The sequence below is a fragment of the Bactrocera tryoni genome, chromosome 5 (assembly GCF_016617805.1).
Source record: "Bactrocera tryoni isolate S06 chromosome 5, CSIRO_BtryS06_freeze2, whole genome shotgun sequence".
In the NCBI taxonomy this organism is placed as follows: Eukaryota; Metazoa; Arthropoda; class Insecta; order Diptera; family Tephritidae; genus Bactrocera; species Bactrocera tryoni.
Window position 1 is genome coordinate 51,526,220 of NC_052503.1, and position 54,279 is coordinate 51,580,498.

The window sequence follows — 54,279 nt, forward strand, 5'->3', positions numbered from 1 at the left end:
CTACCTCTAGAGGTGTCTGTTTTGTTAATTCCACCAAAGTTCGGTGAGGGAGTTTGAGATCGAGCGTCAGTGTTTAATCTGCTAATAAATACATAATTTACGGATAATTTATTAGCTATTTATGGGTATGAGAATAAAAATATATAATTATCGAATCTAAGGTTTAAAATTGAATGTTGAACAAAATAATATTTCATATTTCTACCGAAATCACACAACCACTACATCAACACACCACTCTACAACGCACAACACTGACACATTCCAATGCACCACACCAAGAACACCACACACGATGACATCACAGCGATTCTCACCTCTTTACACTGGCCAAACAACAAAAGGTATTGACAACTCGATTGGAGCTTCTTTCTCGATACAACGATCCTGCGAAAACAACGTTTTGATTACTCTCTTTTGATCGGTCTCTCAGAATTTAAAAAATTGTGCAACGTTGTTCTTAGTTAAAGTGGTAAGTCCGCCTCCAAATTGGGTAGGATATTCAGTGGGTATCATTATCAAATACAATAAAAAAAAATGTGGCAATAGTGTTTAAAAGACTGTGAATAATATCATAAATTGGTAACTGCTACCTACTGAAGCCACTAGAGCCAATATTTTATAAAATATTTCAAATCAGTTATTTTGTACAAACTTTTTACATAGTTTTGTAATATTTTTTACTTAAATTTGTAATATTCTCTGATCAATTTTTTCAAATCTGATCTGATTTTTATGAATCCGACAAATACTTTTCGAGTTATTCGATAATTAGCAAAGAATTTTCAGGTGCTGTGGAACGTTCGTATAAGACTTCAAATACATTTTTCCCAAGATAACTTGTGACCACTGTACCTCGAAAACCACTCGGTAAATCTCAATGATATTTATACAGCTTTTTTAAATATGAACAATTAGAGCCTGATAGAATAATTTTTTTTTTCGATTTTTTATAAACAATTAACCTTTGGATTTTTTTCGAAAATCTGGAACAAAATTTCTTCAGGACACCGTTTTATTCATTTAAAAAACAAGCTACTAGATTATAACTTAATCAAACATTTTTATTCGATTGATTTAAGATGGATCTCCAAGGATTAGTGATAGTCAAATTTCTGTTAAGTCAAGTCGCTTTTATAAAATAAAATTCTTATATAAAATTGTAAACCCTTAACAATTATAGGTAGGTAAGTTATGACAGTCCATGTCAGCCATCACAACGATGGCGGGAACGAACTGGCAACTGTTCGCCCCTGTTGCAGTTGGAAGGTATCGCTGTCTGACTTCTTACGTAGGTTGCCTTTTATATTTGGCTCGTGTTGATTGGTCGAGAGAAATGCTAACAAAATACGATAGCGGTGTTTTGAAATACCTCTATGACATCGTCACAGGTGATGAATTGTGGATTTACGCGTATGAATCCAAGAGTCAACATCAGTCGACTGTATGAGCCGAATCCAACAAAGTTGGTCGCGCACAAAGCACTTCCAAGCAAATTGCTGCCTTTTTTTTGGAAAAACTTGACATGTCGCAACCATACCACTGGAACAACGCAGAGCACCACAACACAACCATTTTTTGCCAGTTTTCTTTCATAGAATCAGGAAAACCAACCACTGAACACGGTTCAGTCTTCACCAGGACGATGTGAGCTCTCACACATCGACTGAAACAAGTGCATTTTAGAGCACTGATAACATCGATTTGATGAGTCATCCTATGACTTGGCTCCGAATTACTTTTTTATTCTCTGCCGTGAAAAATAAACTAAGACGTCAACGTTTTTCGACACCTGAATAGGCGGTTGATGCGTTAAACAGGTATGTTTAGGAGAGTGGCAAAAGATTAAAATTTGTTTTTGTTCTCCATTCCCGAAATATATAAAACAACCTGCATAGTTGGGTGTTCGGGGCTTCTGAATAGTAAAGCATTTAAATGAAGAGTCTTACCGCCGTTGGGGATCCAAAACAGACTGGAAGTATGGCTTGAAAGAAAAGAAGGGAAACCGATGCCAAAAGTAGAGCTGCCAACTCTAAGCTTGAACCGCCAGTCAAGGGACAACTGAAAAGGCTAAGCAGAGAGCAGAAGACAAAGCTAAATGATGTGGCCTGGAACCGCATTAACATTGGTGAGACAACGGAGATCCCAAAATAAAAATTTCCAGTGCTCAATGGAAATGGATGCAAGCGCGCTGATAAATGGGCCACACGAGGTGCTACAGAGTTACAGTACGACAGAGTCAACAATTTCAGGAATCATAAGAAAACGAACTGACAGGTGTAAACGCTAAAAAAAAGTATTCCTATGACTCCTCAACTACAACTAAAGAACAATAAAAAAACCGCCTTGTTAAACGGTTCACGGAATCTTGCCGACAAACATTAGAGGTGGCTTGACCAATAGCACCGACCTTCATGATGGTCATCCGAAATTGAAAAATTACAGGAAGCAATTTAATTTAGCTAAACCAACCCAAGATGAAGAGGATTGAAATAATTATTACATCGTTCTGAGATCAAACAAAAAAGAGTAAGGAAAAGCGGAAGAGAAACTCTTGGAAATCTTTTTGTAATGATATCGAAACTACGGCAGAAGATTCTCGGCGAAAATTATTGCACAGTCGATGCATAACATTGAGTACCTTCAAAAGCAAGACCATAATAGTGAAGACTACCTACTAATGGATACTCCCTTCCCAGGTCTCTCTGAAAATCATACGGTTGAGTACGGACAATGGAATAAAGAGAGATTCTTGTAGATACAGTGTCAAAAAACAATGTACATTGTACGACAAGCAGTTTCAAGCCTATTTAAATTAATAGGACTGTATTATTTTAAATACAAGTTCATATGTATACATTAAAAATAGGCGGCAGAAATCCTATTAGCGGTGTCCTCCTTGTCGATGTCCTTGGGCGACGCTGACGTCATCATCACGGCATCTGGACTAGTTTCTAGAGCAGGTCTTGGCGGTGCGAGCAGGCGGCGTCAAACGAAGAAAGATTTTGATATAACACTAAAAGGTTTGCAAAATAATAATGAAAATTGGAATGGGCTTCGTACATCCTAGTTTTTTGATCATAGTCATGTGAGATTTCAAATAGAATTCTCAAACTGAGATCTGTATTTAATTAAACTTGAGGTGACTCGAAGCTGCCTTGTTGGATCAATTAGGCGTAATGCTAAGGACCACTACAAATTGGGCAAGCTAACCGATGATGAGTTCTGATAGGAGGAATATAAAGATATACATAAGGAGTATACAAAGAATATTCGTAAAGACAGTGTAGTCACCCCGGTGATTTGATTTACGTAGTCTGTCTGTACCTGGATTGGTTTTCAATGTTAAAAATAACAAAACTATTATACACTCTGCAAAATATTACGTGTATAAAAATACGACGAAATACATTTGCAATGCAACCAAAAAGATATTTGAAATTAGTGTCCTGTAACAAATAAGGAAGATATAAACTCGGTTGTAGCCGAACGTTTCAAATTATTGCAATTTTGTAACGGGTAAATGTGGAGAAATATTTTCAGAGGTTGGCTAGACTTCATATATATAATCTTAAATTATGTTGCATGTGAATTCCACATTCGATATTTGACGAAATTGAGAATAAAATGCAAGATATTTAATTATTCATAAATATTTATTTTGTCGCCTACAAAGTAATCCCCACCAGATATAATATACTTATGCCAGCGATTTTTCCAGTCCTCGAAACACTTTTCATAACCACTTTTTGGGATGGTCTTCAGCGAATTTTGGTTTATCTCTTCGATCGACTGAAAACGGGTTCACGGGTTACACGGAGTGGCAATTTTAATTTGAGGAACAAGAAAATATCACACGGAGCCAAATATGATGAAAACGTTGGTGATCAATGATATTTCATTGCGTGTTTGGGTTTAAATTCGTTCACAATCTTTCGACGGATGTTCTCAAATAGATCTAATTATTGACCGTTTGTCCCTCCGGAACAAATTCATGATGCACCAAACCACGAATATCGGAAAAAAACAATTAGCAACACCTTGATTTTTGAGCGGCTTTGGAGTGGTGTTCATGTGTTCGGCTCGATTTTCCCCTCCATTTCCACGTTTGTTGACTTGTTTGTATGTCAAACTCATAAACCCATGTCACATTGGCAGTTATAATGGTCTCCATGAATGTGGGATCGAAATTCGCACGATCAAACACGACCAAAGAGACCTATGTACGGTACTCTTTTTGAAAAAGATATAGCGTTTCATAGCCAAAATAATCACCAAAATAACTTCAACGGACTCCAGAGAGATGTCGAACTCTCTTACCATCTTTTTAACACTTGCCTAACGATTTCAAACACTATTTGCTTCACTTTTTTTGTTTCGTCAGTTGAAGAGGTCGAAGGTCGTCCAGAACTCGAGACCGTCTTTGAAGGCCTTGCACCACTCGTAGGCTTGTGGTTTTCATAAAACTGAATCACCGTAAGCTTCGCGAGTGTTGGAACGCAACGATTCCGCACACAACATTTGGTTAGAAATACAAAATTTGAGATAAATTCTTTGTCCGATATTTTTTTCCAATGTAAAAATCGCAACGCACTACTGAGATGTACCCACTTAAGCAGCTGCTGTAAACAAACTGGTTGACAGATCGCGCTCATATTTGGCATAGTAATTAAAGACAATCCTACCAAATTAGCAAAATAAATTTTTTTGAAATATCATTTCGTCTTCTTCTTTACTGGTGTAGTTAACAATAGCGCGCCAGTATTCAGATTTCGAAGGGAAGGTAGATCCTTCTCCATCTGATCTTTCCAACGAGGTGGAGGTAATATCATTTACTCGTTGAATTAAATTACAATTTCCGAGTGCTTTTTTTGTCATAATATAGTAACACTACAAAACGAACGGACTTTAAAGAAAAAGTAAACTTTATTGGCGTAAATTATTAGAATGGGGGTATTTTAGATTACGACCTAGACCAATTTTTTACATATTTAACACAAAACCAGATTATGCTTGAGAGATAATGCCGATTAATTTTTTTTTTAAATTTCACAGATATAAAGCAATGCAGAATATAGCTTATAATCATTGTAAGACGGTTTGATCGAACTTCATCTATTTTCTTACCATATAGCTGCTATACAAAGTGACCAATCACAATTCATGTAAGGCAACTTTTGTATTTGGGTATTATAGCTTTGGTGCAACCGAAATTTTATTTTTGTAGCTTAATTTTAATATATTTCTCCACCTTTGATTTTGCAAATTGGGAGAATATAAAATGTTCAGTTACGTCCGAATTTAATCCTTACTTAGTAATTAACAAACATTTTTTTTCACAGTGTAAACATTTTAGTAATTTAAGAATTCATCGGCAAATAAGATTTTTGTAATACCAACACAATATTTTAAGGTACATACCTTTGTTTTATCATGGCACAATCCGACTCATGAGGGAAACCTACAGGTGATTGACAGACAAAACAGCAAGTTAAAGACGAAAAGGCATCATAACTCGCGGCGCAGAATTGATGTTGTATATTTATCATAGCCTGTGCATTCTCCATAATTATTAGCTCATTGTGATCTCTCAAGCGCTTTTGTTCTATTTCGCAAATCGAGGATGGGTCAAGAGTTGACAATACAACAAACTCTTGTAAAAGTGCCATGATATGCGATTTGACAGTACTTGTAGCCACTGCGGTTGCTCTATAAGAAATGTAGAAGGCTTAATATATTTTAACTGTGAGTGAAAGCAAAAATGAAAACGATTTAGTTCAGAGTCATGTTTGTATGTTTTAGGATTAATGTCTAATTGAGCATATTTAAATTAGTTGACGCGTGTACTGCTAAACCTAAATTCTGTTTCTTTATTTCAAATGTTATCTTATAACAGGGATTTTCTAAAAGCAATTGCAATAACTTCTTCAAGAACTTAAGATAGAAAGATAATATTAATTACACTTTCGCAATATACTGTCATAATATAGTAGATTTGTTCATTAATGCAGGAGCATCTTGATGAAATTTGGTATACGGATTCTCCTGGTTGGTGTAATACCAAGTGCAGAGTTCAGATAACTCAAGTTTACAGACATTTTGCGACTGTGCTGTTAGATGCTGTTTCTTGCCAATTTTGTGCTGCTAAAACCAAAAATGATAAGTATATTAACACTAGGGTTAAGCTGATGGAAAATGTACGTGATGTAAAATTTTTTAACTCAACATCGTAATCAGGACACCTACACCTCAAATAGACCACAGACCAAGATTCTAGCCAAGGCAAAAAATCAAGCTAAAAAACTTCTTGAAGGGATCATTGTAGAGGGGGAGATCTGTGGGTTAAAAAAGGGTTTAAAAGCGTTCATGGCAAACCACCAAAGTTATAACAAGTAAAGTTAGGGGTAGCATATTTTTCTAACATTTCTACGTTTTTAAAATGGGTAATATCGGATAATAACCACATTCATGCTACTAAAAGGACGACATCAGTCTAAACAAAAAAAAAACTATTTTACTCTGAAGCGACATGCTGCGGGAGTGTATAAATGTTACTAAAGAATTTCATATTCCATAGATTTGTAGTTGTTACCTTATTACCTTATACTATATGTCACATACTAGGTGCACCTAGGCTTAGTCGTCAGACCACCACCCTGCCTATTTACCAATGCCATTTCTATATATATCCTGTCAATAAAAATGAGATCCTAATGCCCTCTAGAAATATTAGAGAACACAGCGGGAGTCTTCGATCAAGATTCGAATGACTCACAACAGTCCGAAAACTGCATAATTTTTTCAATAAATTCTCTAAAAACTACATGTAAATTGCAGATATCCCTCCACGAGTACACTTAAGGGACTTCAGTGAAATGCTTCCACAAGCAGTCTCCTGAACTGAGGAGATAGCTTTGTTATCATTGTGCCATCATATCCGAGTACGATGTTGGTAGTTTCCAGCAAGGACATGGACTAAACTGGGAAACATTGCATTTCTTCAGGAAAATAATTCATAATTTTGCCCAGGAACTGAATCGAGCGACTACTTATATCTACAGCCTGTCCAGTAAAGATAACTTAGTCGCGAATCGAAGAAATATCCACGGCAGTACCAGCGAATGAACTTACTTCAGCACAAATCGCAGACGAGGAACTTCAGCAATATATATAGAGAGAGAACAAGTAGTTTCGGCAGAATCCTGCCGAGTTGACAGTCCTTGGCCGTTCCGGTTACGTAGACCCGATTGTCGTGGGAACAGTGAAATTTTAAGCATTTTATATTGGTTAGTAAACGATCACAAATTATATATGTAATTATTATTAAAAGATGCGAAATGGAAAAAGGAAAATGCCGTTGTCTCTTTTATAGAATATATGAACTGCATTAATCCGGATTAATTCAGGAGTTAGTGAAGTTAACTCCATTGCCAACTCAGATTTAATCCTCAAAATTTTAGAGAGTTAGTTGCATTTTCGTTGGCAGCATTGTTAAAAATCGCTAGTTTTAATCTATTGTAAATGAAAAACAAGCAACACCGACAGCTGTTTTTCAAATTTTCAATAATAAAACAAGAAGTTTTATGTTATAATGCAGTTTTAAAAATAACGTGTTGATATGTTTTTGTAATAAAAATGGTTTTGTAAAAATTGGTCGGCTAACAATCGCAATGTTTATCTTCTATCCATTTTCATTGAAAATATTATAAAAATGGCAATCACTGTTTACGAGAGTTTCTAACTCGCATAGCTGCCGTCTGTCATCTACAAATTTGGATCTGATTAAGTAACTGTGCACTTAATCAGATCCAACAGATTAAAGCTGCCGTCTGTCAAGGCTATTATGCTGCTTTCTTCCTCCACTTAAATCAAATCTGCTATTTGTATTAATCGAATTATTCCTTCTGGAATAATATTTAAAATTTATAAAATCCTGAAATTGGGCAGCAATACTGATATCTTAACAAAAATATAGATTCCATAACAACGTTATATATTTTAAGTTATGCTTTTTTGAACTTCTTCCTGCGAAAGGTTTACTGGAATTTATTTGCTGTACACAATTTTTCTTACCATTTACCAAACAAAAAAACTGTAATACCCTTTATCGGATTACGTGCTTGTGTGTTCAAAATTGATATAAAAATGACATTAAGTGTCCATTGCTGAAGGCAATAAGGCTTTTATTTTCTGACTCACCTGGCTAAATCATTCCAGTAGTGCGTTAAATAAGAGGATAGGTGATTGTGAAAAAAGTTTTTCTCGGCATAACCCTTTGGAGCTTTTTCTCCAAATAAACCGCACTGTTCCAGTACCTAAAAAATTATAATGGGAAAAATTAACTAATAATACATATGTATATCAATAAATGTATTATTTTCTTATCTAACAATCAATTGTTAAAAAATGTGAGGGGGTCGTATAGCATACAAAATTTGTATTAAGAATACTTTGGTTGAACATTTTAGCAATTTAATATTTTGAAGTTAATGAGTTAATTAATATTTTAAAGTTAATTTTAATCGATTTTGATCGTTCAGTTTGTGTGGCAGTCACATATGTATATCATATAGTAATCTGATCTAGGTGACAATAATCCATGCTAGATTTCGTGAATATACTTTGTTACATGAAAACATTTTTCGTACAAAAACTTAATATTGAGTTTATATGTTAGCTAGATATATACACTGGCGAGTATTAATGGATGAATGTTTGAAACTTTTACACTCATCTGTTCATAACATCCGTCTTATGTATTATTTATTCTACTAAGAGACAGTACAAAAAATAATTTTTGGGATGTAAATAACTCTTGGGTGCACAAATCTGTTATACTCTGTCTTGATAAATCTCGTTGTTGCATCAAGCTGGGTAATTTTTTTAAAAGGCGACAAAAGAACCCCACCACAGGAAGTAGTTCGACGAAAAAAAAAATGAAACCCCCCCGTTGCATATTGCCTTACAGGATATCACCCGACCACAGGTACGCTACTTCGAGGTGAAAACCGATTGGGGTACTAGGCGACTTTAACTGCCTGTCAGAGGATCGTAGGATGTTGGATGTTGGGGGAACAGATAGACGATTCAACATCCTGCACAATGAAGAAGCCCCACCAGAATCTCGCCCTAATTTTTCAGTCGAAGCAGCAATTTTAGCTAATGAGCGCAAAATCTTACGCTATGCCGATCCCTGCTACCTCCGAATAAGGGATTTCAATTAGGAGATTCGGCAAATGGTAAATCACCACAAGCCTGAGCGGTCGCCAATCATCCTATTTCGAGGAAAAAATTGAAAACTGAGAAGAATTACACAAGGGGTTAGTCCTATCCCCGCTTTTGTTTAACTTCTATATCTCGAAACTCCCACCATAGGGAGTTTCCATAACCTATAACCCTGATAATTGCACGATACCGACGTCGAGCAATGGAATCGATGGTATGTATTCAAACGTATCTCTTCGACCTTTCCCGCTTCTTCTCTGCACGAAACTTAAGACAATCCCCCCCTAAATCCACAGCGACCATATTTACAAACTGGACGAAGGAGTGCAGACTTAACTTTAATATTGCGATAACGTCAAGATGTCATTCTCTATGCTCTTTCACTCCTCATACTACCGCGATTATCGCCAAAATACAGAGCCGGAACAAAGAAACTCTGCATGTCTCCTAAGTTAAAAAGCATAATAAACTCCTCTTCAGGCAATTCCCGCTGGAATGTTTTCACAGAAATCAAATCTGCAGTCACCTGCTTAGAGCGGAACCGCTTCCTAGGAACATCAAGAGGTCATTCCTCAATTACGTCCACGATATTAGACAATACGCCGACCAGACTTCGGACGCAACTAACTTTCGACAAGCACTGACCGCCATTCACAGTGTAGCCATCAACCCGGTGTGAAACCACCACCCATTGCAAACGAAGAGCTCGAGTTTCCGTGAGAAACGAGAATGACCCTTGCGCAGTTTCGTTCTGGATACCGTAGCGGTTTAAACTCCTACCTATCCAGAATAGATCCCGACATATTCAATATATGCCCAGCGTGTAATGAGTCTCCGCGTGACACTAGTCACCTCTTTGCATGCCCTGTTGAAATAGCTGGGTAACATTTAGATTAGCATCCCCGGATTTCGGGGATAAAATGGGTGTCACTGGAAAGGTGGCGTTCTCCAGATTACGAAAATATATACATTTAGTTGCCGCTGACTTATAGTTTTAAAGATATTTGCATTTAAAGTTGAAAAATTGACAACTTTTACATTGCGCCGCGCTTCAAAAAAAATAACCATGGCAACCCTTTTCTTATTGTGCAAATGCAGAGAATTGTAACTAAAATAAAATAATTAAAATAAAGCTTTATTTACAACAAATATTAAAAAAATGAATATACCGAAAGATATAGTGAAGTGTTAGTAAGTGAAAAGTGCACAATATAAGTGAAAAAGTTATTCACAATACACAAATTATCAATGTAAAAGTTGTCAATTTTTCAACCTTAAATGCAAATATCTTTAAAACTATAAGTCAGCGGCAACTAAATGTATATATATATTTTCGTGATCTGGAGAACGCCACCTTTCCAGATCGGAAGAGCTCACGTCTTTATCCCCGAAATCCGGGGATCGATAACTTATGTACATATACGGTTCAACACTTTGGCTGTCCCGTCGCAAAAAAGTTGTCATGTTTTTTGTGTGTCGCGACATGAATTTGTTAATATTTTCTTGGTACACTGATATCTACTAAAATGTGGTCCAATTTTCAAGGCACTATAACAATCTATGATAAAACTATGAGGGTAATATGGATTTTATAGAAATTAGCTTGGGGTAGTATTAATCCCATTCCACCTTTCCAGTGACACCCATTTTATCCCCGAAATCCGGGGATGCTAATCTAAATCCCAGCCAAATAGCTTGTTACCGTTGGATGACATCAACTTATCTGATCCTTACCATCCTAACGGGGATTAGGTATCCGTTACAGAAGATAGTTCGACGCGAAAGAACTATGAACATGGCAGTATTGGATCGACCATCGATTAATAGTGTTATGGAGGGTATAAAAATCACCTTTCTTTAGATATTTTTTGTATTTGCAGTTTCAACTTTTTCATTTTATTTATTTTGGTCCGTAACACATATTATTTGTTTGCAATTCAATGCAAAAGTCAAGAAAGCTTTAGTCACAATTTAACGCAATGTTAAAACTATTGAATAATATGTTAGTTGATATAATGGGGAATAATATATATAAACCCTTAAAAATTACACGAAATATTTTTTTAATTTTAGGACTTTGAACTCGTGTATCTCCAAAATGAAAAGTCTTACGGCTATATCCTTTATCCGCTAATCGAGGGATGCTATACTAAAGTTTTCCCCTTTTTTAACCCGAATTCAGCGAAGCAATTCCAAAATGTATCAATTATATAAATGTATAATTTTGCTTTACCGTCAGTGTACTTCCTAGTTTACTCCCAGCAGTACATAAACTATTCAAAGCACTAAGATAACTTATCCAGGCCAAGGAGCACTCGTTAAGTGCGGTTTTCGTTGATATTGAAGCACTACTAATAGACAGCGAAGATCCAGTACTACTTATAGAATCTCTCGGTGCTGTCGAACCCACTGGGCAACTAGCAACACAATCAATTTCACTTTCCATTTTGCGAATATAATATTTTAATATTCTAAAAATCAAAGTTTTTTACACAAACAGATAATAGTAAACAACACCGATAACTGTGGAAGTCGATAAAATAATACCAATGTAATTGAAATCAATATTGCCCAAACAGAGAGAATATTGCTTATTCGACAATAGTTGTCTTAATAATTATCTTGACAACTTATACAGAAATAAACTGTAGGCGGATAAAAGTTAAGGCGCCCATACACGAGCACACAAGTGCGTTCGATCGGTATGTGTGCGCTTGCGGTTTATCGTGTATGGGCATGTTCGCGTACCGATCCATGTTCGCGAAAATGTTTGATTTTTTACGATCGGTGCACGAACATGTTTATCGTGTATGGCGTTGTCGGCGCACAAAATCTTATTTCTCTGGTGTCGACGAACAGTGAAGATCGCGGACAATGGCTAGTGTTAAGGGGAGAGCCTGCTTTCGAGGCTTCAAAAAATAAATTTTTTTGGGAGGGAAAGAAATTATTGATTCAAGCGAAATTTCTAGGCTTTATAGTTATATATTTGAACATCTTTCACAAAGTTTTTGGATACGAGATCTTTGATATTCAGCCTTTGGGAAGCAATTACCCGATGCATCTCGCATGTACATTTTTCGGACGGCGGGCAGGATGCAGGTCGCAATTTCTATCGGAAACAAAAAATTCAAAGAGATTCATATTTTTTATTAATTTATCTTCTAGTTAAGCTAAGAAAATTCCAAAAAAAGTGTAAAATTTAAAATTTTATTAAAAATTTAATAAGTAGTGGCTTTTGATCAAAAGAATTTTACTTTATGCTGTTTAAAAATATGTTAAAACTTGACTTTTCTTAATATTTTTTTCTAGTTTAAATATAAGATAATTTTATGTCAATGATAATTTACTTTGCCCTAATTCCATACGACGTTTAGTTTTTTTCTGTCCTGCCCGCCAATTAAGAATAATGTAAAATTGAAAAACCGAGAAATCACGCTTCAAAGTTTTCGCTTTTTGCCTAAGCGCTCATACATATACATAGTGTAAGAAAAATAAAAGTTGGAATAACTTATTAACGAAATACAATGAAATAGATAAAAATGCTACATTAGAAATAAATTCCAAGAAATGTTCCGCTTGCCTGTCGCACATGTTACTTCTGTGAAGAACGATCGCAAAATGGATTTGTGTGTCGTGTATGGGCAAACGAATTCATACCTATCGAACGCACTTGTGTGCTCGTGTATGGGCACTATTAGTCAACATTAAACGAAAATAGAAGTAATATATTTATTTTTTATCCAAATTCGGGAAAAATATAAGTATTCGCAGCTTTTACTACTCGTCGGTGTGATTATATTACTCTTTCTGTCTCTTTTCTTCAGCGCAAATGCTATCTATATATTGTTGCGCTATATTACCAAATATTTTGATTACTCCGCATACGCATTTGGAATTTCCGGTACCATGACGCATAACCGACAGTTTGCATAAAAGGATATGCCAATGATGGACAAGTGTCTCTTGAGCCTTCAATGCCCAGTACTAAGCGCGACAGGGAAACCAGATCTAGGGAACACGGTTGCAAACTTATAGGTTTTTCATCTCAATAAGCGAATATAATAAAAAACACAATCCCTACATCGTTAACTGAACGCAGTCCGACTCTGACTTTTTATCTTTTCGCTTGCTCCCTTGTCCCCTATTTATCTCGCTCTCTCTCTAATTCTACAATTTCAAAACTTTTCTACAAACACGAAATATGCAGATGTTGCTGAGTTGATCCCATCAAGAGGAAACTCACAACAAATTCAAAGCAATACAAATACTGTTTCAGAATGTCGCAAGCCCTATAAGTTTCTTGGAAAAGTTGCTGCAAAAACACCTGGCGACGGTTCACAAGAATTTCCATTAATTTCGAAATTAGCTGATAAAATTGGGCTACAACCACATTTTCGGCTAATTGCCGGATATTTTTCTCCCAAAACACCCTAAATAAAAGAAACGCAAACATGTTTCAACGGATCCAAATTCAACAATTCTTCAAAGTAAAGTTCTTTAAAAAAAATCAACTTATGAAGATCTGCAAAGAAATTAACAAATCTAAAAATAATTGTAAACCTGGTCCTTCGTAGGAATAATTTCATACCACATTATTTTTAAACCATGTAATAAAATTGAATTTGACTAAATGTTGTTTTAAATTTATTTGATAATTCCATTGTTAAAATAATATATTGTATTACCACTTTTTACCGTCTCCGCGAGGTACATCCTGACCTTTAGCCTTCACTGTCTTATTGAATAAACTGTGCAGAAATTGCTGGAGGGATGCCAAAGCTGCTTTTGACCCGTTGAAACCCTGGCAGGCCTCAGAGTACATTCTCCCGTCATCATTAAGTGTGGTAGTGTGGTAGATGTTGAGACAATTCCCGCTTTTAGCTGTCCGGATCTGAACGTACTGCCTCAGAAGATATGATAAACACAAATAAATACGTAGGTGAAAATGGGTCGGACAATTCCGAAAAAATACAATGAATCGTTCAGGCGATCATTACTTTGGAAGGTAGAGCAAAAGTGAATACTCGGGTAACCCTCGAAAGGAGTAGTGAGGCAGTTGTAGTTGGCAGACACCTGCCAATAGGTAGTGAAATTAGGGCTACAAAGCACAAATTGAGGAATCTCTGCAATTGCTAAGGAAATCGTCGCTTAGCAACTAAGAATATAGAGCGCTACGGCTCGACAAGAAGTTACGGATAGGAATGACACCACGGTTTAGCGAAATTGCTAAACTTCTAGGCTCCATTGAATTTAGAGTGTTTGTTATCTCAATCCTCCCTCGTGCTAACGGATGGCACCACGTCTTGCATAAGCTGTGCCAATTTACGGTCGATTTCCTCCCAGAACTCGAAAGAGCGGATTATCCACAGACTTCCACTTCAAAAGAACATGGAAATGACCTCTTTCCTTCTGAGGTAGTAAGTGCTGAAGGCAGCTCCCTTACAAATGGATCTGTCTTCAGCCTAGAGCAGCTCTTCGAACAGGACTGTGGAAGTATTGATGGTGGTGCGAAGCTCGCACTGTTTTAGGGGATGAAAGCTCTTCAAATTAATCCCTGTCTCGCAAAGGCGAAGAAAATCTATTGCTTCCTCTGGGAATAGGCGGAGCTTAAGTTGTCTCTATTATAGAAATAAAAACTGTGATACATGGGAATCAGAAATGGTTGTAGCCTAAATTCGGCCATTTTCACATTGGAACATAGGAATATAAGTTTTCATTGAAATTAGCCGAGTTGTTGTTATGGCGTGTTAAACAAATTGTTCATTTCTTATGCTGATTCCTTTGTAACCTTTAAACACTGTCTTGCCTGTGAAATTTATTACTTAAGTTAGTTATTTATGTGTTAGTAGTTTTCAATCTAATCGCTATAAGGGCATCGTGATTACGATCTGGTTTCATCCATTTTGACACAATCTGAGACGCCCGTTTTGCGAGAGTATAATAACAAAAATTCGGTTTCCTGGACAGCCTTCATCAATTTTCCGACTACTCTATACCAACGGAAATATATTAACTTATTTTTATGTTAAGATTATTAACCGGTTTTATCCATTTTAACACAGGGCAAAATACCCACAGATGTTTGTTAAAATAACGAATTACGCCGGTCACCATATAGCACATATAATAGGGTATATGGTTGCCGGCGTAATTCGTTAACTAATTTTACCCATTTCTGCAATATGTTCGCTTAATTTTGATATCTTCTCTTACATATTATTGATCGATATACTTATGTACATATACGGTTCAACACTTTGGCTGTCCCGTCGCAAAAAGTTGTCATGTTTTTGTGTGTCGCGACATGAATTTGTTAATATTTTCTTGGTACACTGATATCTACTAAAATGTGGTCCAATTTTCAAGGCACTATAACAATCTATGATAAAACTATGAGGGTAATATGGATTTTATAGAAATTAGCTTGGGGTAGTATTAATCCCATTTAATCCCTTTGGGTATTACGATATATTACTACCTCGCAGATTGAAGAAGGAGAGGTCATTCCCGATTCTGACAGAGCTTTTGGTATTGCTCAAAGTCAGTTTACACAGCCGTATTATTTTTGCGGGATACCAAATTCAGAAATAGCGGCATAAAGGCAGCTCCTTTTCATACTGTCAAAAACAACTTTAAAATTGACGAGGAAGAGGTGTGTGTCGATTATCTTTTGACGGGTCTTTTCCAAGATTTGGCGTATGGTGAATATCTGGTCAGTTGTTGATTTTCCAGGTCTAAAGTCATACTGATAAGGTCCAATTAGTTTATTGATGGTGGGCCTCAATCTTTCACACAGTACGTTCGATAAAACCTTGTATGCGATGTTGAGAAGGCTTATTTCATGGTAGTTGGCACGGACTGTGAGGTCTCCCTTTTGGTGAATTGGGACCATATTCTACAAAGAGGCTGATGCATGGTACATGGTACTTATCAGTGCAAGTCGAGTAGAAAATCGTTAGGCCGTCTGTTGTGATTGCAGCTTCTGTATGTCGAACCTTCCTTGTGTGGTGGAAGCGTGCTTTTTGCTGCACAGAGGCGGGTGCATATCTTGGCTGCAACAAGATAGTGGTCCGAGTCGATGTTAGGACCTCGGAGCGTACTCACGCCTAAAACACTGGAGACGTGTCTTCTGTCTATCACAACATGATCGATCTGGTTGGTGGATTTTCGATCCGGAGACAGAAAGGAAGCTTAGTGAAATTTCCAACGTTGGAATCTAGTACTACAGATAACCATATTTCGAGCTCCAGCGAAGTCGATCAGTTTCGATCCATTTGGGGATGTTTCATCATGGAGGCTGAACTTTCCGACCATTGTGCCAAAGATACCTTCTTTGTCCACCCTGCCCTTAAAGTTGCCAAGCACAATTTTGGCATCGTGGCCGGGGCAGCTCTCATAGGTGCCTCCAAGCGCATATAGAAGGTATCATTAGTCACATCGTCCTTCTCTTTCGTCTGGGCGTGGGCAGAAATATATTGAAGAACTTCGTTAGAGGTGGCTAGAAGTTCATCCACCGGAGTGAATGCCAATGCCGAATTAGCGCTCTTTTATATGGCAACTGTAGTAAATGCCACAACGACCTACTCGCCTCAGTATTTGTTTATCCATCGCATTTCTTAGACGGCGGTGATGTTAGCCTTTATATTTAGGACATCAACCAGCTGGGCAGCGGCAACTTACCTGTTAAGGGACCAGACATTCCAGGTGCATGTCCTTAAATCGTATTCCTTAATACGTTTGCGATAGTCGTCATCAAAAGGTGGGTCTCTTATCCGAGGCTTTGATTTTTTTTGTCATTGGGGCGTTTTTTACGTGGCGGGTCCCAAACCCAGTGCACATCCCTAGGGATACTTTGTCTAAGTCCAGAAGTCGTCAGCTGCTTGAGCCACTCCCAAGTGTATGGCGCTCAGAGAACTTTCATCACTTGCGTGAACTTTTACACACGACTCCATCCTAATTTTAAAGCAATAATTAATATAATATTTTTTATCGCACATTACTAATCATAAATAAATAAACTATAAAAGTCGTTTCGATTTTGATATGGTGTTTTTATTTGAAAATATTTTTATTAATATTAGCAGCTGAATTTTCCATTTTCTACGTATGTATGTACTTTACTATTTTAAAGTATATGCATTTCTAAATGTATTAATTCTTATTTTAAATTACTAATATTCAAGTTGAAGAGAAGGTGAGCTCTTTATGTGCTTTTTAATATTACTACTTCTTAATAATGACAATTAAATCCTTAACTTAAGTTATATATTGATCATATTTCTAATACTTTTGCAGCTCAAATAGTTTTATGCACTAATTACAACATTCAGTATATGTTATTTTAATATACATCTACATAATTAAAATAACAATCCAAATTATTTTCGTTTTGGGTTCGTTTAAATTTGCTTATAACTATTGCACAGATACTATACATACATACTATTAATAAATATGTGGTAATATGACATGCTTGTGATTCCTTAAAATAGCTGCACTTCACAATATACATAGTTTACTTATAAATTTTTATTAACATTTTTTCTCAATTCATGCATACTTTGTATGTATTTTAGGTATAGGCAACGCCAAATTAATACTAATTACAAAAGTATTAATTCTTAAAAATATATTTCGCACAATCCTATGACTATCAATTTATAATTAAGTTCTTGTCGCTGCCGTGGAATTTTTATTAATTGGAATACTATAATTTTATTTATTTACAAATTTCAGTTTAATGCTTTTGTACAATAAATAATTGTTTAATATTACATAAATCCTACTAAAATAGTTAAATTAACCATTATCACTCGTTCCCATGTGAGTATCATATGTGCTAAAAATATGTACATACATGCCTATGGTAATGGTTGTTAAATAGTACTAATGAATACTGTTAATGTATATATAGTACTAGGCTATGTCACTTTTATGCATTTTTTTCATCTTGAAAACAGGCTAAAAACTTTCAAGAAGAAAAAAAATTATCCTCTTAAATTTTGAGTTGTTATTATTAATGTTAAGAGGTGCGCCTATACTTAACATTTCATTTTCCACATAAATAGCATGGGAAAATATTTTTTTCTTTATTTTTTAGCTTAATACTTGATTGTTCTAAAAATTAAATGAAACATTATTCTGATAGGAAATTGAACACTTATCTTGAAGAAACAAGTACTATGGTGTAAATTATTTAAATATACATATGTCAACCAATAATTTCTAATATAGAGAAATGGACTAAACGGATAATATTTACATATAAACAAATATACATTTTTTTACAATTTTAGTCGCCGCAAGCTGTAAGCCGTCTTCGGATTGATATTAAAAAGTAATGATATAAAAGGAAATTACACAAATTTTACTAGGCGAACAAAAAATTCAAACTCCGAACATTTTTTTAGAATTTCATAACCTTCTACGACAAAGAAAAAACTCAAAGATATTAACGTTTTATTGACAAAATTTGAAGTGGCGCACATATTAAATTTGACATGATTTAAATTTTATGTATGTTAAAGATTCGTACAGTGGTTATTTGGAAATTTTCGTTACAATTTTTTCTCTAATGAGAAATTATAGAAAATGTTTTCAATCCTCTTTTTAGGTGCCTACACCATGATTTTACATATTACTGATTTTTATAGCATTAAACTACATAGATTTACTAGAACATAAATCGGGTTCGTTAGAAGGACCTTAGCAATTTTTTGATTTGGGCAATTTGAGAGTTCTAAATGATTTTTATCATGATTATGCTCTTTTCCATGTATTAGTTTGGTTTATAATAGCCAATCAATCTCTCACATACAATTTATGGCATATCTTCGAATGTGACCTAATTATAAATAAAAAAATCTAATTGGATTTTAAGTAGTAAGTTTGGTGTATCTCTTATATAAGAAAATTCTACAATTTTAAGGGGAATCGAAGTCATGGAAATGTTTTTGGCTAGTTCAAAATTAAGTAAAAGTGGACAGAAATGTTATTCATATCTTTGGAAGGAAGGCACAAAAAGTACGGAAGGGTTCGAACGCAGTTAAGGTGATTGATTATGACAAAGCTTTGCACTTGGTTTTATTGTTATATACCTGTGACCGAAATGGACGGTATAAAGTCAATCGGAAGGACGGAGATCCTTATGAACGTATGAGAGGTCTGTGACTAAATTTGGAATCTTTCTAATAGCTTCATTAATGCTTGTAATAGCTTTTGTTAAAAGAAAACGGCTCGTCCTTAGTTTTAAAGTAATTCATGTGTTCTTAAAATTGTTTTCGCGCGTTCGCAAAATAACACCGTAAATCTCATTGAATCCATTTTACAACTATTATCATTTACATAAGTCTCGCTGAAATAGCTATTGATTCCAAATTTTGAGAAATCATTTCGTTTCATCATTGCGAGTCCCTACATACTGAGTGCAACATTAATCATTATTTTTTAGGTGTCATGAACTTTCCGTTATGGGAACAAAACTTAGATGCTCTTGTAAAACACGCCATCTGTTCTTTAGGATTTAGATAACAAGTATTCAATACGTCCCTTGTTCTAAAGGATTGACTATTTTAATTTGAAATTATTTAAAGGTTACAAATGTATGTCATAAAAAAATATATTTTTTGAATTAAAAATCTCTAATTCTGTCTCTCCTAGAAAGAAAACATATTATTACATAGGGGTACGCGTATAATAATGATATGTTTCTGATGTATGTACATACATATGTGCATACAGATCAAACTAATAACAATAACAAAAGAAATGTGTGTCAATTAAGATTTTGATTTTAATAATATTTTTAGATTTTCGATTTTCTCTTTGTAAGTCAGCGAAAAGTCATATTATTTTGAAAAGCAACACCCACTGTAATAATGTAATAAAACAATTTGAGTCTGTTTTATACTGAAGAAAAGCTATAAAAAACGGAATTATCGCTGAGCTTTAATTGAAGGCATAGTTGGAAATTATGCTATTAGGTTTTTATTGTATTTTTCCCAATCATTAACGCCGAGACAAATCAGACAACCTAATTAAATATTTTTTTGCAAAAGTTTCTTATATTATTAACTATACTAAAAAAATTTTGATGATTTTTATATTGAAAATACAACGTATTTAAAAATACCTTTATGGTGTCAAAAATTGTAGCTCGGAAGTTTTCAATATTTATGGCAAGATAATAATAAAAAATAATGGTGACTTACCTAAAGTTAATAAATGAGGGTGGACTAAGCGTGTTAAATCAAAGATTTTAACATTTTAAGGGAACAAATTTAATGAAATTATATTCGGTTTTTAGAAATGCAGATGCATAAGAACATATGGAATCAGTCATGTTACTATTTTTAGTTTTAAAATCCTTAAATAAAATAATTTATGAAGTGTATTTCCAAGTGTGTCATTCTATGTGTGCTATGTAATGGTAGCAGTCTTATTAGATTAAACTTTTTTGATGTAATATTTGTAAATATTTTTTATGTTGATAATTTTTAATTACTTTATTCTCTATGTATTCCACACTCAAAAATATTTGTGTTTGTTTTGTTAAATATACATATGTAATATATATATTGTTTTCAACACAACATTTTAAGGATTTGTTTTTAATTTTATATTATGTTCTTTCCGTCTTCTGCTATACATATGTATATATATTTTCTAAGTATGTACTAATTGTAAAATACTGAGTATTAATTGTTGTCCTACACAAATGATAACATCTCTGAATTATGGGATCAACGCATAGCTGGTTTATCTCCTGAACACTTCGAAAATGTCTTGATTTGACAGTTCAGTTAGTATTTATCCATGGTTATTAAGTAGATATTAGAACAGTAATTAAAATAAATTAGTGATTTTTATATAATTACATATAAAAATATTATATAATGATCGCATATTTTATATAAAAATTTAAGTTACGTTGTAATATAAAAAGTTTTGAGTTAAAATTCTAAAAAAAAATTTGACACAATAAGAGTACCGAAATTCTAAGCTACCAGTACTTAGCACACTTGCTTAAAAATACTCTATTAACATGAGAGAATAAATCATAACGCCCGTTTCTCAATATATGGTTTAGCGCTTAACCAGACTTTTGCCGGCAATGTTTTGAAAAATGATTTTCTCAATATCTGCTTAGCAACTATCTGGTGAACTTTACGAGAGAAGGAGTCTTGGTTAATTTCTAACCAGAAAATGTAATTACAGTTGTTAGCTAAAAGAAAAATCAGCTGGATAGACAGCGTTCAGACGGGGCCTCTTTTGTCGCTCACTATCATTATATATGTACATATTAGATATATGTATTTGCATTCACATATGCATATTCCATACAAAAAAGGGGTGATAAAATTTAAATTTCCGAATATAATGTAAATATTCCTCTGAAACCGAGCCATGAAAAGAATTTCAAAATGAAAAAGTTTGCTGAATTGCGTATCAGCGGGCAATTACGGAAAAAGGCATGCCACCCGAGTACGAGCGGCACGGTTACTTCTTCGTCTTTCCTCGTCGTCCCTTCGCCAACGAAAACATACACGTACACGGTGACGCTTACACAGTTTTACGTCTCCATAATGTAAGTTTTGTGAACTGTTTTCCTTACGCTTTCACAATACCCACAACTTGGTGAAAACGGTTCTGTCAGTTAAAACTATCTATTAGCGGCTAAGGATCATATTATCCGGGTATTGAGAAAACGGCCCTAAGCTTTTTTCGAACTTGTATTATAACCACATATATTTGACTTACATACAATGGTTTTTTGAAAACATTTGTAGCAATGATGATCAATTATGAAAAATTTACTCTTCACGCTCGAAGACACTCAACAAGTTTTGCAAAGAATAAAAAGATTTAAGTTTAATAAATGCAATAGGGCTACGAACGCTTTCAAAACTTAAATCCAGTAGTAATTTTGATTTTGTATTATTTCATCTACTGCACAAAAGTTGCAGGTAATTGTAACCGGTTAATAAAGTTTGTTTACAAATAAATTTGTGGCTATTAATGATTAGGAAAAAATTTTGCAAAGATATTTAGAGCGGATCATTTTTTACCCATGAAAAGGTTTATGGTGGCTAGTATACTAAACTTTTATATTATAAAAAATATATTGTGAAATATAAAATATAAAAGATATGGATAATTTGCAACATAGAACGGTTTCCAGTAAGTAGTGTTCTAAACTCTTTTATAAAAAATGTATTGTAAAAAACAAAAACAATGCTTGAAATATTAATTTAAATATTGAACTGAAGTATAAGGCACATTTTTTAATGAATAATAAAGTAATAAGTCCTTAAATACAAACTTTCAAACTGTGGAAAATTATATAGGCAAATACTGTCTTTATAATATTGGAATTATGTGAGTGCCCTTTTCCATTCGAAATTCCCATTTTGTACTCCATATCTATGTCAAGCAAAAGGTCGTGATTTCTGGTGTAGAATTGATGAATGTCACTAATCTGTAAGCAAAAGTAATTTATATATAATATATATAATACACATATTTAATATATACATATGACTTATAAATACATTATTTATGAACATTCAACAATCACTTTTATAAATTTAGAAAATCGGAATTATATTACATACATAGATACATATGATCGATATACATAGTATATAGACCTTTGAGTCCCTTTTCAGCACAAAGTTAATTTGTGAAGAGTTTTCTGATGTACCCACTATAGACTCACTGATAATGATCAATATTATTTAACATAGCTATAAATAATTAAATATGCACCCAACTAAATAATACTGAGACTCGTCCGCAAGGGCTAAGTTCAGGCGTAACAGAACATTTTATATTTTCGCAATTGCAGATATGAATGCCGACGGAGTACTTTTAGGCATTGCCAAACTTTATATTAAAAAAATGTTGCAATGAAATTCATCTTTCAACTTACTACGGAAGCATCAAAGGACTAAAATATTATTTGGTATCTTATTAACTTATAATAGGTGCTAGACTCACTAAGTTGTATTACTTTGTGTCTACGATATTCATAATAAACCAACCTGCGTTCGATCGGCATGAATTGTTTGCCCATACACGACACACAAATCCATTTTGCGTCTGTTCTTCATCACAGAGTTAACATGTGCGACAGGCAAGCGGAACATTTCTTGGAATTTATTTCTAATGTATCATTTTTATCTATTTCTTTGTATTTCGTTAATAAGTTATTCCAACTTTTATTTTTCTCAATTTTATTTTTATATGTATCATTTTTCGTTTGCCAATTCATATTTTATAAGATCAATACATTCTAATCAATCAATTTTTTTTTGCTTAAATCTCTTAAAAAAATATGTACATACTTACATATATAAGAATATGTCCCAAAAGTTATAGATGGGAATTCGAAATATTATCGAAGTTAGAAGGGAAATAGTAACCGGGCGTTTAGCAGATATATGCGCTTGGGCAAAAAGTGAAAACTTTGAAGATATTATTCTCGGTTCTCGGTGAAGATAGATTTCTCGGTTCTCCATTTTTACGATCATTTTTAATTGGCGGGCAGGATAGAGAAAAAACCAAACGTCTTATGGAATTGGGGCAAAGTTTAGTAAAAAAAAAAACTAAGAAAATCAAGTTTGAACATATTTTTAAACAAGATAAAGTAAATTTTTTTGGTGAAAACCACTTTTTTTTCAATTTTTAAAAAATTTGTAAAATTTTGGAATTTTCTTAGTTTAACTAGAAGATAAATTATTAAAAAATATGAATCTCTTTGAATATTTTGTTTTGATAGAAATTGCGACCTGCATCCTGCCCGCCGTCCGAAAAATGCACATGTGAGATGCATCGGGCAATTGCTCCGCAAAGGCAGAGTATCATAGATTTCGTATCCAAAAAATTTGTGAAAGATGTTCAAATATATAACTATAAAGCCTAGAAATTTTGCATGAATCAATTATTTCTTTCCCTCCCAAAAAAATTCTAAAAAAATCAATTTTTTGAAGCCTCTAAAGCAGGCCTTAACACTTGCCATTGTTCGTCCGCGATCTTCACTGATCGGCGACACGAGAGAAATGAGATTTTGTTCGCGCACAACGCCATACACGACACACATGTGCGCGTACCGATCGTAAAAAATCAAACATTTTCGCGAACATGGATCGGTGCGCGCACAAGCCCATACACGAGTAAACCGCATGCGAACACATACCGATTGAACGCACTTGTGTGTCGTGTATGGGCACTTTAAGGTGGATGTCTGACGACAAACTTAGCCTTTAGGAGACCCATTCTTATACCACAGGGACCAAAAGGTCCTTATTTTTTTATGTCTCCTCTGAACCACCCTTTGTCCCTGATGAAGTTGATGATGAAAATGTTGTATACTAATACTCGCGATCGATAATTACCTACTATCATATTCATATTCTATTCATGTCACGTTTTTCTTTACGACCTTCGACCTCTAAGAGAGCTCGACATCTCTCGCGAGTCCGTTCGAATGATTTGATGGATATTTTGGGTATGAAACGTGTTCTTGCCCAACTCATCTCGATAAAATTTTTGAATTTTTTTCAAAAAGAGTACCATAAACAAGTCTCTTTGGACATGCTTATTCGTGCGAATTCCGATCCAACATTAATGGAGACATTATAACTGCCGACTAAACGTGAATTTATGAGTTTGACAACAAGTCAAACATCATTGGAATGAAACCCGTTTTCAGTCGATCAAAGAGAGGAAACAATATTCGCTGAAGAAGCTGAAGTCCGTCCCAAAAAGTGCTTGTGAAAAATGTTGCGAGGACTGGAAACATCGTTTGCATAATTGTATTACATCTGGTGAGGATTACTTTGAAGGCGACTAAATAAATATTGATGAATATTTAAATATTTTGGGTTTTATTTACAATTCCGGGTACTTTGTATAATCCTTCTTTATCGAAGTCTAACTATAGAGTGGTGCCTGCTCTGGCTAGTTCAACTGCTTCACAGCAAGTAGGAATATGATATTATAAGCTGGAAGCACTTTCAGGTTTATCGTGAAATACGATGTTAGATACAAAGATATCAAAACATTCTTTCACTATCTTCGATGAAACCCTATGAGACAGTGATTTCAAATTCGCTCTTTGTGAGAACAAGCAACCAGCTGGAGGACACTACAGTGGTCTGGTAGTCGAAAAACGATTTTGAGATTTAATTTTGCTGAAATGACACCATCTCAGTTTTCTCTGGAAGGGAAAGCAATATTTCGAAAATCCGTGGTATTGGATATATGTATGAGTTACTCGATTCCCCGGTTGGGCCCCACCATCCTCAATAGTAAAGAAGTATTAAACGCATTTTATCCATTTCTGACACGAGAGTACAGTATTAGCAGAAAAAGATTTTCCAGGAATTTTAATAACATGTCTCCTAGATTGGCTGATACTTGTAGTAAAAAGTCTGCCATAAGCCTGTATCTGGGGGTTTGAAAAGTTATGATTCAATTCTGACAATTTGGTGGAATTTGTTATTATTTTATATGGGAAGTTGTAATCCGATTTCGCCCATTTTCGCACTGTGGTATAGGAATTTCAGGACAATGTCTTAACGGTGTTAGTAGAAATTGGTCAAGTCGTTGCCCCATTGTTCTCCCCCACTTCTTTGGCAACCATTCCGATCCATCTTGGCTGTAAAATTTAATTATTCGGAGTTCTACAATATGAGGGGTGGGTGTGATTGAAACAATTTCTTAAAGATTCTGAAACTTTGGCGAGATTTTATCGGGTGAGTAAATACTAATTTTATTCTATGATATCATACTGAATTCTTATTATAAGTTAAGATGTATAAAGACTGAGTTGACCGGAGTCTTTATGAAAATTCAAGAAATAAGTATCATCATTAAGCTCTTCTCGATACCATAATAAAATACAGAAATCGAACACGTGTTCAGCGCAGTGAATATTTTTAAGGCAAAATTCGAAATCGTTTATACCTGTCCATATAAAATATAGACTGAAAAATGGAAACTGATGTGACAGTAAAAATATTATTATAATATCGGCGTAATGTTTGCCATCGATACACATTTAACAAAATTTGAAATGGGACTTGGATTCAATTGGCCTAATATTAAAATTAATTTGAGATATAATTTTTAAATTTATAGAGATTAGTATGTATACCGATTCGTAGAAAATCAGTGGGAAGTATTTAACAAGAAGTTTAGAAAATAAAGAAAAGTATAGGTATTCATATGTAGTATAATACTATTCTCGCCAATTTTGAGCGTGTTCGAAATATGAACAAAAAATTTGATTGTTTTTAGAAGAAAAACATATTTTTACCTCATTCCATCCATATTTATTCTTGGCTTGAACAATGGCCTCGTACACTGCATTGTGCTCCAAATTTTTTATCACATGTGACATAATAAAGTGAGTGTTATCAAATCGAATTAACGTTGGATTTATATGATTTTCATGCCATTTTCCTGGATGTTGATACGTTTCATTCATCTAAGTGATTATATTAATACATTTTAGTGGAAAAAATAATAAGTCAAAATTTAAATTGAATATGCAAGTACCTTTTTTTTATATTGCACATAATAATTATTGTATTATTATTGTTACTTACTACTAAAACTGGCATAAACCATAACATGATACTAAAAAAAACCTTACCAATAGTCGTCTGTACAAAAGTTTAATTTCATCGAGCGCGGGTATTGATTCAATAGTCCACGTTAAATTATAATGATCGAGATAACCACTCAAAGCTGGTGATATGAAGTTTGCAGGACCCGGACGTCCGGAGACTTCAATATATTTTTTCGTTCTACCAAGTGCGTTATCGGCAACGCAGCTATAATTTCCAAAGTCAGATGGTTGAAATTTCCTAATTATTAACGTATATTTGTCATCATTGGACTGCATTGATCTTCTATCGGTAGGATCTAATAGAAAGGAGTTTTGATACCACAGCATCTGCAAGAATTAAATTTTAATATATATAATCGTTGGTCTCACGCAAATAAAAAATATTTATTTCAACAATTCAATCGATATATTTATACTTTGTAATGATACTTCTTAATTATGGTTTATATTATTAACATTCACAACAAGTAAGGTAGAGCTCAGTTCGGGAGATATATTCAACAAAGTTGGCGGTAGTTGGTCTCTTATTAAAATATACTATATGTCATCGACTCATTTAGTTTCCTTACTGCACTTGGTTTCGTGATGTGACATAAACTCAACCAAAGACGCTAAATTTAATATGTTGTGAGGAAAACAGAAACCAGAGGATCGGCGCTTTACCACATACCTTTTAAGAGTATTAGTCCACCGAATTTCATTAAAATATCACACATATGGACCAACATAAACGGTTTAAAGTCGAAAATAACAATATATCGGCTATATAGAAGCTAGGAGAAGTTTTCGTCTTTTCTTATCCATTATAACACAAATACAGACTTTTGTTGTAAAGTCTATTGGAAGTTCGAAAAATTTTTTATTAGGTATATGGGGGCTAAAGAAATTATTGATCCAATTTAACCATTTTCTATTATTAGAAAAATATTCTCTCCGAATTTCTATAATTTATCTCGAAGATTGACCGATATTTAGGATAAAAATGTCTCAATTGAAACCTTCATTCACACATTCGGCATCTGGGCTGTTAATAGTTTTGGTCCGATTTGGACAATTTTTGGTCATAAGATGGCCAATTTTGAGCGCACTATTCGGCAAAAGATTTATCTTGATACATTTATTGGTGCTTGGGTTGCATTCTGGAAAGTGAAAGAATCAGATGGAATTTAAAATTGGGTTATACGGAAAGTAGACGTGATTGTAGTCCGATTTCTTTTGATTTTATCAATTTGTAGAGTGTCGGTTAGGGTGCTTAAGTAATTTGTCCTGAACAAATTTAGTTATTGTACCTTATGTGATTTAGAAGATATGTACATTAAACCTCTTTTTTAATTTTTAGACCACAAGTGCCCTTTCCTGTTCCAAAATACAGTTTTATATTTAATTTTAGTGCTTAGTTGTAACACTTGATAGGTTTTCCTTTAATGGCGTTTTGTGGGCAAGGCAGGGGTTCGATTATGCCCACCTTCGGACTCGTCCTTTTTACAAGGAACACGTGCACCAAGTTTCATTAAGTTTCATTCTTAATTTTTACTCAAGCTATCATTTGCACAGACCGCAGACAGACAGTCGCTTGGAGTTCAACTCGTTTCAGCATCGTAATTATTTATACATTATATGTACTATATACTACTGTGATCAAATTAAGTTTTGTCCATTTCATCTCCTTCAAAGTTCCCCTCAAGTTCAATACACTTATGCCAAAGAATTTACAGTCATCATAGCACTTGGGAAAATCCTCCGTCGTGATGGCCATCAGAGCCTTCTTCGATCCAGCTTTTATATCCTCAATTGAGTCATAACGGTGTCATTGGAGTGGTCATGTGAATTTGCTGAATAGCCAGAAGTTACACGAAGGTAAATCAGGCGAATGCGGTGTTGCGGCACGATATTTGTTGAAAATGTGGCGAAATGATCACGAATAACCAATGCAGTATGAGATTGTGCATTATCGCACTTTTCTTTCAATAAATTCAGACATAGTAAAAATCGAAGAATTCGCTTTTTGAGCCTCACAAAACGACGCGTATCTCAAATGCGTATGTATGTATATTTTGACGTGAAATTTAGCATAGATGTCGCTAACAGTACTACTAACTTAAAGAAAGATACCGAATCGAAAAACACGCGAAGTATAAATTAAAAATTCACCTTTCAATTTCATCACAGTAGTATATAATATCTAACTCTTTAGATGGACAAAACTATTATGCTCCAGTATCTCAGGAGTATTAAAACGGTCTCTCATACAGATAACTCAGATATTAAGCGATAAATTCGGTGTAAAATCAAATGGATGTTTGACCTTATTTTGATAGACAGGTATAAAATTATAAAGAAAAGATTTTCTCTTAAGCTCAATAATAAACCCTTCAGATTGGTCATATTTCAGTCACCCCTTCTTAATTCGCATTTAACTGATGCAATAGAGAGTAACATAGTCTTCCCTGATCAGGGTTCGTTATAAATATTCGAAATAACCCAGACACCGTGTGAAACATAAAAAAATAATCTCTCATGGAGACAGTGCTTGAAGCAATGCAAAATTATCATCTGATGTGAATACACAATGTCAAGCAAACTTTTGTTTTATAAATCAACGATAATATTCCAAATTAATCCAATCCAATTAACACAAAATTCTTGAATAATAAGAGGTGCCAACCTTAATAATTTAAGTAGCGAAAACTGATCGACTTTCACCATGTAAATTTTAACATATGTACATATAACAGTCGTTATACCAGAATTGCCTTTTTTCTAAAAATTCTATACTTGTAAAGAATCTAGAAAATTTATTTTTAGTGTATGTTTTTAAAGAAAAACGTTTATTGTTATTTCGCACTTTCCTACTTCAAGATATTTTGTGCTCTTATTTCAGACAAAAATGAGTGGTGCCACATCTTAAAAACCACAAGGAAGGATTTTGAGTAACTTGTCACACAATTGCGTTCTTTTATTGGACATTCTTACTTATTTCGCGGTGGCTTTCGTGCACCCTAGTCAATTCAATACCGGGGTTTACCAAGAGAAGTAACGATCATAATTTGCCTCTCACAAGATTATGATAATTGCAATTGGGGTTTATTTTTTAACAAAATATGTAGACCAAAAACTGGGATTATTAATTTTTGGTAAATCTTTGGACTATAAAAAAGATGTAATTTATAATCTCTTTACCTCAGAATTTACATCTCCATGAACTATGCAAGCAAGTTCCACATCATGACCTTCGGCTGCATGAACCCATGACTTCTCGACAGTTATTTCAGGTGGGGCTTTAAAATACAAAAGAAAAAAATATATATATTTGAATAATACGTACATATTGTAATTCACAAACACTCGCGCATTGTATGTAACAAGCTTTGGCAAAAAATCTTTGCTTTAAAAATAACTATTAAATTCTTTACTTTTATATAAAAATTTAATGGTTGTAAATGTTGTTTTTTTAATATACTTAAATTGACTATAATTAACCATTTGGTCAACCTACAAAGAATAGTTAGTTGTATGTCCATCGATACGCGTTCTTTCACTCCATTATCCGCAGAACACTGATAGATTCCAGCATGATGTCTATCGACGTTCTCCAATATTAATGTTGAACTATCAGATAAATGAGTTGGGCCTGCGAACACATCTTTTTTAAACCAATAAATAGTTGGTACTGGATTACCCGAGGCCTTGCATTCTAAGGTAACGGTACTTCCTTTACGAGCAGTAACTTGACCATTGTGCGGTAACGCACGAAGTGTTGGCGGTACTGAAAAGGAGAAATTAATTACCAATATATATGTAAATATAAATATGCGATTACATACATATAATACTTATGTATTATCTTTTATTAATAACTATCAAAATTGTTTTGTTAAACATTTCAAATAAGACTAGAGAAACTTTAGAGTTTCGATTAAGCCCCTTCATTGATCCCTTCCTGTATGCCAAATTAATTTGTTTGTGTAAAAAATAAAGATTTCTGATAGTAGACTTTATGTTACTATAAACTTTATGCCAAAATCTTCATTTATGCTTGATTTATAGTTAAGTGGAAGATTTTAATGACATTTAAATTTATGTCATTTGGGATCAGGTGTGTTTTTGGTATTTTTGTCCAATATTTGGATCATTGTCCAATTATGCAATCATTGGCAACTTAGAAAGAATTACGACTAACTAACGACTTAAATTTAAAAATAGTCATAAATACCTAAAATTTCCACAGTATGAACTTGATCCCGATTTTCTTGATCTCCAAGTTGACAAATATAATCACCAGCATCCTGAGTTTTCACACTTGCTATTTGAAGATTGTAGTCCCCCACAATTTTGAATCTTTGATCCCTTGTTATTTTTAAGTGACCCGCTGTTAAAACGGAAGAACCTTTTCTCCATAACAAAACAAAAGATCCAAGATTTTGAACCTTGCAAGGAAGTTCTATAGTTTCACCAACTATGACTTTATACAAATGTCCGCGCGATAGAAATTTAGGTGACACTGCTGGGGAATCATGATCAGTTAATGTGAAAAGTCCATCCGAGTGAGAGGCTGGAAGTTAAAATAAAAAATTACAAATATTTTCCGTTATAATAACAATAATTATTCGAAATTCCATTAAATGCAATTATACTTATATTTTTTAGCTCGAAACGACTTCACAAAATATTTTATTGCATTAGTAATATAGTAAGAAATTGCGTACATTTTATTTATTCGGACCAACTTCTCTAAAAGTCGACTAAAGGTTAAATAATACGTTAATTACCCGAGAGCGCTAACAGAGATTTCCGTTAGAGTGTCTATAACTTTTATAGCCGAATTGACGAAATTACTTGAAACATGTTTCCATGCTAATTTTTTCAATATATTGGAGTTACGGGTAGTCGTGTCTACCTGGTTTCTTTTATTAATACCCAGCGGGATAATGGTTCACCGCTTACATTTTTCTTTGAAGAATACTTCGAAGAAAATTCGATGTAGAATTCTTCGATACCTGGTAATGCATAAAAGTAAGCTATGCGGAACTTCGCTTACATTTTTCTTGAAGAATACTTCGAAGAAAATTCGATGTAGAATTCTTCGATACCTGGTAATGCATAAAAGTAAGCTATGCGGAACTTCGCTTACATTTTTCTTGAAGAATACTTCGAAGAAAATTCTATGTAGAATTCTTCGATACCAAGTAATGCATAAAAGTAAGCTATACGGCCAAATTCTACTGTGTTCATATTTACAAGTCAAGTAAGTACATGAAAAACGACAAATACAAATTGATGGAATAAAATTTATAAGTAAATTTTTTCATTATTTCGTCAAATCATCAAGCAAAAAGTTGGTCGTGATCAGGTGAGCTGCTATTTTAATTAAAAATTTGGTTTATTTTTGTGTTTAAACTTAGAATAAAAAGCGACGACACCATCCAGCATACCAATTAGAACAAAAAGGAACGAGAAAGGATCTCGCGCACCTTTTTTCGTTACGACGTCGTTCGACCAACATCTCCGCTTTCGCAGCATCCCGGTTCTTTCCGCTAGTTACCCGCCTGTATAAATATTTAACGTTTTTTAAAACCTGCTGTTTTCAACCTTTGATCATTTTATATATACATATATAACATGTATTTAACGTTTTTAAACTATTTCAATTTGTAATAATTCAGTTCAGTTAAACACATTTTGTTATAACAATTTTTAAGTGCATTTCGCATAAAATAAAACCTTTATAACGATTGTATTGAATCTAGTGCATTTTTCTTCTAAACAAAAAGTTTAAATGGCCTATAAGGTGAGTTTTTGTACGTTAACTGTGGCATGGAAGAATTCTTCGTTAACTATGGCATCAAAGAATTCTTCGTTAACTGTGGCATCGAAGAATTCTCCGTTAACTTTGGCATCGAAGAATTCTTCGTTTATTTTGGCATCGAAGAATTCTTCGTCCCTATGGTAAGCGAAAGGGGTGATCTGTTACTTTTCGTAGCGTAAGCGATACAATCATGCTACATCGTTTACCTTGCTCGCTGACCAATGTCTACCATATCCCGCTGGGTACTTACGGAGAGCGAGAGAGGAGTGACACTCCGCGAAGAAAAAGACTTTGAGTCGCAAGTACAAAATTATATAGTCCCCCCCAATATTCTACTCTGGATCCGGCCCTGAATCTATACCAAATTAATTATGTTAAAATATTCTTTAAACGCAAATTAAAATGTACAGATATAGTAAGTATATCCATATATATTTATACCTATAACTATATACTTGCCTGTTGTTTTTATGTGAAATATTATTGCCAGCAAAAAAAACATTGGCCATGTAAATCGATGACACGCACTGAAAATGCACTCCATCTGTAAATAAATTAATGGATAAATATTGTATTCTGTGAAATATTGAAATACATAGATTTCTCTCTAATAAATTAAACAAATTCATTTAAAATCATTTATCTCCTACATCCCTATTTGCATGTACTATATAGGCTACTGAAACGCCAGTTTTGTGTTATTAGCTATTGCTGGCATTCCTTATTATAGGTTAGTATACAGAAATGTCAAACTCTCAAGATCAATCAATATATAAATAATTCCTACAAAACTATTTATTGTTTCTAGTTGTTCTAGTTATTCTATAACTAGTAACTATATTGTGTGCAACTAGATTATCATTCCATTATTCGGTTCTAAAGCTACTGTCTTTGTGCATACTACACTACTTTTGCACTCAAATATGTGTCTGAAAAAGTAGTTTTGAGCGCAGTTCTTCTTCATTACTTTAATGTGAAGAAAACCTCAGCCGAAAGCCTTCATATTTGGGTGCACGTGGTGGCACGATTTAATAGTGGTTTTTGGCTTGGAAGCCGAAGAACGTCCTGGGTAGGAATAGTGTAAAAAAAATGGAAAACTTCAAACATTATTTGACGAAGATTGTTGGCAAATATAAGAAAGCATCACGATACATACAAAAGCAATCTAATTGAGTACCATATTAATTGAAGCCAAGAAACGTTAAAAGTCGACTTGGAATTTCTGAAATGCTGCTTGAACGCTACAAAAATAAATCGTTTGACTGGTGATGAAAAAGGGATTCATTATGACAATCCTTAACGCAAAGAACCATATGTGAATCCTGGCTTAGCAGCTGAATAAACGGTAAGGCCCGTCGCTACCGACAATAACTCCAATGTTTCCAAGTACTTCGCAAAAACGTAGGGGGCTTAATCTAGTTTTATAAGTACAGAGTTTGCCCGGAAAGTAATAGGACTGTACTTAGGAGTGTGCGCGACTGACTAAATTCGGTAGAGGGCTAGCTAACGAACGGCCGGCTGGTCAGTTGTCTCCGAGCACATGGAGAGTCAGGACAAACATTTTCGCGCGACGTTAGAGCATAGGGATGGCATAATTCTGTGTGAAACTCTGCAAATCTGCGACTGAGACGTTTGATATGATCAAGCAGGCTTACCCAGATGTTGCTCTACCAAAAAGTGGTGTATTTTGGTGGCACCAGGCCTTTTTAGAGAGTCGGGAAGAGTTGAGAGGAAGAAAATACTGCCCATTGTCTTTTTTGACTTCAAAGGCGTCGTCCACCATGAATTTGTTCCTCCTGGACAAACCGTCAACTCCAAGTTCTACATGGAAGTCCTCAAGAGACTCAAACGAAGGGTCAATAAGGTTCGACAAGACATCGCAGCCGAATGGAAGTTGCACCACGAAAACGCCCCGGCCACACCGCCTTTCTTGTGAACAGCTACCTAAGCAAGGCCGGCATCCCAACGCTTCCGCTTCCGCTTCCGCAACCGCCCTTCAGCTCTGATGTGGCCCCTGGACTTTTTTGTTTCCTTGCCTGAAAAGGCCGATGAAAGGGCGGCATATTATTTCTAATCACTCAAAAGGGTCTTATTCACCTTAACAAAAAACTATTTCGATTTATTCATTACTTTTAAAAATACATTCGACCAATGCACTTCAGCAATAAAAACGATATTTTCCGAAACATTGAAGTATAACGGAGAGTTTAGAACAGTTTTTTTCTACTTCGATTCTTCTATAAGAAGTCTATAGCTCCTTGCTGCCTTTAATGTTAAAGAATACCGTTGTATGTGATAAGATGAAAATGACAAATAGTCAAAAAAGTTGATAATATACTAGTATAGTTGCACATTTTCTTAGCTTTCTACATTTTTATTTCTTAGTTTTCAATGTTTCTATCTCTATTTGATGATTTTAATGCAGTAGTAGCACTTTATTGAGCTCATATTATAGTTAAACTTGTATTTATTGTAGGTATGCAAACTGACCACACACACAAATAATATACATTTTGTATGTTCACTGTACATAAGAGGACATGTACATACATATACATATATATGTATATTAAAAGATACACTACGTTATCGTATAACATTTCCACACCTACATACATACATATGTAATGCGTGGACTCTGACATCGGGTAATTTTTCAGTGGATAGTGTGATATGTATTCTCATTGAATAATTAATGATACTTAAATCATAATTGTTGAAGAGTTGAGTTTTCTGTATGTCTTATGCAACTAGTTTTTTTCTTCAAAAAAAAAGAATCATAGGGCATAAATCAATACCCCTCTGCCACTAGGATTTATCGGGCCAGTATCACAAAAACTTCAATTCTCGCTTTCAATGTAATATTGTAAATGAAACCCATACTTACTTCAAAAGATGTAATTCACCAATTGAAAATTTATATATTTTATTTCACTTAGTTATTATTTTTATATAACACTACAGAAAAAACACATCAGTTTTAATAATAGCTTACACAAATTTCTATAGGAATCGTCCTGGCGTATTGTAAATCAGTACGCAGACTCGAGAATTCCTGAGCTTTTCTAAGCTTTTTCATAGAAAACCATAAGAAATAGCTTAACGTAGTAATATTGTCACCTATATTAACCCTTAAATTTAAATGAAACTGTATTACTTTTTGACATTTTTGCAAACCCGCGCGCAACGACAACGCAAGGGTGTCCCAATTTTATTCAAGGCTATTTTTCCCCTACTTATTTCAATAAAAATACGAATTCAGTAACTCACATCTACATATGTATATAATGGTATCTATTAATTTTACTTAATTTCGATTCGGTTTCCATGAGAAAAAAGTAAATAAAAATTAAATGTCATTTGTCAAATTTATTTTACATAAGTAAGGTAAGGTACAATATTTGGACGCATCCGAACCGTTGATGCTCTTGTGCGTTTGTAAGAATTAAATACGTATGATTTTAAGATGTCTGTAAAATATATTTTCAATATAAATATTTTGGGAGAGGAATCTGTATTCGCTTTGGACGATATAAAGTTCTCCATACGATGATCAACTTTTGAGTAAAATTCCACTTTTTTTAAATAGTTAACGATTGTCAATTTTCGATTTGTTTGTAGGGCAATGACTGCTGGAAAAGCGTTTTTGCTTTAACGCCGCCGGAGATCGCTTATATGTAGCTCAAAAAATGTTAAATTTTTTTCTTAAAAAAATGTACTGTGTATTCTTAAAATATGTATAAATAAAAGGATATATTTATAAAATTTATCTAATTGATACAGTAGTTTTTTTTTAATTCCCAAAAATGTACATTAATATACATATGAAGGTTTCCTTTTATATTTCGGGATTTGAGAACAAAAACAAGTTTAATCATCGCAAATTGCATTATTGTTTTTCAGAATATTCTCCAATAATATTCTAATATACCGCCTCTTTAAGTGTTGAAAAACGTTTTGTGAGAGCTAGCATTGTCGTGGTGAAGAGCAATCCGTTTTCGTCGGTTGAGTTTCGTGCTTTCCTGAAAGAAAACTGGCAGTGTGGTTGTATACCACTCAGAATTTACTATTCTAGGAATGGTGTGACATGTCCAGTGTTTCCAAAAAGACAGGCAACCATTTGCTTGGAAGCGCTGCGTGAGCGAACAACGAAAATGTTCGAGATTTAATTCCATTGTGTGGTCGAAAAGCATATTTCATGTTCCTGTAAACTACACAAATAGTGCTCGCATATCAAAACGTTCTGAGTTTGCATACCATCAAAAATGTCAAACTTAACGATAAAACTGTGATTCAAGATAACAACACTAGTGTTGGCAAATCATGAAATAAAAAGGCAACCTACCGTGTTAAATATAAGAGAAGAATCTCACATGGTTACAAAATCTAATCCTGTTGGAATCTCTAAGTAACGAGTTAATTTTAAATCCTCGGAGCAACACCTGGTAATAAAGTTGCCGCCATATCCTCTTGATTCATGCTGGCACTGAGTACAATCAGTCCCGAAGGCATTTTTCAATTTTGTCTGCGCCAAAACTTGGGATGACTCCACTTTGGTTAAGTGTAATACATGCATTGGATGGTGCCATATTAAAACCTGTTCAGGCTATATGACAGGGAATGGACCACACGTTATGTGGCAGTCATGCTGTCAACGCACTACTGCGAAAAGAGCCTTTAAAGAAATGCAATTAGTTACTCCTCGACATTTTTTCTAAACCCACGACCAATACACGCCAAAGTTTCAAAACAAAAAGTAATAAATTATTCCGCTAAGGTCAGTGTATCACTTTTCAATTGGGTTAATACGATTTCAATACAGACGGTTTTCTAATACAAGAGATCCCAGCTTTCCAGAATATACAGCAATGCCACTGATTTAAATATTTTGATTTATTTCATGTTATTAACTGTCTACGAGTAAAAGCAAATCACTAATTGCTTAATTTTGGAAAGCACTAGATCTAGTTCTTAGCTGTGAAGACAATCGAGGATCTACAATTCCGTACCGTTACATACCCCTTACCAGTACACCAATATCACTTTCGAAGAGGGCACTATTATTTAACTTCTTTAGTATTTCGTACTTTCTCAACCACCAGAGATAATTTATACCTATTAGACCCATGATTGCTGAATATTTAATACCAGGTGTGCCGGTTTATTGTGAAAATGATTGGGAAAGTAAAAAAAATTTATTCCAAGTATTGACCATTGCTTTTAACACATTTTGGTCACCTTTCTGGCAATTTGTGGATGCCATGCCAATAGAAATATTCGCTTTGTGAAGCAAACCAATTAGACACCCAATTTTCGACTTCTGCGTAGGAAACAAAGTGCAGCGCAACCAATGCGTGTCCTATTGATGAAAACAAATGGTAATCGAAAGGGGCCAAGTCGTGTGTATGAGGCGCGTGGGGTAGCAGCTCCCAATCAAGTACTTTGATTGTATCCTAACCGATTTTGCTTTGTGTGCAGGTGCATTGCCGTGTAACAAAATTACTTTGCCGTGTATTTCGGTCGTTTTTCGATCAGTTCCTGGTTCAAATTGGTCATTTGTTGTCTGTAAAAATTGCATTAACAATTTCACGAAGTTTTAGAAGCTCATGATATACCACACCCTTCTGATTCCACCAAACACAGATCATTGCTTTTTTACCAAATCGAACTGTTATTGCAGTTGATGTTGATGATCGTCCCGGAATAACCCATGATTTTAATAAATTCATTTTTCATCGCCAATGACAATTCGATGCAAAACTGATTTTCGTTCGTGTCTTTGAAACACAATTTCACAAGTGTCTTTTCAGTTTTCCAGTTCTCTTTCAAACAATTCGTGTAGCACCCATTTTCCCCATTATTGTAGCTTTCCCATAGCTTTCAAACGGTCCACAATTATTTGTTGTGCAACATTTAACATGCCTGTAATTTTCTTTCGACTTAAAGTATCAACCTCATCCAATATTGCTTGTAGTTCGGCGTCTTCAAACTTTTGGTCCACGTTCTTTATTTCTCACATCAAAATATTATCTCTGAACCTTTGAAACCATCTTTTGCATGTTCCTTCTGATAGAACATGATCACCATAAGCCTCGACAAACTTAATAAGCATTTTCCTCAAATGGAAACAAAAAATTAATGCTTTCCGCAAATCATCACTTTTCGGTGCAAAATTTGACATTTTCAACACAATGAAAAAATATGATATTGTTTATTCAATGACTGCAAGGTTATTGAATATTTTTAACATACTAACCAACAAAAAAAGTAAGGCTCGTAAATTGGATGAAGAAGTGAAACCCTTACTTTCAACCGAAAATTACCTTTCGTGCAACTGTTCTTCCGATTCTTCTGACTCCGAATAAGTTTTTTTAATGACGTAAACGGGAATTATGATTAAAATATAAAAACTTTAAAAATAAAAATTGTTGTTGAAAAATGTAAATTTGTGCCAGATTGGCTGTTCTGTCAACGGTAGTACAGTACATTGATGACATACATCACCTTACCAACCAATCTTCGGACGCGTTCAACTTCAGAACTACAGCGAAATTATTAAAACCTTTACTGACTCCCTTTTAGTGAATGACATGCTTGAGGACAAAAATCTAGGAATCCTTGCGCAATTTCAGTCTGAACACGTCATTTACATACATTATATTAGATTATCCATTTTTAGTACCAAGGCATTTATAATAATAATACCCAACGATTACCCTCCTCTCGCCCATCCGACGCGAGGGGCGCAATCCGCTAACGAGCGGAATTAGCCGAGTCATAAAAGGCAAGAGAGTTTTAAGCGTTGCGATCTTAGCTGCTCAGCTACAGAAACAAAAATTTCAATAGCCAAAATTAAGAATTAGATTAAAGTAAGTTCATTATTTTTAAATGTTACTTGTTAAGAGTAGATAAAATATTTTTTTTAATGGTAAATTTCATTGAGATTGTTTCGTATCTCGGTCCAGATTAAGTTGTTAGAAACAGCACAAAAAAATTTATAGTTAATATACATAAGTAAGGTTAGGTTTCAGAGACCCCAGATCCATTACTGCTTCTGGAAAAAACAAAACTTCTGACCCACTAGACAATATGCTTGTTTTGCCTCCAGTGAATTCCAAAGCAGCTGATCCATTAATGTTGTCAGTACTACCTACAGATTGACTTTCCCCAACAGAGTCATCTTTGCCACTATTTATTGAAGTTGTTAGAAACAATAAAAAAAGGGTTTAATAATATAAGTAAAGTTTGGGGTGTTATAGGAAATTATAATAAATACATGTTTTAAATTTGTATAATATAAGGAATATTGTATTATAGATCATTATGTATTACGGATATAATATATTTTAGAGCGATATTTTAATAACTCACATAGATAAGTTCAGTAAATGTACAAATGAGTCATTATAGTAAAATAATTATTAAAAATCCTGTAATATGATTACTTATCTTACGAGTCTAAATGTTAAGTAGTTTAAAACAAAACAAATTTCCTAATCACTTAACGCTGAAGATAGTAAAAAGTTCGCCGCTAATTGCTCGTTTTTTTCGCAAGCAAAATATGCTTGCAATGCCAGGGATTCTGAAAAACCAAGTGATTTAAGCTACAAAGAAAGAAATATTAGTAAGATGTTTAAAGTATTAAGGAAAACCCTCAAAATTTACGCGATTAATTGCTTCCTCGTCTTGTGTTGTGAGTAGAAATTTCATATTTCTATGTCCTTGTGGACGGCTAGTAGCAGATAAATTATCGTTATCTATTGTGCTTGTAGCACCTCCATCTTCATAAATTTCATTATGAATTGTATCAGAGGTATCTGCAGTTAAAGTCGCTACTGCAACTGCAGCTGCAGCTCTTTCACGTAAGAACGCATCAGCAGCGGCTGCTCGACGTTCTGCCGCTCTATCTGGTTGTGCAGATGAAAAGACATGTGGTACTGTATCCGCCCCTGCATCACCACTTTCTCCAGGTCGCTGGTGTGTAAGAAGTCCGTCACCGCCTGCACCAGGGTCTATATCAGTAGAACGTACATGCAATCCATCTCCGCCAGCTGCAGCGCGAACTGCAGCAGCAAGCTGTGCACGTCGCCCCGCTGTCATCCGACGAGGATGTTGCCGGTTTATATCAGCACGTCCCTCCAAAGTTTGACTTAACATCCTTAGGAAAGCATCTTGGTTTTCCGATATAAGTTGTAGAAGCGCTGGATTAGTTTGCCCAATCTGAGTGTATGCCTTTAAAATGCAATGTCATAATTTTAATGTTAAATATTTATAATTACTTGCTGGAGTACTCCATGTAAAGCGTCCGGATTGTGATACATCAACGAACGCATTAGTAAGAACTGCGGTTGATTGCGAAATATTTCAAATGGATCTATAAACATTGAAAAGAAAAATCATGAAGAATTTTTCGGCTTTGGTACAGTCACATTCACCTGTAACATATCGTAATGCCGTGCGATTGTTTTCTAAAGGCCGCTGATCGTCGTCATACTCTTCAACTCTGTAACTGAAATTTAAGCCAATTTCAGCAATGGAATTTGACAAACGATCTCTCTCTTCGTCATACACCCTATTACTATTACTTTCCACAATATTGGAGCCATTATCTGCTTCATTAGTTGTATTGCTATTAAATATCTCTGAAGTATCTGACAATCCACTTATTAAAAATTCTATTGCTCTCTCCGTATTATTGAAACAAGCAGTCATAGCGTGTTCAACGGTTTCACGACTAAAACCCATTTCTATCATTGATTCAATAGTACGATTATATTCTTCACTCACTGCCAAATTTGATTCGGATCTTGATTTCATTGAAGTATTAGAGAACACACCTGCGAGGTCACCACTTGAAAATGTGCTGTGGCTGTTTTCAGAACCTTCAGATCTAGTACTTCTGCCGGAAAGAGGAAATACGCCGGATCCACTTGAGGACATACTAGTATTACTTCCGACAGAAGCCAAAACACTCCCTAATCCATTATTTTGAGTATCTCCACTGACAAGGTTGTAAGACTGGACTTCTTTTGGCATATTTTCATCAAGTTCCTTAGAATTTTCTTTCATCGATTCCTTGTCATCTTGGGGCTGAGTTTTATAATCCTTTAAGTTACCGACGTCACCTATTTTTAAATAAAGAATAAAGGTGAACAAAAACAATTTCAAAGTTTTATATTAAATATGTTACTATCTTGATTGAGACGAACAAGATTACATAATGTCGCATGTTGACTTTCCCCCGTGCGGTGCCCACCACAACAACCACTCTCTTGACAATGGTATATTTTGCTAATGCTATTAAAGCGGATTGATGACACCTGACTGCTTTCATCATCGCCAATACGAGCGGACTCTCTAGCGTTGTTGCAGTTTTCGCCATCATTATTTGCATCAATATTATATTTAAGCTTTACGCTATCTCGTGCAACTGTGGTAGTTGTACTGAAACTATCCGATGTTTCAGTTGTACCGCTAATTAAGTATTCTACGGCCCTTTCTGGATTGTTAAAACTGACTGACATTGCTTTTTCAACATTTTCACGGCTAAAGCCCATTTCCATTATAGACTCAATTGTATGTTCGTATTCTGAGTCCAAGGGTACATTTATTTCAGCTCTTGATTGTATTGAAGTATTAGAAAACACTCCAGCAAGATCACCACTAGAATAAGTGCTATGACTAGTTTCAGAGCCCCCAGATTCATTACCGCTTCTGGAAAAAAACAAAACCCCTGACCCACTAGACAATATGCTTGTATTGCTTTCAGTGAATTCCAAAGCAGCTGCTCCATTAATGTTGTCAGTACTACCCACAGATTGACTTTCCCCAACAGAGTCATCATTGCCATTATTTAATGATATCGCTTTAATTTCAGTTTGTGTGGCCTGCGGCACTGATACTTCTTTGAATGAATCCGCTGTTGTTATACGGTCTGGTAATTTGTTACATTCGTCCGCCTTTTGAGTAGTGGAAACCGATGATACAACGGATGAGGGAAAACATCCTCCATCAGGTTTCTGAAAATAGTTTTCAAAACTACCGTTAAGTATTATCACGATGAACTTGCTTTCGTCTATATTGTATGAATTAATACTGCGCTCGTTACTGAGTATTACACCTATTTCACCAGAAAAAGACTGTTTTAGAAAAGAGTTGAAAGGTCCTTATGTGTGGTACTAACCAGAATATATCAGTTTTTGATTTTCAACATTGTATTCTGTCCCTCTTTCAATATAGATTCTCTCCTTTAATTGAAATATCTATTTAAAAAAGAACATAAAGTATATTAATATATTTTTGAATGAAAACTTGATATTTGTATGAAATTAGCTTATTTAAATACTTAAGATCCATATAAAGAAGTATACGACAAAATGGTTAAGGTCAAGTATGCTATAGTTTCAAAAGGCAAAGAATTTTTCGACTCAAAACTATATTTAAGCTTTAAGATAAATCAAGCTCTTGATGTGCGTTGACAGTGCTTCGAATCATAAAAGGTGTCTTACGAAAATTTGCATAGCCGCTGTTGGGAGGACACACGTTTTAAAACGCATGCGAATTGTGTACAAGTATTTTAGAAAATATTTTATATACCCTGAACAGGATATACATATTAAGTTTGCCACGAAGGAAGCGTCGGAGACCCTATAAAGTGTTTATATAAATGATCAGTATGTTGTGCTGAGTCGATTTAGACATGCCGTCTTCTGTCCTTCTGTCTGTCTGTATATATACGAAATAGTTTTTAAGATATCGTTTTGAAATTTTGCCTACGTCATTTTCTCTTCAAGAAGCTGCTCATTTATCGGAACGGGCGATATCGGACCACTATAACATATAGCTGCCATATAAACCGAACGATCGGAATCAAGGGCTATAAGGGACGTAGTATCTTCACGAAATTTGAGATGGATTATTGCTTAGGGTAATAATATAATCTCTGAAAAAATTGCTCAGATCGGATTATTATAGCACAAAGCTTCTATACAATCTGTACACATAGTTATTAAAAGAAATGCACCTGTGAAGGGTATATTATCTTTTTTCTTGTTTTTTTTATTTTGCTAAAATTATCTAGGTATGTAACGGTGGTGTTCGGAGACCTCAAAAGGCGACCTGTTACAATCCGAAATGCACTGTTTTTGCTGGCTTGTAGAAAATTGACCACAAATCTTCTCAGACTATTAGCATTTAACTAATTAATGATGTCGGAGAATATGAGACCGCTTTGTTAACAAAACCACAACTTACTTACTTATTTTTCATTTAAGAGTGGTCACAGTCGATTCCGATTCTCTACCAAATTATGGTATAAACCAATTTTCTTCTTTTCGTAACCCTCGTGATCGTTTTTAGAAAAATAGTAGGTACAAGTCTTCAGATGTTGTACTATATAAGCTATCAATATAATATGAGTATACCGCAGGTCAATATAAATATAGATATATTATTATTCTCATACCTCCACAGACTTAACTATAAATTGTGTCGAAAATATGATAAAATAAATTTAAACCACGGGAAATAAGACGTATTCACGTTTAAAAAAAGTGAATAAGTCATTAGCAAAGCTCCAAAGTATAAGCTTTGAAATATCAGATAATATTTTTACTAAGATTCACAAAAGACCCTGAAACAGCAAACAACTTCGAATCCTAGAAAAGTCAACAAGGTCTATAGCATAAAATGAGAAAATGAATAAAAAAAAAATAAACCAAAAATGGACTGATGGAAACTAAGAGAAAATTAGAAGAAGAATTCACCCAATGGATGGCATAAGTAGATTGAGAAATATAACAACAACACCAGTACAAACCACAATCATGCAATATCTTAACCATATATAAGTTAAAAAACTTTTATTTAGTTTTTTATAAAAAAAAATATTTTTTGGGAGCTATGCTTCTTTATTGAATTCTGTGTAAGAACTAAAGTTTACAATTAATTACATTTAACTCTAAACCTATGTTTGCCGCTGCAACGGGTATGGAGTTTGCTGACGCTGCGCTTCTCTTAGGTTGGCACTTCGCTGACGCTTCCCACAGGTTGCCACTACACTCGCACTCTCAGCGACTTAGTTGGTGTCGTATTCTATTGCTTTGTATCATATGATATTAATGCATCATATAATACTTTTTAAATGTGTGGGGTACTAACTAGTCCCCCCTTGAAATTCAAACGTCCTCGTTTGAATCTTTTGGTGTATTAAAAATTCGGTTAAGAACTTCTATTGCCGGTTGAGACAGTTTATTAGGTTCATCTTCTTTTTGTTTCATCAAAAGATTTTTCCCGAAAATTAAAGCGATGACTATTAAAATTACGATTAGAGTGATGCTGGTTGTTGACCTCCGTGCAGTTTGACAAACGACTTTTTAAAAGAATATTTATACATGAATCATTACTTAAATCTTTATCGTAATTGTTATGGTGGGAAATGTCAGCATATATTCCGTACGGATCTACACTCGCGTTGGTAAAGAAATTGCGTTGTATTTTACTTAGGGAGGTGAGTCAGTTGTGCGGAAATCAGACATTTCGGTGGTCGATCGTCCTGGCATCGCCAATTATTTTATGCCTGATCGTATGGAGTATCGCGAAGTACTTAGGGGTATTCTTGACTCCCTCATATGCTTTAAAAATTCTGTCGACGCTTTTCCTCCAGAAGTTAAATTCTCCTGGTCGTCCCGAAAATTCTCTGAAGCATTTAACCATGCCCGGAATCTTGCCTAATTCAGTGTAACGCTGTGGTCGGGTTCGGTAATGTCAGTTATAGTCTGCGTAATCATTCGTTCGAGTACTTTTCGAACTATTGTCGTTATTAGAGTGAGGTTAGGGGTGGGAGGGTTTAAAGGATGGGTGGTTTGCCCATAATCTAACCTCATCTGGTTTAGTTGTTCAATCAATTCTTCTGCAGTGTCTGACATTATATTAAAATTTTCATTTTTATGTCAATTAATTCAATTTTTTTCCTTTGTAATAGCACTCGATTTCTTTCTTTTATTTTTATGTCAATTAATTTCTTTAATTTACATTTTTTTTCTTCTAGTTTAATACCTTTTTTTGATTCTCCCTTTTTGTATCGAATAATTAAGTTTCTTATTCTTAGTTATAACAATATTTTCTTTAATAATATTAAAATATTTTTTAAAAGCGTACAGTAGTGGTTTCCAGCTCGTCAACACAGTATTTGTTATTAGTTCTCATACGCGTAGCCTTACTTTTTTATTGCGTTTCGCGTTTGTGTATTTTGTTTTTGCTTTCATTCCACAATTTAGTACCGTTCGCCACTCGCGTAGCCTTACTTGTTGATTTTCAGGCTGTTAACTACTTTCGCGCGCTTGTCCCTGCTCAGGCGCCAGTTAAAAAACTTTTATTTAGTTTTTTATAAAAAAAATATTTTTTGGGAGCTATGCTCCTTTATTGACTTCTGTGTAAGAACTAAAGTTTACAATTAATTACACTTAATCTAAACCTATGTTTGCCGCTGCAACGGGTATGGAGTTTGCTGACGCTGCGTGTCCCACAGGTAGCCACTACACGTGTCGATGATACTTTTTAAATGTGTGGGGTACTAACTTATATAGATACGCTAAATACTGCTTCCTACTAAAACTTAAATTGCTCTGAGTTCATAAAGAAGTACTATCACAAGCAAAGAAGGCGAAATTCCAAAGCACAAATGCTACTAATAAATTAGTCATTGCAATACACTCCTCAAAGTCGAACGCTCGAGTTTAACGGTATCTTAATAAAAATAGATTATCCTTCTTTATTGACATAGACACCGCTTACGCGGTTTGAGGTTTCTAGTGTAGCCAGGTTCTTCTCCACATGGACTTTCCAATGAAGTGGAGGTCTTCCTCTGCTTCCCCCGGCAGGTACTGCGTCGAATATTTTCAGAGCTGGTGTGTTTTCGTCCATTCGAGCGACATGACCTAGCCAGCGTAGCCGCTGTCTCTTTATTCATTAAACTATGTCAATGCCGTCGTACATCTCGTACAGCTCATCGTTCCATCGACTGCGGTATTCACCGTTGTCAATGCGCAAAGCACCATAAATCTTTCGCAGAACTTTTCTCTCGAAAACTCATATCCCGACTGATAAGATGATTGTACAATTTCGATTCAGCTCTGCAGCTCAAATTATTTTTCCAGCTGTAGATTAAAGAAGTCACACGATAGGGAATCGCTCTGTCTGAAACCTCGTTTGGAGAAGTCCTTCCCGTTCCTGACGGAGCTTTTGATATTGCCGTCAGTTTACACAGCCGTATTAGTTTTGCGGGGATACCAAATTCAGACAAAGCGGCATAAATGCAGCTCCTTTTTACGCTGTTAAATGCTGCTTTAAAATCGACGAAGTGGTAGTGTATGTCGATCATCTTTTCTCGAGTCCACCAAGATTTAGCGCATGGTGAGTATCTGGCCAGTTGTTGATTTTCCAGGCCTGAAGCCACACTGAGAAGGACCAATCAGTTGTTGACGGTGGACTTTAAACATTCACACAACTCCCTCGATACAACCTTATATGTGATGTTGAGGTGGCTTAACCCACGATAATTGGGGCAAATTGTGGGGTCTCCCTTTAGGTGGATTGGGCAGAACACACTTTAAAATGCAGTTGTCGGGCGTCGCACTGTGTTGCGGCTAGTGGAAAAATAACTTTTCTCCGATTATTTTTTTCAGTGTCTTTAATGATGCAATTTTGTCACAGACATTCCAAGTAAACAAAAAACACATAAAGCTTATTTTTATGTTGGCCCGTTGATTTTTAATTGATTTTAGAAGTCAAATATAAAAAAATTTTCACGAAAAGAGGGGATTTCAGGGCTGTATTCAAAATGATCTCATTTGATTTTGGTGACAGATATTTTGATTCGGAAAAAACATCTGCCTTCGGACAAGTATCTTCTGTAAAACGAGGGAATTTTGTTTGAGACATTTTCATAAGCACCTTTTTTAGAGCGAAAACCCGACTAAAGGTCCATTTTTCCTTTAAATTTGGGTTAGGTAAGCAATATCTAAAAATTCCCAGAGAGTCCCAGTTCCAAACCACTACAGAAATGTTACATAATTTGTTTTCAACGAACTGTGAAAAAATAAGCTGCCCATACCTGCCCTCCTGGGAGTTATAGCGATTTTAGTATATCACTCTCAGTATTTATTCCATAGAAATAGAACGGAAATTCTCGAAATCACTTATTTTTTTATTCTGCATTTATTCTAGTACTCCACAAAAATGAGCATAACTCTCTTAAAACTGAAGCTATTGACTTCAAAGCGGTATCAAATTAAAGCTTTTAGTGCCACCTTTCAAATAAGAAATGAAATAGATTTTGGTTTCATATAAAATTTCAGAGTTTTTCAACAAATATCGAAAAATTATGAAAATTTGACGTTTATGATTCTTGTTCGGACCACCCTATACTTTATTTAAAAAACTAATCATAGGGTATTTATCAGAAATAAAAGAAGAATTGAAATACACTTTTTTTTGTAAATTTTTCGAACAACTTTTTTTTTTTTTACTTTTGTTGAAAATTTGACCCAACAATTTCTTTCGGTGTAAATTTTTTTTTCACTCATTCTGTTTGGGATTTCATTCTGACCAATCTGTAGAAGTTTCTCATCGATACAATTAAAATTACAGTTTAGGCAATATGATTTCTAAAAAATTCCGGTTTCGCAACACTGTGCGTCGTCCGACCATATTTTACAAAAAAGCTGATGCATGCTCCTTATCAGTTCTTCGCCACCGTTTTTGAATAGCTCGGCCGGCAATCCATCGGCCTCCGCCGCTTTGTTGTTCTTCAGACTGGTAATTGCTATACGAACTTCTTAATGGTCGCGCAATGGAACGTCTGCTCCATCGTCATCGATTTGGGAATTGGGTTCGCCTTCTCCTGGCGTTGTGCGTTCACTGCCATTCAGCAGGCTGGAGAAGTGTTCCCTCCATAATTTTAGTATGCTATGGGCATCGGTTACTAAATCACCTCCTTGGGTTCGACAAAAGACTATGCCCCGGTCTTGAAGCATTCTGTTAGTCGCCGCATTTTATCGTAGAATTTTTAAACATTAACCCTGTCGGCCAGCTTGTCAAGCTCTTCATACTCACGCATTTCGCTCTCTCTCTTTTTTACTATCTGCAAAGTTCGCGATTACATGAGGCAACTTTAGTTGCTAATTCTCGGGCGATTCTCTTTTGCTGTCGCCCATTACCTTCACACGAGCAACTTGTCTTGCGCAACTCTGCTCGAGTTTTTTTTCTCATTCTCTTTCACTTTATTTTAACCCATTGTCTACTCTTTACTTTAACCCATTGTCGTTTCTTTTTCCTTATAGGTATTTGAGCCACTCTATCACATATATTAATCAGCTCTGTCAATTAAGAAATACATTTTATTTATTAAAACAAAGATATATCACCCTTTTTACTATCGTCTGAATCAATTTGTATGGCTTCCTCCATACATTTCACAATATCTTTAATTAATTCGATTTTTTCGTCATACTCCATTTTCAAAAATTTTTTTATTATATTATATATATTTGTATACATATTTGCAAATTAATTACCAAAAGATGAAATTAAATTTTTTAAATATATTCAAAATATTAATTTCAAAAAAATATACGCAAATGCAACTATGTACTATGAAAGAATGAACACGAATACCGAAAAACGTCGCAGCGAACTGTTACGAATAAGAACACAAAGCGAGTTGCTGAACACTGGAAACTCGGCGCGATTCCCCTCTCCTCGTCGTCCCCTCGCCTATAAACCAAGAGTTGCCGCAACAAAAGTTGCCTCGTGTAATTGGGCTCAAATGCGTCTTGCTTTCCATTCAACTCTCGGCATCTTTCCCATTCACAGACAACCAATTCAATCAATATCCTGACAGCAAGGATATACTCGAGCAAATACAAAATAATTTGCTTTGGTATCAATAAAAATATATTCGTTATGTATTATATGTATATACCAAGAGAAATATTATATAGTCAAACTTCCACCGTAATAAACTTACAACCAACCGATTTTACAGTGAGAGAGAGTATAGAGAGTATTTTAACCACGGATAATGGTTCCAATGTGAGAGCGCCTCAAAATAAGCCTTTTTTATAACATTTAAATTAAAACACCTAACATTTATTACGATTGCAAATTATTATACATATATTGGACTTCTAATACATGGCGAAACTACTTAAATCCTTTTTTATGATTTTATGGTAAAATTAAAACTGATTTTTGATCTTTCAATACTATTGAGTTAAGCCTGTTAGTTCTCAATTAATAATTGAAAATTAATTCTAATATGCATCAAATTGCAAAACATTTCATGAAATATATTTAAATTTAGCATTTTCTTTGATTTTCATTGCTTTACATTTTTTATTAGCGATCGTGAACGATTTCAATCTGCCCGTTCCAGTCATTCCAATTGCAAAACGTCAAAACGTACTCAATCTAGTCAACTGTCAATGGGTAGATGAGCGGTTCTCACATTTCCAGTGACAGGAGAGTTGGGCATCTCTTTATCTCTGAATCATAAAATTTCCAACTTTGCCGACAAAAAATATATGTTGGTCAAAACAGATAACGCATATATTTATAAAAACTCCGCCCACTTTGTGATGTAGCAAAACACTGTAATATTAACAATATACGAAAATAAAATGAAAACTTTATATAGTAAAACACAGTTCCATGGAGAAAACATATTCAAAAACAAAATAGAAGTACTTAAAAATCAACTAAGTTGGTGAATAGAGTCACTTTTGATTTAGCAGGAGAGAGTTTTAGTGCCGGAAGTCAATATCGTCAACCGTCAGCGTACAAGGTAATGGAAATTCATGGGGGCCGTCGCCCCGGGCGCAACGTCTTGGGGGCGGCAAAACGATCTTCGCTGTTTTTTAATATTCAGAAAAATACTTCAACACATTTTTTTACAAAATTTATTATAAAAGATAAAGAGTTGTACACTCTCCAAATTTTCAAAAATGGGCAAAAATTCCTGCAAATTGTGTCAAAAGTGTACAAGATATACATAGGGCGAAAGTGGGTTTTTTCTATGGCTTTTAATAAGATGTCTTGGCAATTTCCTCAAAAACCGTATTGTGAGAATTTTGGAGCTTCAGAATTGGCTGGCTTCTAGTTCCTAAATTTTATATACTTAATATCGAAGATATTTTGTAAAAATGCACTTTTGATCGAACCACCTCATGAAACCTGTAGGTAGGTGGATAAAGGGGGGCGGGGATGAATACATTAAATATTTCGGGGTAGACATCTTTTGACCGGATATCTATACTAGGGTAGCATCCCTGCGATGCGACAATGGGATGATATTGCACGAATTGCAATCTCAATCTTTACGAATTACATTAGAACCTGTACTGAAGATTTGAGTGACTTTTTAAACTGGTTGCTTAGACCGCAGCTATCGATTTTCCTGCTTACACACAGATGCGTTGATCACAATATATTGATATTTGGATTATTGCGGGGTAGACACCTACAGCAAGAAGCAACGAACTGCAGACTCTACTAAGATGTGATGCGTAGGACGAAACACGTTGGAAAATAATAACGGACAGAACAGGAAATACACCTGACTGATGTGATGTTCCGAAGTACTGCGGTCTGTAAGGATTAGGAGTTTCCTTTTGGATCTCGCAAGAGAGTTGAACAATTAAAGGTGGAACTGGTAAGCTACTGGAAGAATTAGACATTTTTAATTTAGCTTACCCATACCCATTTTAACCCCGAATTCGGAATATCGGCTGGAACCAATAGAACTCATAAATATAGCATTTACAGTTTTATAAGATCGAAAATATTAAAACGAATGAAAAGTAAATATCTTTTAATAATATTATATACATAAATGCTCACCGTCTCCTCAGGATTTATTTCAATTACAAACGTATCGTTCTGCAACGTCTGTACGGTGATTAGCATTTCAATGTTTAGCCGTTATTTTGAGAACAAATTCGAATAAGAATCTTTCGGTCTATTTTTTTTTATTTTCTATATTATGTGTATGAACGAATTGCAATTAATTTGTCTAAGAAATTTTTTAGAACCTATAACAAATGTATAAATCTTCAAAAACCTTCGTTATAAATATATGTACACATATACCGCTCTCATTTTATTTCGTACAAAAATATACATTTGATAATAAATATACAATGTCAAATTATTTCGATAAATGAACATTCAACAATATTAAATGGGCAGCACTGACTGTTAAGGGGGTATTCTCATGTAATCACTTCGAAAAATCGACTTTTTTTTTTGACAGTAAAACCTATTGAAAACATGCTGTGAAAAATTCAGATCGAAATTCATATGTAGTATTTGATAAGTTACAGCTCATCGTCGCCGACGTGTCGTAAGCGACTGTCTACTTGTCTGACTGTCTTTAACGCATTTTTCTCGAATCATCATCATTTTCTGAAACTGTCATGGTCCTAAAAAAAGTTTTCAACCGATTTAAATAAATAAAATTTATATATGTTCTTCTACTCATTTATAGTTATCGTCCCTACCAGAATTGTTTATTTTCGAAAATATTTTCGAATTTATTAATATTATTTTTAAACGATTTTTAACGAAAAAAAACAAGTTTTTCGTGACTTTTTTTGAAGTTTGACACTTTTTTTAATGAAATTGATTATATTTGGTAGGGACGACAGCCGCAGAACTACTGAATAATAATCCACTCGATTTTTTTATTTCAGACAACATGAACAGCCGCTATCATCATCACCAGTGAACTACTTTGATTAAAAAAAAATATATTAAAAATGTAAAAAACGAAAAAAAAAATTTTTTGTACATTTCAAAATACAAATAAAAATATATTAAAAAATTAAAATGATTGAATTTTGTTGTCGCATAAAAAAAATAATATATGCGATAGAGTTACTAATTTTTCTATAACTTGCATTGTTTTCTATCCGGAAAACATATAATTTGATAGGAGGAATTTAATATGTCAGAAATCAAACATTAACATAGGCTCACGTTCTATGAAAAAAGGTTCACACGGGATTAAAAAATATTCTAATAAATTGTATATTCTCGCAGCATACATATATAATTTGGTAGCTTTGTTTTCTTAACCTACATTTCCATATTTTTCACCGAAAGACTATGCACTTTATAGCTTCATTTCTGAAGACAGGCAACGCACAATTCTAATTCTATTTTCTAATTCTTCCCCACCCTTGGCTATTGCGGCAATGCATAGCTGGATTGACCGCTCGTCATCACAGGCTATCGGTGGCGGACCTGGATTGCTTAATAGCATCTCCATGGACATATTAATCAGCGCAGCTTGTACCTATTTTCATTGGGCTGTGGGAATTCTTCATCCGGGATCTCCCTCATCCACCACACCAATGATCCGGCCACATCAGCAAATAATTTTGCGGGCATCATTCCAAGCGAAGCCAGGTCCTTCTCCACCTGGTCGTTCCAACGGAGTGGAGGTCTTCCTCTTCCTCTGCTTCCCCGTCGGGTGCTGCGTCGAATACTTTCAGAGCTGGAGTGTTTTCGTCCATTCGGACAGTATGACCTAGCCAATAATGTCAATGTCGTCGTATATCTCATACAGCTCATCGTTCCATCGAATGCGATATTCGCCATGGCCAACGCGCAAAGAACCATAAATCTTTCGCAAAACCTTTCTCTCGAAAACTCGCAACGTCGACTCATCATCATCTCAAGAGTTATTCTGCGTTGGATTTACAGGCTGACATTGTTGGTGGTTTATACTGGTTCCAAGATAGACGAAATTGTCTACTACTTCAAAGTTATGACTGTCAACAGTGACGTGAGAGCCAAATCACGAGTGCGACGACTGTTTGTTTAATGACAGGAGATATTTCGTCTTGCTCTCGTTCACTGCCAGACCCATTTGCTTTGCTTCCTTGTCCAGTCTGGAGATAGCTGAACTAACGGCGCGGGTGTTGAGGCAGATGATATCAATATTATCATTCTACTCTACTGAGAATTTAAACATGGGTCTTCTTTTATAGATCGAATTGTCGATTTACAACGTCTATTATGATACCATATCCGTAGTTATACCCAGTCTGACTCCAATGGCCAGCCGACATTAAAGCATTGCTTCGTACTTCAGTTGAATATGTTTTGGCCAGATATCGAGGATAACCTCCAGAGCCTTTGTGGATGTAATTTTGATTGCGCCCGGGATAAGATGCCTCCCTGCCGGTTGCCACAAATGATCTGGTGAACTGTTTAATTAACAAAATTATTAAAACATGTGCAAAATGAGACTTTGATTATTAAGATATTTTCTTTCCCTTAGCAATCTAGAAAAGCTTTATTTCTACATGGAAGCGTATAATGAGTCAAATATCTTTCAATCATCTATCCAAATAGTAACTACTTATTTTATTAATTCTAAATATAAAGATAACTGCCCGATAGCAACTGTCATTATAATTTCGTGATAAATGTACCTTTGACAACGTCAAAAGAAATACATATACAGGTATTATTTATTCTTCTACGGAATAAGGGCCACCTAGCTCATATGCATAATAAATTAATTACAAGTATTGTATAAGTCGCCCAA

General features: G+C 34.7%; 3 protein-coding genes across 5 annotated transcripts in view; all 3 read right to left on the minus strand.

Moving 5' to 3' along the window:
• LOC120776939 overlaps positions 1-11,736 on the minus strand; it is a 13,319-nt gene extending 1,583 nt beyond the window's left edge. For 2 of the 3 annotated variants that reach the window (XM_040108016.1, XM_040108015.1), the window contains exons 1-4: positions 11,459-11,736; positions 8,200-8,315; positions 5,422-5,709; positions 1-81 (exon numbers count right to left, since the gene is read on the minus strand). The exon at positions 1-81 is cut by the window's left edge and continues 68 nt beyond it. In XM_040108016.1, coding sequence (XP_039963950.1) covers positions 1-81; positions 5,422-5,709; positions 8,200-8,315; positions 11,459-11,671 — 698 coding nt within the window. In that variant the 5' untranslated portion in view covers positions 11,672-11,736. The remainder of the gene's footprint in view (positions 82-5,421; positions 5,710-8,199; positions 8,316-11,458) is intronic. The other variant, XM_040108017.1, reaches the window with a different exon arrangement.
• Positions 11,737-21,801: 10,065 nt separating this feature from the next.
• On the minus strand, positions 21,802-35,675 carry LOC120778313 (limbic system-associated membrane protein). The gene is made up of 8 exons (XM_040110106.1): positions 35,554-35,675; positions 33,126-33,210; positions 31,074-31,412; positions 30,357-30,626; positions 30,041-30,138; positions 26,885-27,187; positions 26,546-26,716; positions 21,802-22,702 (listed from the first exon to the last, which is right to left on the minus strand). Exons 2-8 carry the CDS (start codon positions 33,208-33,210, stop codon positions 22,535-22,537), a joined length of 1,434 nt encoding a protein of 477 aa, XP_039966040.1. The 5' UTR covers positions 35,554-35,675; the 3' UTR covers positions 21,802-22,534.
• Positions 35,676-40,159: 4,484 nt separating this feature from the next.
• LOC120778312 lies at positions 40,160-51,629 on the minus strand. The gene is made up of 7 exons (XM_040110105.1): positions 51,564-51,629; positions 42,850-42,928; positions 41,902-42,786; positions 41,096-41,791; positions 40,946-41,040; positions 40,332-40,886; positions 40,160-40,270 (listed from the first exon to the last, which is right to left on the minus strand). Exons 1-7 carry the CDS (start codon positions 51,627-51,629, stop codon positions 40,160-40,162), a joined length of 2,487 nt encoding a protein of 828 aa, XP_039966039.1.
• Positions 51,630-54,279: the final 2,650 nt, after the last annotated feature.

Bases quoted from the DNA above. Each gene is read 5' to 3' on its own strand.
- LOC120778313 (XM_040110106.1), bottom strand. From the start codon at position 33,210: ATGGAGTGCATTTTCAGTGCGTGTCATCGATTTACATGGCCAATGTTT. The intron at 30,627-31,073 runs GTATTTATGACT...TCTCCTTTTCAG, and splicing joins TCATACTGTGGAAATTTTAG to TACCGCCAACACTTCGTGCG. The intron at 30,139-30,356 runs GTAGGTTGACCA...TGTATTTTAAAG, and splicing joins CATACAACTAACTATTCTTT to CCCCACCTGAAATAACTGTC.
- LOC120778312 (XM_040110105.1), bottom strand. From the start codon at position 51,629: ATGCTAATCACCGTACAGACGTTGCAGAACGATACGTTTGTAATTGAA. The intron at 42,929-51,563 runs GTGAGCATTTAT...TTTTTTAAATAG, and splicing joins AAATAAATCCTGAGGAGACG to ATATTTCAATTAAAGGAGAG. The intron at 42,787-42,849 runs GTTAGTACCACA...CTGGTGAAATAG, and splicing joins TCAAAAACTGATATATTCTG to GTGTAATACTCAGTAACGAG.